This window comes from Arachis ipaensis, chromosome B9 (assembly GCF_059453495.1).
Source record: "Arachis ipaensis isolate K30076 ecotype BB chromosome B9, ASM5945349v1, whole genome shotgun sequence".
Taxonomy (NCBI): domain Eukaryota; kingdom Viridiplantae; phylum Streptophyta; class Magnoliopsida; order Fabales; family Fabaceae; genus Arachis; species Arachis ipaensis.
In genome coordinates this window covers 59,835,488-59,907,576 of record NC_142444.1, presented here as the reverse complement: position 1 = coordinate 59,907,576, position 72,089 = coordinate 59,835,488, and the positions used below count along the sequence as shown (strand labels likewise).

General features: G+C 36.8%; 3 non-coding genes across 3 annotated transcripts; 1 reads left to right on the top strand and 2 right to left on the bottom strand.

Annotated features, from left to right (window-relative positions):
- Positions 1-8,083: 8,083 nt before the first annotated feature.
- Positions 8,084-8,191, bottom strand: LOC148544812 (small nucleolar RNA R71). The gene has a single exon (XR_015900938.1). It is a non-coding gene; the product is annotated as a small nucleolar RNA R71 (small nucleolar RNA).
- Positions 8,192-18,780: 10,589 nt separating this feature from the next.
- LOC148544811 (small nucleolar RNA R71) lies at positions 18,781-18,884 on the top strand. The gene has a single exon (XR_015901541.1). It is a non-coding gene; the product is annotated as a small nucleolar RNA R71 (small nucleolar RNA).
- Positions 18,885-68,011: 49,127 nt separating this feature from the next.
- LOC148544810 (small nucleolar RNA R71) lies at positions 68,012-68,115 on the bottom strand. Its single transcript, XR_015900546.1, has one exon. It is a non-coding gene; the product is annotated as a small nucleolar RNA R71 (small nucleolar RNA).
- Between the last annotated feature and the right edge of the window lie 3,974 nt (positions 68,116-72,089).

The window sequence follows — 72,089 nt, the reverse complement described above, 5'->3', positions numbered from 1 at the left end:
TCTAGTTTAGCATTTAATCCATGTAATTCTCTACTTTTATGTTGATGCACTTTTGTTCTTCTATCTCTCTTTCAATGCAATTTATGATTCATGTTCCTTTATTGTTGATTTGATTTGTTGTTGTTTAATTCCTTGCAATTGAGTAGTGTAGATTTACTTTCTTTGCTATTTTACTATGTTTTCTTTTTATGCCTTCCAAGTGTTTGATGAAATGCTTGGTTGAATTTTAGTGTAGATTTACATTCCTTGCAATTTTACTATGCTTTCCTTTTATGCCTTCTAAGTGTTTGATAAAATGCGAGTAGATTTTAGTGCTCTTGGCTTGGGAAGGTAACTTAGGAACTCTTGAGTTACTAATGTCCAAGTGATTGACGATTGGGAGCCATTAACTCTAGATCTCACTAATTGAATTAGTAGAGAACTAGGACTTATGGACTTGGATTGACATAGCTCATTTGACTTTCCTTTATTAGTTAGAAGATGACTTAATGGGGTTGATCCTTGCCAATTCTCATGTTGTGGTTAGTGATTAGGATAGAGATCTTTGACCACCAAACCTTGCCAAGACCTTTTTAGCCATTAGTTTACTTTCTTTGCCATTTATATTTCATGTCTCTTATCAAAACCCCAAAAATCCCTCATAACCAATAACAATAACACTTTGTTGCAATTCCTAGGGAGAACGACCCGAGGTTCCAATACTTCGGTTTATAAATTTAGGGGTTTGTTTTAGTGACAAATAATCTTTTGTATGAAAGGATTATTTGTTGGTTTAGAAACTATATTGCAACGAGACTTCATTTGTGAATTCTAAACCACACAATAATCCTAATCATCAGTGATCTTCTCCTATATATACTAATTTAATAACTAAGAATTACAGAAATAAGATAGACTAGTCTTGTAGTGCGAAAATCCACTTCCTAGACCTACTTGGTGAGTGTTTGGGCTGAGCTAAGGGTGACTCCACGAGCTAGTACCCTTCTTGGGCGTTGAACGCCATCTTTGAACTCCCTTTTGGGCGTTGGACGCCACCTGCTCCCTTTTGGGCATCCAACGCTAGGAAGAGGATGAAGTGCTGGCGTTGAATGCCAGTTTTGGACCTTCATTTCTAGAGCAAAGTATGGACTATTACAGAGCTCTGGATGTTAGCTTTCTAATTCTATTGAGAGCGCGCCATTTGGACTTCTGTAGCTCGAAAAATGCTCCTTCGAGTGCACGGAGGTCAGAATTCGACAGCATCTGCAGTCCTTTCTCTGTCTCTATCTCAGACTTTTCCAAAGCTCCTCAATTTCAGCTAGAAATTACCTAAAATCATCATAAAACACAACAACTCAAAGTAGAATCCAAAAATGTGAATTTTGCACTAAAACCTATGAAAATATAATTAAACTTAAACAAAACATATTAAAAACTATATGAAAATGATGCCAAAAAGCGTATGAAATATCCGCTCATCAGAACACCAAACTTAAACGGTTGCTTGTCCCCAAGCAACCAAAAACAAAGTAGGATTAACAAAAAGAGAAGGATACAATAAATCTCAGAGTTTTCAATGAAGCTCAGTTTTAGTTAGATGAGCGGGACTAGTGGCTATTCACTTTTGAATAGTTTTGGCATCTCACTTTCCTTTGAAGCTTAAAATAATTGGCATCTTTAGGAACTTAGAATCCCAATGATGCTATTGATTCTCCTAGTTTAGTTCTTTTTTATTCTTGAACATAGCGTCTTTTGAGTCTTGGCCATGACCCTAAGCGCTTTGTTTTCCAATATTACCACTGGATATATAAACGCCACAGACACTTAACTTGGTGAACCCTTTAAGATTGTGATTCAGCTTTGCTAGAATCCCTAGCCAGTGGTGTCCAGAGTTCTTAAGCACACTCTTTTGCTTTGGATCATGACTTTAACTGCTTATTCTCAAGCTTTTCACTTGACACTTTCACACCACAAGCATATAGTTAGGGGAGCAGCTCATTTGAACTGTTTAGGCCAAGATTTTGTTTTTTTTAGGCCCTCCTAACCATTGATGCTCAAAGTCTTGGATCTTTGGTCTTGTCTTTTGGTTTAAAGAGCTATTGGCTTTTTCTTTTTTCTTTCTTTTTCTGCTGCTTTTTTTTTTCACTTCTTTCTTTCTCTTTTTTTCTTTATTTTCTTTTTGCTGCTTTTTCTTGCTTCAAGAATAAATTTTTTTGGATTTTTCAGATTACCAATAATACTTCTTCTTTTTCATCATTCTTTCAAGAACCGACATTCTTAACTCCAACATCCAATATGCATTATTCATTCATGCATTCAGAAAGTAAAAGCAATGCCACCACATCAAATAATTGAACTATTCTTATTATATAACTCAAAATTCATGTATCTCCTTATTCTTTTTCAAATAAAATTTTCTTTTAAGTATGGTGAGAGATGCATGGAAAACTTCATAGCTTTAAGACAAAACAAAGGATGATCATGCACTTAGAAACATAAAACAAACAATGAAATACAATGGAAAATAGAAAAATAACATAGACAAATGGTGTATGGAACGTGATCACCTTAGTGACGGCGGCTACTGCTTCCTCTAGAGAATCCAATGGAGCGCTTGATTTCTTCTATGTCACGCTCTTGTCTTTGTTGCTCTTTCCTCATGGCTCTTTGATCCTCTCTTATTTCATAGAGGATGGTGGAATGCTCTTGGTATCCCATCCTCAGCTGATCCAAGTTGGAGCTCAATTTTTCTAGAGAAGTATTCAGTTGATCCCAATAACCATGGGGTGGAAAATGCATCCCTTGAGGCATCTTAGGGATTTCTTATTGAGGCAGCTCCACATGCTCTTGCTGTGGTTCATGTGCCAGCTCTCTAACATGATTCATCCTTCTTTTAGTGATTGGCTTGTCCTTTTCAATGGGTATGTCTCCTTCTATGACAATTCCATCTGAATTGCATAAGTGACATATGAGGTAAGGGAAGCAGAGGCAAATGCCTTTCCCTTCCTTTTCCTTGAGGTTTCACCAGTCTTTGGTGCCATACTTAGAAGTGGTAGAAGTAAAAAAGCAAAGCTTTTGCAATACCAAACTTAAGAGTTTTGCTCGTCCTCGAGCAAATATGAACAATGGGGAAGAAGAGAGTTGAAGAAGGAAAAAGAAGTAGAGATAAAGGGAGCGAATGATAGGTAGGGTAGGTGTAGAATCTGTGGGACCCACTGATCCTGAGAGGCTAGGGAATTCGAATTTCCTGCCCCTTTGTGGGCATTGAACGCCCAGCCTCTGCTCCCTGGCTAGCATTTAACACCAGCTTCCTGCTCCATATAGGGCGTTGAACGTCCTTGAGGGTCTCCCTTCCTAGCGTTCAATGCCAGGTCTTTGCTCCCTGGCTGGCGTTGAATGCCAGCTTCTTGCCCCATTGTGGGCGTTGAACGCCCTTGAGGGTCTCCCTTCCTGGCTTTCAATGCCAGGTCTTTGCTCCCTGGTTGGCATTGAATGCCAGCTTCTTGCTCCATTGTGGGCGTTGAACGCCCTCTAGGGACTCCTCCCTTGGCATTCAACGCTAGCTTCCTCATCCCATTGTTGGTGTTGAACGCCCCCTTGCCTCCTTCTCTGGCGTTCAACGCCAGCAAGGGGTCTACTCCAGTGTGTTTTGTTTCCATCTCTGAACATCTCTGTCTCTGTTCTAACTACTGCATATGATCACAAACGTTAAAAAGCAAGGGAAAACTAAAGGAATTAAACTGAAATAAATTTAACTGAAAATAAACAAAAGAAAAACAAAAGTACTCTACTCATGGTTGGGTTACCTCCCAACAAGCGCTTCTTTACCGTCGTTAGCTTGACGGATAGCTCCTTTCAAGGAAGAAGGTAGTCATAGAGGATTAAATTCTTACTCCTTACTGGGAGCATCCTTCCTGTGTTCTCATGGATTAGCTTAATACTCTCTAATGGATTAGCTTAATACTCTCAAGAGACAGGATCTTGTTCACTGCATAAGGTAGGGTTAGGCTTGCAATAATATGTTGGTGTCCCTTTGTGCTATTTCCCTCTTCCATGGTGAATACTATGATGAGATAAGTGAATACTACCATCTTCCATGGTGAGAAGCCTTCAGTAGGGATCTTTTTGGTCCTCCATCCCCTAGGCATCTTTCTCTTAAGACCATCTTCCTTGGTTGATAGTGCACATCCGACACCAAACTTACGTTTGGTGGTAGGGGGTTAAATTAGTTCCATCCGAGGGAGGAGGCTTGAATGCTGAATCCTTTATGTAAGTGCCTCGCTTGTGAGGGGGTAATGGAGGGTTAAAATCCTCGAACACCATCCAGTCCCCATGCAACCTCAGTTCCTTCTCTCCGTGGTCAACATCTATCAGGGATCTTTTAGTGGCCAAGAGTGAGGTTCCGAGAATGATTGAGTCATTCGCATCCTCTCCTATGTCAAAGACTGCAGGGAAGAAGAGCTTTCCAACCTTTACCAGTACCTTCTCCACTGGCGCGTGTGCTTACCTCAAAGACTGGTCATTCATTTGTAGGGTAATCCTTGTTGCTTGTACCTCTTGGATTCCCAGCTTCTTCATCACAGATAAAGGTATCAGATTCAAACTTAAACCAAGATCATACTGGTCAAGAGTGATCTTTCGAGTAGTGCATAGAATCTGAAAACTCCCTGGATCTTGCATCTTCCTTAGTAGTTCATTCTGGACTAAGGCACTGCACTCTTTGGTTAGTACCACAGTATCATCTCCCTTTGGGTCCTTCTTTTCAAAAAGAATGCCTTTTAGACAGGCTGTATAGGGGGTCTTCTTTTCCAATACCTCTGCAACAGAGATATTGACTTGCAGCTTCTTGAGTGCTTCTAGGAAATGAGCCAGTTGCGGAGCTCTACTGTTCTTCATGAATTAATGCAAGTACTATTGTTTCTCTTTCAATTCACGCTTACTTCTTCTCCAAAATATACTCTTGTACTTAATTCAGTTAAGTCAGAATGAAGGGGTGACCCGTGACAATCACCCACTATCTTCGTTACTCGCTTAGCCAAGATCCGCGTGCCTGACAACCACAAGCGGTCTACATGATGTTCAACGTTGTCATTGGACGAAAGCCAGAGTATAGTCTCTTGGGTCTCTGATCCACGGATTTTACTTGCCTCTCCTGACAATAGAGCATTCGAATCTGTGAGATTAGAACCTTCGTGGTAGAGGCTAGAACCAATTGGCAGCATTCCTGAGATCCGGAAAGTCTAAACCTTGTCTGTGGTATTCCGAGTAGGATCTGGGACGGGATGACAGTGACGAGCTTCAAACTCACGAATGTTGGGCGCAGTGACAGTGTGAAAAATGATAGAGAGATTCTATTCCGACACAAGTGAGAACCGACAGATGATTAGCCGTGCGGTAGCTGTGCCTGGTATTTTTCATCCGAGACGAGAGATCCAACAGTTAATTAGCCGTACAGAAACTGTACCTGCACCATTTTCATTGAGAGGACAGATGGTAGCCATTGACAACGGTGATCCACCAACATACAGCTTGCTATGGAAGGGAGCACGAATGATTGGATGAAGACAATAGGAAAGCAGAGGTTCAAAAGCAACAAAGCATCTCCAAACGCTTATCTGAAATTTCCACCAATGAATTACATAAGTATCTTTATTTTAATTTACGTTTTATTTATCTTTCAATTATCAAAACTCATAACCAATTGAATCCGCTTGACTAAGATTTACAGGATGACCATAGCTTGCTTTAAGCCGGCAATCTCCGTGGGATCGACCCTTACTCGCGTAAGGTTTTATTACTTGGACGATCCAGTGCACTTGCTGGTTAGTTATACCGGAGTTGTGAAAAGTGTGATCACAATTCCGTGCACCAAGTTTTTGGCGCCGTTGCTGGGGATTGTTCGAGTTTGGACAACTGACGGTTCATCTTGTTGCTTAGATTAGGTAACCTTCTTTCTTGTTTCAACCTTTATTTTCTTTTCAAAAAGTTTTTAAAAAATATTTCAAAAAAAATTAATAAAATCATAAAACCAAAAAAAATTTTGTGTTTCTTGTTTGAGTCTAGTGTCAAATTTTAAGTTTGGTGTCAACTGCATGTTTTTAATTGTTCTTAGATTTTCGAAAATTCATGCATTGTGTTCTTCTTTGATCTTCAAGTTATTCTTGATGATTTTCCTTGTTTGATCTTTAATTTTTCTTGTTTTGTGTCTTTTCTTGTTTTTCTTGTACATTTTCGAATTGTTAGTGTCCCTAGTACAAAAGTTATTAAGTTTGGTGTCTTGTATGTCTTTCTTTTCTTAAAAATTTTCAAAAATATGTTCTTGATGTTCATCATGATCTTCAAAGTGTTCTTGGTATTCATCTTGATATTCAAAGTGTTCTTGCATGCATTATTTGTTTTTATCTTAAATTTTTATGTTTTGTTTTATTTTGTTGTTTTTCTCTCTCCTCATTAAAAATTCAAAAGTAAAAAAATATCTTTTCCTTATTCTTTTCATAATTTTCGAAATTTTGAGTTGACTTGGTCAAAATTTTTTAAAATTTAGTTGTTTCTTGTTAGTCAAGTCAAAATTTCAATTTAAAAACTTTATCTTTTCAAATCTTTTTCAAAATCAATTCTTTTTCAATTTTTTATGATTTTCGAATTTCATCCTTAAAATTTTTCAAAATCTTTTTCATTTTTCTTTTAATGTTTTCGAAAATTTTAAAACTAATTTTTCAAAATCTTTTTCTTAATTTTATTTCATATTTTTGAAAATCCTTGCTAACAATTAATGTTTTTTAATTCAAAAATTTTAAGTTTCTTTCTTTCTTGTTAAGAAAGGTTCAATCTTTAAATTCTAGAATCATATCTTTTAGTTTCTTGTTAGTCAAGTCATCAACTTTAATTTTAAAAATTAAATCTTTTTAATTTCTTTTCTAATTTTTTTTCAAAATAAATTTCAATCATATCTTTTTAAAATTTTAATTTCAAAATCTTTTTCTTACTTCTTATCTTTTCAAAATTTATTTTCAAATCTTTTTCAACTAACTACTTGACTTGTTTGTTTTAATTTTAAAAAGTTTACTATTTCTTATCTTTTTCAAAACCACCTAACTACTTTTCCACTTCTAATTTTCGAAAATCACTAACCACTTTTTCAAAAATCTTTTTAATTAACTAATTGTTTTAGTTTTTAATTTTCTTGTATTTCTTTTTCATATTTTCGAACACTAACTAAATAATTAAAATAAAAACAAAAATATTTTTCTTTATTTTACTTAAAAAAATTTCGAATACTTTCTCTCTCATCTCTTTCTATTTATTTTATTTATTTACTAACACTTCTCTTCTCTCTTAGTATTCGAATTTCTTCTCTCTCTCATCTCTTTCTATTTATTTTATTTAATTACTAACACTTCTCTTCTACTTATAATTTGAACCCCTCTCTTCTCTCTGTTCGAATTACTCATCTCCTCTCTCTTCTCATTCTTCTATTCTTCTATTCTTAAACTCACATAAAGGAATCTCTATACTGTGACATAGAGGATTCCCATTCTCTCTTTGTTCTCTTCTTTTTCATATGAGCAGAAACAAGGATAAGAACATTTTTGTTAAAGCTGATCCTGAACCTGAAAGGACTCTGAAGAGGAAGCTAAGAGAAGCTAAAGCACAACACTCTAGAGAGGACCTTACAGAAAATTTTGAAAAAGAAGTAGACATGGCAGCCGAACCCAACAACAATGCTAGAGATGCAAGAAAGATGCTTGGTGACTTTATTGCACCAACTTCCAACTTCTATGGAAGAAGCATCTCAATTCCTGCCATTGGAGCAAACAACTTTGAGCTTAAGCCTCAATTAGTTTCTCTAATGCAGCAGAATTGCAAGTTTTATGGATTTCCACTGGAAGATCCTCATCAGTTCTTAGCTAAATTCTTGCATATCTGTGATACTATTAAGACCAATGGGGTTGATCCCGAGGTCTACAGACTTATGCTTTTCCCCTTTTCTGTAAGAGACAGAGCTAGAATATGGTTGAACTCACAACCTAGAGAAAGCCTAAACTCTTGGAAAAAGTTGGTTAATACTTTATTGGCCAAATTCTTTCCACCTCAAAAGATGAGCAAGCTTAGAGTAGAAGTCTAAACCTTCAGACAGAAGGAAGGTGAATCCCTCTATGAAGCTTGGTAAAGATACAAGCAATTGATCAGAAGGTGCCCTTCCGACATGCTTTCAGAATGGAGCATCTTAGGTATATTCTATGATGGTCTGTCTGAATTGTCCAAGATGTCATTGGACCACTCTGCTGGTAGATCTCTTCATCTGAAGAAAACACCTGCAGAAGCCCAGGAACTCATTGAGATGGTTGCAAATAACCAGTTCATGTACACTTCTGAAAGAAATCTTGTGAATAATGGGATGACTCAAAAGAAAGGAGTTCTTGAGATTGATACTCTGAATGCCATATTAGCTCAAAACAAAATATTGACTCAACAAGTCAATATGATTTCTCAGAATCTGACTGGATTGCAAGCTGCATCTGGCAGTACTAAAGAAGCCTCCTCTAAAGGAGAAGCTTATGACCCTGAGAATCCTACAATGGAAGAGGTGAATTACATGGGAGAATCCTATGGAAACACCTATAATCCTTCATGAAGAAATCATCCAAATTTCTCATGGAAGGATCAACAGGAGCCTCAACAAGGCTTCAACAATAATAATGGTGGGAGAATTTGGTTTGGCAATAGCAAACCTTTTCTATCATCGTCTCAGTAGCAGACAGAGAATTCTAGACAGAGCCTCTCTGACTTAGCAACCATAGTCTTTGATCTAACTAAGACCACTCACAGTTTCATGACTGAAACAAGGTCCTCCATTAGAAATCTGGAGGCACAAGTGGGTTAGCTGAGTAAAAGAGTTACTGAAACTCCTCCTAGTACTCTTCCAAGCAGTACAGAAGAGAATCCCAAAAGAGAGTGCAAGTTTATAACTATATTCAAAGTGGCCGAACCTAGAGAGAGTAAAAAGGCAGTGATTTCCAGTGAGGAAGACCTTGCTGGAGGTCCACTGACCAATAAAGAGTTTTCTATTGAGGAACCAAAGGAATCTGAGGCTTATATAGAAACCATAGAGATTCCATGGAACTTAATGCAGCAGTTTATGAGATCTGATGAAAATTCTTCCTCTGATGAGGATGAAGATCTTGTTAAAGAGAAAGTTGCTCGGTATCTTAGAGCAATCATGAAACTGAATGCCAAGCTATTTGGTAATGAGACTTGGGAGGATGGACCTCCATTGCTCATTAAGGAACTGAATACCTTGGTTCAGTAGAAATTACCTCAAAAGAAACCGGATCCCGGAAGGTTCTTAATTCCTTGCACCATAGGCACCATGACCTTTGAGAAGGCTCTGTGTGACCTTGGTTCAAGTATTAACCTCATACCACTCTCTGTAATGGAGAAACTGGGGATATTTGAGGTACAAGCTGCAAGAATCTCACTAGAGATGGTAGATAAATCAATGAAACAGGCTTATGGACTTGTAGAGGATGTCTTAGTGAAGGTTGAAGACCTTTACATCCCTACTGACTTCATAATCCTAGACACTGGGAAGGATGAGGATGAATGCATCATCCTTGGAAGGCCCTTCCTAGCCACAGCAAGAGCTGTGATTGATGTGGACAGAGGAGAGTTGGTCCTGCAATTGCATGAGGACTACCTTGTGTTTAAAGCTCAAGGATCGTCCCCTGTAACCATGGAAAAGAAGCATGAAAATCTTCTCTCAATACAGAGTCAAACAGAGCCCCCACACTCAACTTCTAAGTTTGGTGTTGGGAGGCCACCATTAAGCTCTGAGTCTCTATGAAGCTCTCTAAGAGCTCACTGTCAAGCTATTAACATTAAAGAAGCACTTATTGGGAGGCAACCCAATTTTATTTAATTATATTTATTTTTTATAAACATTTGTTTTTCATTGCCATGTTATGTTTTCTTTAGGTTGATGATCATGTGGAGTCACAAAAACAGCTGCAGAATTAAACTGGAATCAAAAATAGCATAAAAAATAGCACACCCTGGAGGACAGGCTTACTGGCATTTAAACGCCAGTAAGGATAGCAGAATGGGTGTTTAACGCCCAGTCTGGCAGCATTCTAGGCGTTAAACGCCAAAATTGGCAGACAGACTGGCATTTAACGCCAGAAAAGGGTGTCTGGCTGGCGTTAAACGCCAGGAAAGGCAGCAGACTGGCGTTTAAATGCCAGAAAAGGCTGTCCAGGGGCGTTTAAACGCTAGAAAGGTGCAGAGAGCAGAATTCCTTGACATCTCAGGATCTGTGGATCCCATAGGATTTCCACCTACCCCAACTCTTTTTCTCTCATTTTCACACCTTTCTATAACACTCTTCCCCAAAATAACCTCCACCAATCACCTCTATTTCTCCTCCAAAACCATCATACAACCCACCTACCCCCACCCATTCAAATTCAAACCATCTCCCTTTCAAACCCAACCCTTATTACAATAATTTCCTCTCCACTCCACTCATATATAAGCCCCTCATCACTCCTTTATTTTCACACATCATAACCACCGAAAACCCCCCTTGGCTGAACCATTCACACACCTCCATCTCCTCAATCTCTTCTTCCTCTAATCCTTCCTTTCTTCTTTTGCTCGAGGACGAGCAAACCTTTTAAGTTTGGTGTGGAAAAAAGCTCTGCTTTTTGTTTTTTCATAACCATTAATGGCACCTAAGGCCGGAGAAACCTCTAGGAAGAGGAAAGGGAAGGTAGTTGATTCCAACTTCGAGTCATGGGAGATGGAGAGATTCATCTCAAAAGTCCATCACTAGAAAGAGGATGGAGCAAACAAGAGAGCCCACTCATGGACCTCAACAAGAGCATGAGGAAGTCCCTCATCAAGAAATCCCTGAGATGCCTCAAGGGATGCATTTCCCTCCACACAACTATTGGGAGGAACTCAATACCTCTTTAGGAGAATTAAGTTCCAACATGGAGCAACTAAGAGTGGAGCACCAAGAGCACTCCATCATCCTCCATGAAATCAGAGAGGACCAAAAGGCCATGAGAGAGGAGCAACAAAGGCAAGGAAGAGACATAGAGGAGCTCAAGAACTCCATTGGTTCTTCAAGAGGAAGAAGAAGCCACTATCACTAAGGTGGACCTGTTCTTTAATCTCCTTGTTTATTTTCTTTTCTATTTTCGGTTTTTATGCTTTATGTTTTGACTATGTTTGTGTCTTCATTACATGATCATTAGTGTTTAGTGTCTATGTATTAAAGCTATGAATTTTCCATGAATCTTTCACCTTTCTTAAATGAAAAATGTTTTCTGAAAAAGAAAAAGAAGTATATGAATTTTGAATTCTATCTTGAAAATAGTTTAATTATTTTGATGTGGTGGCAATACTTTTTGTTTTCTGAATGAATGCTTGAACATTGCATATTTTTTATAGTGAAGTTTATGAATGTTAAAATTGTTGGCTCTTGAAAGAATAATGAAAAAAGAGAAATGTTATTGATAATCTGAAAAATCATAAAATTGATTCTTGAAGCAAGAAAAAGTAGTGAGAAACACAAAGCTTGCGGGAAAAAAATGGCAAAAAATAAAGAAAAAGAAAGAAAAAGAAAAAGCAAGCAAAAAAAGCCAATAGCTCTTTAAACCAAAAGGCAAGAGTAAAAAGCCAATAACCCTTTAAACTAAAAGGCAAGGGTAAAAAGGATCCAAGGCTTTGAGCATTAATGGATAGGAGGGCCCAAAGGAATAAAAACCTGGCCTAAGCAGCTAAATCAAGCTGTCCCTAACCATGTGCTTGTGTCATGAAGGTCCAAGTGAAAAGCTTGAGATTGAGTGGTAAAAGTCGTGATCCAAAGCAAAAAGAGTGTTGGTACACGGAATCGTGATCTTCACACTTTTCTTCACAACTCCGTGTAATTGACCAGCAAGTGCACTGGATCGTCCAAGAGTAAGGGTCGATCCCACGGAGATTGTCGGCTTGAAGCAAGTTATGGTCATCCTTGTAAATCTCAGTCAGGCGGATTCAAATGGTTATGAGGTTTTAATAATTAAAAGATAAATAAAACAGAAAATAAGATAAAGTTACTTATGTAATTCACTGGTGGGAATTTCAGATAAGCGTCTGGAGATGCTTTGTTGCTTATGAATCTCTGCTTTCCTATTGCCTCCTTCCAAACATGCGTTACTTCCTTCCATGGCAAGCTGTAGGATCCTCTCAGTGAAAATGGTCCTCTACGGTTTCTGCACGGCTAATCAACTGTCGGATTTCTCATCTCGGATAAAAAATAGCAGGTACAGCTACCGCATGGCTAATCATCTGTCAGTTCCCGCTAGCGTCGGAATAAGATCCATTGATCCTTTTGCACACTGTCACTTGCGCCCAACATTCGCAGGTTTGAAGCTCTTTACAGTCATCCCCTCCCGGATCATACTCGGAATACCACAGACAAGGTTTAGACTTTCCAGATCCCAGGAATGCTACCAATAATTCTAGCCTATACCACGAAGATACTAATCTCACAGACTCGGTCCGTGTATTAGATATCCAAGAGAATATACTCCACCTGTCGTCCAATGACTACGTTGAACATCATGTAGATCGCTTTGTGGTTGTCAGGCATGCGATCTTGGCTAAGCGAGTAACAAAGATTGGGTAATTGTCACGGGTCACCTCTTCATTCTAACTTAACTGAATTAAGTACGAGAGTATATCTTGGAGAAGAAGTAGGCGTGAATTGAATAGAAAACAGTAGTAATTGCATTAATTCATGAAGAACAGCAGAGCTCCACACCTTAATCTATGGGATGTAGAAACTCCACCGTAGAAAATATATAAGTGAAAAAAGTCTAGGCATGGCCGAATGGCCAGCCCCCAAACGTGAACAATGATCAATACAGGAACATATGATTCCAAAAGATGATATAAAATAAATCTCTAAAAGTAGTTTTTATACTAAACTAGTAACCTAGGGTTTACAGAAAATGAGTAACTAAGTGCAGATAGTGCAGAAATCCACTTCCGGGGCCCACTTGGTGTGTGCTTGGGCTGAGCATTGAAGCTTTTTCGTGCTTAGGCTGTTCCTGGAGTTAAACGCCAGCTTTGGTGCCACTTTGGGCATTTAGCTCCAATTCTGGTGCCAGTTTCGGCGTTTTACGCCAAGATGTTTTAGGATGTCTTTGAACGCCAGTTTGGGCCATCAAATATTGAGCAAAGTATGGACTATTATATATTGATGGAAAGCCCAGGATGTATACTTTCCAACGCAATTGAGAGCGCGCCAATTGGGCTTCTGTAACTCCAGAAAATCCACTTCGAGTGCAGTAGTGTCAGAATCCAACAGCATCTGTAGTCCTTTTTTAGCCTCTGAATCAGATTTTTGCTCAGGTCCCTCAATTTCAGCCAGAAAATACCTGAAATCACAGAAAAACACACAAACTCATAGTAAAGTCTAGAAATGTGATTTTTGCATAAAAACTAATAAAAATATAATAAAAAGTAACTAAAACATACTAAAAACTATATAAAAACAATGCCAAAAAGGGTATAAATTATCCGCTCATCACAACACCAAACTTAAATTGTTGCTTGTCCCCAAGCAACTAAAAACAAAATAGGATAAAAAGAAGAGAATATACAATGAATTTCAAACTTATCAATGAACTTAGTTCCAATTAGATGAGCAGAACTTATAGCCTGTTTGCTTCTGAACAGATTTGGCATCTCACTTTATCCTTTGAAGTTCAGAATGATTGGCATCCATAGGAACTTAGAATTTAGATAGTGTTATTGATTCTTAGTTTAGTATGTTGATTCTTGAACACATCTACTTTATGAGTCTTGTCCGTGACCCTAAGCATTTTGTTTTCCAGTATTACCACCGGATATATAAATGCCACAGACACATAACTGGGTGAACCTTTTCAGATTGTGACTCAGCTTTGCTAAAGTCCCCAGTTAGAGGTGCCCAGAGCTCTTAAGCACACTCTTTTTGCTTTGGACTACGACTTTAACCGCTCAGTTTCAAGCTTTTCACTTGACACCTTCACGTCACAAGCACATGGTTAGGGACAGCTTGATTTAGCCGCTTAGGCCAGGATTTTATTCCTGTGGGCCCTCCTATCCATTAATGCTCAAAGCCTTAGATCCTTTTTACCCTTGCCTTTTGGTTTAAAGAGTTATTGGCTTTTTCTACTTGCTTTTTCTTTTTCTTTTTTTTTTTTGCCACTTTTTTTCATATTTTTTTCGCAAGCTTTGTCTATTCACTGCTTTTTCTTGCTTCAAGAATCAATTTTATGATTTTTCAGATTATCAATAATATTTTTCCTTTTCCATTATTCTTTCAAGAGCCAACAATTTTAACATTCATGAACAACAATATAAAAAATATGCACTGTTCAAGCATTCATTCAGAAAACAAAAGGTATTGCCACCACATCAAAATAATTAAGTTACTAGTTTAGTATAAATAGCACTTTTTACTATTGTATTCACATCTCTGGACGTTAAGTCCTTAGACCTTTGGCATAGAGGCCTTGGATCCTTTTTACCCTTGCCTTTTGGTTTAAAGGGCTATTGGCTTTTTCTGCTTGCTTTTTCTTTTTCTTTCTTTTTTTTTTCTTTATTTTTTTTGCCATTTTTTTCTCTTTTTTTTTCGCAAGCTTTGTATTCACTGCTTTCTCTTGCTTTAAGAATCAATTTTATGATTTTTCATATTATCAATAACATTTCTCCTTTTTTTTTATTATTTTTTCAAGAGCCAACAATTTTAACATTCATGAACAATAATATCAAAAATATGCACTGTTCAAGCATTCATTCAGAAAACAAAAGGTATTGCCACCACATCAAAATAATTAAACTAATTTCAAGATAGAATTCGAAATCATGCATTTCTAGTTCTTTTGCAAATAAAAACATTTTTCATTTAAGAGAGGTGATGGATTCATATGACATTCATAGCTTTAAGACATAGACACTAGACACTAGACACTAATGATCATGTAATAAAGACACAAACATAGACAAAACATAAAGCATAATTTTCAAAAAATAGAAAAAATAAGAACAAAGAAATTAAAGAATGGGTCCATCTTAGTGATGGTACCTAGTTCTTCCTCTTGAAGATCTTTTGGAGTGCTTGAGCTCCTCTATGTCTCTTCCTTGCCTTTGTTGCTCCTCCCTCATGGCTCTTTGGTCCTCTCTGATTTCATGGAGGAGGATGGAATGCTCTTAGTGCTCCATCCTTAGTTGTCCCATGTTGGAACTCAATTCTCCTAAGGAGGTGTTGATTTGCTCCCAATAGTTTTGTGGAGGAAAGTGCATCCCTTGAGGCATCTCAGGGATTTCATGATGAGGAACTTCCTCATGCTCTTGTTGAGGTCCATGAGTGGGCTCTCTTGTTTGCTCCATCATTTTCTTAGTGATGGGCTTGTCTCCTTCAATGAGGATGTCTTCCTCTATGACAATTCCAGCTGAATTGCATAGGGTACAAATGAGATGAGGGAAGGCTAACCTTGCCAAAATAGAGGGCTTGTCCGCCACCTTGTAGAGTTCTAGGGATATGATCTCATGAACTTCTACTTCCTCTTCAATCATGATACTATGGATCATGATAGCCCGGTCTATTGTAACTTCAGACCGGTTGCTAGTAGGAATGATAGAACGTTGGATGAACTCCAACCATCCCCTAGCCACGGGTTTGAGGTCAAGCCTTCTTAGTTGAACCGGCTTGCCTCTTGAGTCTCTCTTCCATTAAGCTCCTTCCATACAAATGTCCATGAGGACTTGGTCCAACCTTTGATCAAAGTTGACCCTTCTAGTGAAAGGGTGAGGATCTCCTTGTATCATTGGCAAGTTGAATGCCAACCTCACATTTTCCGGACTGAAATCCAAGTAATTCCCCAGAACCATTGTGAGCCAATTCTTTGGGTTCGGGTTCATACTTTGATCATCGTTCCTAGTGATCCATGCATTAGCATAGAACTTTTGAACCATTAAGATTCCGACTTGTTGAATGGGGTTGGTGAGAGTTTTCTAACCTCTTCTTTGAATCTCATGTCGGATCTCCGGATATTCACTCTTTTTGAGCTTTGAAGGGGACCTTGGGAATCACTTTTTTCTTGGCCACAACTTCATAGAAGTGGTCTTGATGCACTTTTGAGATGAATCTCTCCATCTCCCATGACTTGGCGGTGGAAGCAATTGTCTTCCCTTTCCTCTTTCTAGAGGTTTCTCCGGCCTTAGGTGCCATTAATGGTTATAGAAAAACAAAAAGCTTTAGCTTTTTTCATACCAAACTTAGAATGGTTGCTCGTCCTCGAGCAAAAGAAGAAAGAAATGAGTATAAGAAGAAGAAATGGAGGGGATGGAGGGAGGTGAGTGGTTCGGCCAAGGGAGAACGAAGTGTTTGTGATGTGTGAAAATGAAGGTAGTGAGAAGGGGTATTTATAGGGTAGGAAGGAGAGGGGATCCGTGTGAGAATGGGTGGGTTTAGGAGGGAAATGGTTTGAATTTGAATGGTGAGGTAAGTGGGGTTTTATGATGGATGGATGTGAGTGGTGAAGGGTATTTGGGGAAGAGTTATTGATGGGATTAGTCAAGGGTATTTGGGGAAGACTGTTATGGAAAGGTGTGAAGAGGAGAGAAGAAGAGGTGGGGTAGGTGGGGATCCTGTGGGTCCACAGATCCTGAGGTGTCAAGGAATTCTGCTCCTTGCACCATTCTGGCATTCAAACGCCCATTATGTGCCAATTCTGGAATTTAACGCCAGCTTTGCTACCTTTCCTGGCGTTAAACGCCACTCTGCTACCCAATTATGGCGTTAAACACCAACCAGATGCCCATTTCTAGCGTTTAACGCCAGCCAGATGCCAGACAGCCCTTTCTGGCGTTAAACGCCCATTCTGCTATCCTTACTGGCGTTTAAACGCTAGTAAGCCTGTCCTCCAGGGTGTTTTATTTTTTATGCTATTTTTTATTCTATTTTTGATTTTTCATTTATTTTTATGACTTCACATGATCATCATCCTAAAGAAAACATAAAATAACAATAGAAAATAAATAAATATAATTAAATAACATTGGGTTGCCTCCCAACAAGAGCTTCTTTAATGTCAATAGCTTGACAGTGAAGCTCTTAGAGAGCTTCACAGAGACTCAGAGCTTGATGTTGGCCTCCCAACACCAAACTTAGAAGTTGAGTGTGGGGGCTTTGTTTGACTCTGTATTGAGAGAAGCTTTTCATGCTTCCTCTCCATGGTTACAGAAGAAGATCCTTGAGCCTTAAACACAAGGTACTCCTCATTCAATTGAAGGACTAACTCTCCTCTGTCCACATCAATCATAGCTCTTGCTGTGGCTAGGAAGGGTCTTCCAAGGATGATGGAATCATCTTCATCCTTCCCAATGTCTAGGATTATGAAGTCAGCAGGGATGTAATAGCCTTCAACCTTCACTAAGACATCCTCTACAAGTCCATAAGCCTGTTTCCTTGAATTGTCTGCCATCTCTAGTGAGATTCTTGCAGCTTGTACCTCAAAGATCCCTAGCTTCTCCATTACAGAGAGTCGCATGAGGTTTATACTTGAACGAAGGTCACACAGAGCCTTCTTAAAGGTCATGATGCCTATGATGCAAGGTATTAAGAATTTTCCGGGATCTGGTTTCTTCTGAGGTAATTTCTGTTGAGCTAGGGTATTTAGTTCATTAATGAGCAATGGAGGTTCATCCTCCCAAGTCTCATTACCAAACAACTTGGTATTCAGCTTCATGATTGCTCCTAGATACTGAGCAACTTGTTCTTCAGTAAAATCTTCATCCTTTTCAGAGGAAGAATACTCATCAGAGCTCATGAATGACAACAGTAAGTTCAGTGGAATCTCTATGGTCTCTATATGAGCCTCAGATTCCTTTGGTTCCTCAATAGGGAACTCCTGAGTGACCAGCGAACATCCATTGAGGTCTTCCTCATTGGAAATCACTGCCTTTTCTTCCTCTCCAGGTTCGGCCATGTTGGTTAAAGTTATGGCCTTGCACTCTCTTTTTGGATTCTCTTCTGTATTGCTTGGGAGAGTACTAGGAGGGATTTCAGTGACTCTTTTACTCAGTTGACCCACTTGTGCCTCCAAATTTCTTATGGAGGACCTAATTTCAGTCATGAAACTGAGAGTGGTCTTAGATAGATCAGAGACTATGGTTGCAAAGTCAGAGTGGCTCTGCTTAGAATTCTCTGTCTGTTGCTCAGAAGATGATGGAAAAGGCTTGCTATTGCCAAACCTATTTCTCCCACCATTATTATTATTATTGAAACCTTGATTAGGCTTCTACTGATCCTTCCATGAGAAATTAGGATGATTCCTCCATGAAGGATTATAGGTGTTTCTATAGGATTCTCTCATGTAATTCACCTCTTCCATTGCAGGATTCTCAAGGTCATAAGCTTCTCCTTCAGAAGAGGCTTCTTTAGTACTGCTGGATGCAGCTTGCATTCCAGTCAGACTCTGAGAAATCATATTAACTTGCTGAGTCAATATTTTATTCTGAGCCAATATGGTATTTAGAGTATCAATCTCAAGAACTCCTTTCTTCTGAGTTGTCCCATTATTCACAGGATTTCTTTCAGAAGTGTACATGAACTAGTTATTTGCAACCATTTCAATGAGTTCCTGGGCTTCTGCAGGCGTCTTCTTCAGATGAAGAGATCCTCCAGCAGAGTGATCCAATGACATCTTGGACAATTCAGACAGACCATCATAGAATATACATATGATGCTCCATTCTGAAAACATGTCAGAAAGACATCTTCTGATCAATCGCTTGTATCTTTCCCAAGCTTCATAGAGGGATTCACCTTCCTTCTGTCTGAAGGTTTGGACTTCCACTCTAAGCTTGCTCAACTTTTGAGGTGGAAAGAATTTGGCCAAGAAAGCATTGACTAACTTTTTCCAAGAGTTTAGGCTATCTTTAGGTTGTGAGTCCAACCATGTCCTAGCTCTGTCTCTTACAGCAAAGGGGAAAAGTATAAGTCTGTAGACCTCAGGATTGACCCCATTGGTCTTAACAGTGTCACAGATTTGCAAGAACTCAGCTAAGAACTGATGAGGATCTTCCAATGGAAGTCCATGAAACTTTAAATTCTGTTGTATTAGAGAAACTAATTGAGGCTTAAACTCAAAGTTGTTTGCTCCAATTGCAGGAATTGTGATGCTTCTTCCACAGAAGTCAGAAGAGGGTGCAATAAAGTTACCAAGCATCTTCCTTGCATCTCCACCATTGTTATTGGGTTCGGCCATCTCTTCTTCTTTTTTGAAAAATTCTGTCAGGTCCTCTCCAGAGTGTTGTGCTTTAGCTTCTTTTAGCTTTCTCTTTAGAGTCCTTTCAGGTTCCGGATTAGCTTCGACAAGAATATTCTTATCCTTGTTCCTTCTCATATGAAAAAGAAGAGAACAGAAAAGAATAGGAATCCTCTATGTCGCAGTATAGAGATTCCTTTATGTGAGTAGAAGAATAGAAGAAATAGAATGAAGAAGGGAGAAGAAGAATTCAAACACAGAGAGAGGAGGAGAGGGTTTGAATTTTTAAGAAGAAGAGAGGTATTAGTAGATATATAAATAAATAGAAAGAGATGAGAGAGAGAAGAAATTTGAATTTAAAAAGAGGGGAAAAGAAAAATATTTTTATTTTTATTTAATTAATTAATTAGAATTCAAAAATTAAGAAATAAAAGTAAATTGAAAGCTAAATAAATTAATTAATTAAAAAGATTTTAGAAAAAGTGGTTAGTGATTTCGAAAATTGGAGGGAGAAAAGTGGTTAATTGAAAAAGATTTGAAAATCAATTTTGAAAAGATAAGAAGTTAGAAAAAGATTTTGAAATTAAGTTTTGAAAAAGATATGATTATAATTCATTTTGAAAAAGATTTGAAAAGGAAATTAAAAAGATTTGATTTTTGAAATTAAAGTTGATTACTTGACTTACAAGAAACTAAAAGATATGATAATAGAATTTAAAGAATGATCCTTTCTTAATAGACAAGTAACAACTTAAAATTTTTGAATCAAAACATTAATTATTAGTAATAAATTCGAAAATATGAAATAGAAATTAAGAAAAAGATTTTGAAAATTAAATTTAAAATTTTTGAAAAACAGGAAAGGAAAATGAAAAAGATTTTATTTCTGAAAAAGATTTGAAAAGATATAATTTTTAATTTGAAATTTTGACTTGACTAACAAGAAACAACTAAAATTTAAAATTTTTTGACCGAATCAATTCAAAATTTCGAAAATTATGAGCAATTAAAGGAAAAGATATTTTTTTTTTGAATTTTAATGAGGAAAGAGAAAAACAACAAAATGACTCAAGACATAAAAATTTAAGATAAAAAAAGAAAACACGCAAGAACACTTTGAATGTCAAGATGAACACCAAGAACACTTTGAAGATCATGATGAACACCAAGAACATAGTTTTGAAAATTTTTAAGAAAAGAAAAACATGCAAGACACCAAACTTACAAATTTTTATTCTATAGACACTAATAATTCAAGAATGCATATGAAAAATAAGAAAAGACACAAAACAAGAAAATTTAAAGATCAAATAAGAAAAATCATCAAGAACAACTTGAAGATTAATGAAGAACACAATGCATGAATTTTCGAAAAATTAAGAAAAATTAAAAACATGCAATTGACACCAAACTTAAAATTTGACACAAGACTCAAACAAGAAACACAAAATTTTGGTTTTTATGATTTTATTAAATTTTTTGTATTTTTTCAAAAATTATTTTGGAAAAGAAATAAAGGGATACAAAATTTTCAATAAGAATTTCAGGAATCATGCAATGTTAGTCTAAAGCTTCGGTCTAAAAGAATTAGACATGGCCAATGGCCAGCCAAGCTTTAAGTGAAAGCTTCGGTCCAAAAGATTTAGACATGGCCAAACAGCCAGCCAAGCTTTAGCATAAAACATACAAGCATGTCAATGAGAAGTGGAAGCCTCAGTCCAAAAGATTAGACATGGCTAAACAGCCAGCCAGGCTTCACATATCATCTGAAACTCTAGAATTCATTCTTAAAAATTCTGAAGAACAAATATTTTTTTTCGAAAATTAAGATAAAAAGTTTAAACATAAAATAAAATTACCTAATCTGAGCAACAAGATGAATCGTCAGTTGTTCAAACTCGAACAATCCCCGGCAATGGCGCCAAAAACTTGGTACGCGAAATCGTGATCTTCACACTTTTCTTCACAACTCCGTGTAACTGATCAGCAAGTGCACTGGGTCGTCCAAGTAATAAACCTTACGTGAGTAAGGATCGATCCCACGGAGATTGTCGACTTAAAGCAAGCTATGGTCATCCTTGTAAATCTAGTCAGGCAGATTCAAATGGTTATGAGGTTTTAATAATTAAAAGATAAATAAAACAGAAAATAAGATAAAGTTACTTATGTAATTCACTGGTAGGAATTGCAGATAAGCATCTGGAGATGCTTTGTTGCTTCTGAATCTCTGCTTTCCTATTGCCTCCTTCCAACCATGCGTTACTTCCTTCCATGGCAAGCTGTAGGATCCTCTCAGTAAAAATGGTCCTCTACGGTTTCTGCACGGCTAATCAACTGTTGGATTTCTCATCTCGGATGAAAAATACCAGGTGCAGCTACCGCATGGCTAATCATCTGTCGGTTCCTGCTAGCGTCGGAATAAGATCCACTGATCCTTTTGCATACTGTCACTTGCACCCAACATTCGCAGGTTTGAAGCTCTTTACAGTCATCCCTTCCCGGATCCTACTCGGAATACCACAGACAAGGTTTAGACTTTTCGGATCCCAGGAATGCTGCCAATAATTCTAGCCTATACCACGAAGATACTAATCTCACGGACTCGGTCCATGTATTAGATATCCAAGAGAATATACTCCAGCTGTCCTCCAATGACTACGTTGAACATCATGTAGACCTGAAAGAGCGAAACTCTCGCGCAATCTAGAATTTTCACAAATAAATTCGCGTTGTAAGTATAGCTTCTAGACCGACAAGAATTCATTTCTTACAAAAGTTTTGTTTGTCACTTAAGCAAACCCAATAAAATTGATAATAGAGTATTTAAACCTCGGGTCATCTTCTCAAGGAATTGCAGGGAGGTATGACTTATTATTAGCTATGAAAAAGGTAAAATTTTGGGTTTTTAATGTATAAGATAAAAAGCAAGAATAGTAAATGGCAAGAAAGTAAATTGTAAGGAATTAATTTAAATAAATAATAAAACTCTTGGCAAGGTATAAGAACTGGAAGTCCTATCCTAGTTATCCTTATCAACGGTGATGAGAATTGGGTTTTAATCCTACTTAGTTAAGTCAAGTGGACTAATTAGCTAGATCCTCAAGTCCTAGTCAATCCCTATGGGAAGACTAGCTTTAGAGCGATCTAGATCAATTAGTAATCTGCCAGTTTCAACCACTGCTTTATTTGATAACTCAAACGTCACCAATTACTTAACCAGAGCCAAAAGGGAAGAGAATCTACTCGAATGAAAATAATTTGGACAAATCGAAAGCATTCATAGCATAAATAAAACAATCTTATAACTGAAATACCGCAAATTATATTAAATAGAATATTCAAATCTAACATGGAAAAGTTCATAAATTAAATTGGAAAAATAAACAAAAAGAACATTGAACCTGTGACTGAAGATGAATTGAACTAAACTAATAGAAATCCTAAAATCCTAAATCCTAAGAGAGAGGAGAGAATCTCTCTCTCTAAAAACTACATCTAAAACTAAAAATTGTGTGTTATGAGCTGATTATTATGAATGAATGGATTCCTCACTTTATAGCCTCTAATATGTATTTTCTGGGCCGAAAACTGGGTCGAAAACAGCCCAGAAATCGCTGGAGAAGAAATCTGCCACACTGATTTTTGTCACTGCGACGCATCCGCATGGAGCACGTGTTCGCATCATCTAGCATCAGAGAAACTATAGCATATTATAAATCAAATCGAAGCTCCGGACGTTAGCTTTCCAATGCAACCGGAACCACGTTATTTGGACCTCTGTAGCTAAAGTTATAGCCGTTTGAGTGCGAAGAGGTCAGGTTGGACAGCTTAGCAATTTCTCCAACTTCTTGTATTCCTTCCACTTTTGCATGCTTCCTTTCCATCCTCTGAGCCATTCCTGCCCTGTAATCTCTGAAATCACTTAACACACATATCAAGGCATCTAATGGTAATAAGAGAGGATTAAACATAGGGAACTTAAGGCCAAAAAAGCATGGTTTCAATCAAAGCACATAATTAGGAAGGCAAATGTAAAATCATGCAAATAGTATGAATAAGTGGGTAAAGAGTTGAAAAAAACCACTCAATTGAGCACAAGGTAAACCATGAAATAGTGGTATATCAAGACCGCTTTCTGGTTGTCAGGCACGCGATCTTGGCTAAGCGAGTAACGAAGATTGGGTGATTATCACGGGTCACCCCTTCATTCTGACTTAACTGAATTAAGTACGAGAGTATATCTTGGAGAAGAAGTAGGTGTGAATTAAATAGAAAACAGTAGTAATTGCATTAATTCATGAAGAACAGCAGAGCTCCACACCTTAATCTATGGGGTGTAGAAACTCCACCGTAGAAAATACATAAGTGAAAAAGGTCTAGGCATGGCCGAATGGCCAGCCCCCAAATGTGAACAATGATCAAAATAGGAACATATGATTCCAAAAGATGATATAAAATAAATCTCTAAAAGTAGTTTTTATACTAAACTAGTAACCTAGGGTTTACAGAAAATGAGTAACTAAGCGCAGATAGTGCAGAAATCCACTTCTGGGGCCCACTTGCTGTGTGCTTGGGCTGAGTATTGAAGCTCTTTCGTGCTTAGGCTGTTCCTGGAGTTAAACGCCAGCTTTGGTGCCAGTTTGGGCGTTTAACTCCAATTCTGGTGCCAGTTTGGGCGTTTTACGCCAAGATGTTTTAGGCTGTCTTTGGATGCCAGTTTGGGCCATCAAATCTCGAGAAAAGTATAGACTATTATATATTTCAGGAAAGCCCAGGATGTTTAATTTCCAACGCAATTGAGAGCGCGCCAATTGGGCTTCTGTAACTCCAGAAATTCCACTTCGAGTGCAGCAGGGTCAGAATCCAACAGCATCTGCAGTCCTTTTTCAGCCTCTGAATAAGATTTTTGCTCAGGTCCCTCAATTTCAGCCAGAAAATACCTGAAATCACAGAAAAACACACAAACTCATAGTAAAGTCCAGAAATGTGATTTTTGCATAAAAACTAATAAAAATATAATAAAAAGTAACTAAAACATACTAAAAACTATATAAAAATAATGCCAAAAAGGTATAAATTATCCGCTCATCATGCTTAAGAACTCTGGGCACCTCTAACTGGGGACTCTAGCAAAGCTGAGTCACAATCTGAAAAGGTTCACCCAGTTATGTGTCCGTGGCATTTATGTATTCGGTGGTAATACTGGAAAACAAAATGCTAAGGGTCACGACCAAGACTCATAAAGTAGCTGTGTTCAAGAATCAACATACTAAACTAGGAGAATCAATAGCACTATGTGAATTCTGAGTTCCTATGGATGCCAATCATTCTGAACTTCAAGGGATAAAGTGAGATGCCAAAACTGTTCAGAAGCAGAAAGCTACTAGTCCCGCTCATCTATTTAGAACTAAGCTTCATTGATTTTTTGAAATTTATTATTTTTCTCTTATTTTTATCTTATTTTATTTTTGGTTGCTTGGGGACAAGCAACAATTTAAGTTTGGTGTTGTGATGAGCGGATAATTTATACGCTTTTTGGCATTGTTTTTAGGTAGTTTTTAGTATGTTTTGGTTACTTTTTATTATATTTTATTAGTTTTTATGAAAAAATCACATTTCTGGACTTTACTATGAGCTTGTGTGTTTTTCTGTAATTTTAGGTATTTTTTGGCTGAAATTGAGGGACCTGAGCAAAAATCTGATTCAGAGGCTGAGAAAGGACTGCAGATGCTGTTGGATTCAAACCTCCCTGCACTCAAACGCGTTTTTTTGGAGCTACAGAAGTCCAATTGGCACGTTCTCAATTGGGCTGGAAAGCTAACATCTTGGGCTTTCCAACAATGTATAATAGTTTATATTTTGCTCGAGATTTGATGGTTCAAAATGGCGTTCAACGCCAGCCAGAGACCCTTTTCTGGCGTAAAACGCCAGAATTGGCACCCGAACCGGAGTTAAACGCCCAAACTGGCATCCAAGCTGGTGTTTAACTCTAGAAAAGGCCTATGCACGTGTAAAGCTCAATTCTCAGCCTAAGCACACACCAAGTGGGCTCCGGAAGTGGATTTCTGCACTATCTGCACTTAGTTACTCAATTTTTGTAATCCTTAGTAACTAGTTTAGTATAAATACTAGTCTTTCCTATTGTATTCGGACCTTTATCATCTTATGACATTATTCACATTTGGGAGGCTGGCCATTTGGCCATTCCTAGACCTTTTTCTCTTATGTATTTTCCAACGGTGGAGTTTCTACACCTCATAGATTAAAGTGCGGAGCTCTACTGTTCTTCATGAATTAATGCAAGTACTATTGTTTCTCTTTCAATTCACGCTTACTTCTTCTCCAAGATATACTCTCGTACTTAATTCAGTTAAGTCAGAATGAAGGGGTGACCCGTGACAATCACCCATTATCTTCGTTACTCGCTTAGCCAAGATCCGCGTGCCTGACAACCACAAGCAGTCTACATGATGTTCAATGTTGTCATTAGACGATAGCCGGAGTATAGTATCTTGGGTCTCTGATCCACGGATTTGACTTGCCACTCCTGACAACAGAGCATTCAAATTTGTGAGATTAGAACCTTCGTGGTAGAGGCTAGAACCAATTGGCAGCATTCCTGAGATCCGGAAAGTCTAAACCTTGTCTGTGGTATTCCGAGTAGGATCTAGGACGGGATGGCTGTGACGAGCTTCAAACTCATGAATGTTGGGCGCAGTGACAGTGTGCAAAAGGATAGAGAGATCCTTTTCCGACACAAGTGAGAACCGATAGATGATTAGCCGTGCGGTAGCTGTGCCTGGTATTTTTCATCCAAGACGAGAGATCTGACAGTTGATTAGCCGTATAGAAACCTACCTAGACCATTTTCACTGAGAGGACGGATGGTAGCCATTGACAACGGTGATCCACCAACATACAGCTTGCCATGAAAGGGAGCATGCATGATTGGATGAAGACAATAGGAAAGCAGAGGTTCAGAAGCAACAAAGCATCTCCAAACGCTTATCTAAAATTCCCACCAATGAATTACATAAGTATCTTTATTTTAATTTACATTTTATTTATCTTTCAATTATCAAAACTCATAACCAATTGAATCCGCCTGACTAAGATTTACAGGGTGACCATAGGTTGCTTCAAGCCGACAATCTCTGTGGGATCGACCCTTACTCGCGTAAGGTTTTATTACTTGGACGACCCAGTGCACTTGCTGGTTAGTTGTACCGGAGTTGTGAAAAGTGTGATCACAATTCCGTGCACCATTGCCCCATCTTGAGAACATACGGGGAGGGCAATTTCTAAACATCAGCTTGTACCTTTTCCAAGCATCATGGAGGGACTCGCTCTCCTTCTGCCTGAAAGTCTGAACATCTGTCACTAGCTTAGTTAATCTCTGTGAAGGAGAGAACCTGTTCAGGAATTCGTTAACAATCTTATCCCAGGTGTTCACACTTCCTCTAAGTTCCATATGCCACCATTCATTTACTTGATCACTCAGAGCAAATGGGAAGAGTTTTAGTCTGGGGACTTCAGGGTCTACTCCATTGGGTCTTCATGTGGGTTGATGCGTGAGCATCTTTCCTATTTTTTCCTAGTAAATTTGCATGTAATTTGTTGAGTTTAATTAAGAATTTATTATATTTTAGCCACTATGGATGCTATTTTGAGTTTTGTGCAATACTTTTTATTTTAGGTAGCATTCGGCTGGATTTGATGGAGTTTCTGCAGCACAAGAATCAAAGGAGATGGCAGCGAGGAGCGACGCGTACGCGTGACCGATGCGTACGCGTGACATGCGCAACGTGCAAAAAATACAGAAAGACGCTGTGGGTGATTTCTGGGCTGTTTTGACCCAGTTTCCAGCCCAGAAAACATAGATTAGAAGCTGCAGAATGGACAAATCAAGTGGTCCCCACCCATCAGCTGAAGACTTGTTAATTAATTCGAATTTAAATTCAAATTTGATTTTTAAAAAGGAAAAGATATTATTTTAATTTTAATTTTAGAAATTTGATTTTTAAATTATTAGAATTAGTTATGAAAGGGGATTCAGATCCATCAGATTGGAACGGAGTACATTTTACCTGAATCCTTATTTTCTCTTTTCCATGAGCAACTAAACCTCCATTGTTAAGGTTAGGAGCTCTGTCTATTTGTATGGATTAATTTTATTATTTTTTCTATTTTAATTTATGTATGGATTTATATTTAAGAATTGTTTTCGTTCTTTATTTTATGAATTTGGGTGGAACGGAAGTATGACCCTCTTTCTAAATGCGTTCTTGTATAACTTGGAAAAGCTCTTTACTTGAACAACAGCTTGAAAATATATTCTCCTAAATTTCTAATTTATCTGGATTTAATAGGATACGTGACATATAATCCTTTTATCTTTGGGTAATTAGGATTTCTGTGGCATATAACTAGAATTGAACTTCACCCCCTAATTGGAATTAATTGACCAAGAAATTGGCTGTTGATGAATTTTAGAGGAGACTAGAAAGGTCTAAGGAATTAGGGTCTAGTCACATATAGTTGCCATAAATTAGATCTTACATGATTAAAATAAAATAATAAGAAAAGTCAATCCAGAAAATAGATAACTCTGAAACCTTAACTGTTTCTTCATATTTTATTCCTCACCTATTCACCTGTCTGTCTTCAACTTTAAATTTATTTTTTAATGCTTTTGAACTTCCGAACGCTATTTTCTTTTTGTCTAACTAATCCTATCAAATACTATTGTTGCTTAATCCATCAATTCTCGTGGGATCGACCCTTACTCACGTAAGGTATTACTTGGTACGACTCGGTGCACTTGCCGGTTAGTTTGTGGGTTATAAATTTCGCACCAAGTTTTTGGCGTCGTTGCTGGGGATTGACTGTGATTAACAACTATTAGTTGTTTGATTGTTTAGATTAGGCGTTTTAATTTTAATTTTATTTAAATATTATTTTATTATTTTTTGAAAAAAAAATAAAAATAAAAATAAAAAAATAAAATTTCCTTGTTTTTTTCGTTAGCGCCCCCTTCCCCATTTTCTTTATTATCTTTTTTTACTTCCGTTTAAAATTTAAACAAAAAAAAAAACCTCGTCGATTTTTTTATTTTATTTCTCTTTTTATTTTCATTTTTTTCTTCGTCTTACCTTGTTTCTTTTTTTTATTTTTAATTTTTATATTCTATTAGAAAAAAATAATATAATAAATAACACTAATATTTCTCTTAATTTCTGAAATTTTATTTGGTGTTACCCAATTAATTTTATTTTAATTTTTCTGTTTATTTTTTCTTTTAAATTTTTGAATTTTTTTTATTTATTTATTTAGTATTTTTTTTTATTATTTTACACAGGTTACCTCACAGGATCTTCTCTGCACTCTGACGTAGAGAGTCCCATTTTTTCTTGTTTTCTGCTTGTGTATGCGCAGGAATAGAGACAAAGAACTTCTCTTAGACTTTGATCCTGAACCTGAAAGAACTTTCAGGCGACGTTTACAACAAGCAAGACTTTACAAGGCTGCAGAGTCCACTATGGCAAATAGTAACGCTGTTAATGCCAATGTGGCAAATCCGAATGGGGATGAGCAACAAAGGTGAGTACTTGGGTCTTACTCTGCCCCTACTACGGATCTTTATGGAAAAAGCATTGTGGTGCCTCCTATAACTGCAAACAACTTTGAGTTGAAGCCACAATTGGTCACCCTAGTGCAATAAAATTGCCAGTATCATGGTCTTCCTCACGAAGACCCAAATCAATTTATCTCTGATTTTCTGCAGATATGTGATACTGTGAAGAAAAATGGAGTGAACTCAGAGGTGTACAGACTCATGCTTTTCCCGTTTGCTCTGAGGGATAAAGCAAAGCTATGGCTAGATTCACAATCAAAGGAGAGTCTGAATACTTGGGAAATGGTTGTTACAGAGTTTCTCACTAAATTTTTCCCACCAAAGAAGCTGACTAAGCTTAGGTTGGAGGTTCAGACCTTCAGGCAGAAGGAGGGTGAAACTCTTTATGAAGCTTGGGAGAGATACAAGCTGCTGACTAGGCAATGCCCTCCGAACATGTTCTCCAAGTGGACCCAACTAGATATTTTTTATGAAGGCTTGGGTGAGATGTCCAAGATGAGCCTAGACACTTCTGCAGGCGGTTCACTACACAAGAAGAAGACACCAGAAGAGACTATTGAGCTGATTGAATTGGTTGCAAGCAACCAATATTTATACTCATATAACAGGAATCCTGTGAACTCTGAGACCCCTCAGAAGAGAGGAGTGTTGAAGGTGGAAGCTGTGAATGCTCTTCTTGCTCAAAACAAGCTTATGTCTCAGCAAATAAATCTACTTACTCAACAGATGGGTGGCATACAAGTCTCAGCTATCAACACCCAAAAGCCACCACAGGAAGTCTCTTATGACATGGCAGGTAACTTTATGCAAAATGATAATTATGATTATGCTCAACCTTCTGCTGAACAGGTGAATTACATGGGGAGTGGTCCTAGAAATCCCAACAATGATCCATATTCTAAGACATATAACCAGAGATGGAGAAATCACCCAAATTTTGGATGGAGGGACCAACCTCAGAGACCTCAGAACTTCAACAATAGTTCTCAGGGCGGTTTCCAGCAGAGCAATGATTTGGAAGCAATATTGACAGGTTTTAGACAGGAAACTAGAGCATCCATCAAGAACCTGGAGATTCAAATGGGTCAATTAGCCACAAAAGTTAATGAAATTGATCAGAGGACCACTAATAGCCTTCCTGGTAACACAATTCCAAATACAAGAGAGGAATGCAAGGCTATCACTGTAATAAGTGAACAAGTGACAAGTACAGAAGCACAAGTTATGCAGGAAACCAGAGCCTCCATTAGAAACTTAGAGGTGCTAGTGGGCCAACTGAGCAAGCAAATACTTGAGAGGTCTGCAAGTACATTTCAAGGTGACACAGTGGTGAATCCAGGAGAAGATTGCAAGGTTATTCAATTGAGAAGTGGTAAAGTAGCTGGCTCTGAGACCAAGGCTAATGAAGAGTTAGTAGAAAAAGAAGCTCCAGAGGAGAAGAAGGAAGAAGTAGAACACGCCCCTCCAAAGCGTGCGGACAACCCATTTCCAGACTCTCTTGACACTTATCCTACATTGCCAAAGGCTCCTAAGTACAAACCAAAAATGCCATATCCTCAGAGACTTTAAAAGGAGACCAAGGACAAGCAGTTTTCAAAGTTCTTGGAAGTCTTCAGAAAGTTGCAAATCAATATTCCTTTTGCTGAGGTTTTGGAACAAATGCCTCTCTATGCCAGGTTCATGAAGGAGCTGTTGTCAAAGAAGAATCCTTTAAAGGAAAATGAGACAGTGGTCCTGACTAAAGAATGCAGTGCCATTATTCAGAATAACTTACCAAAGAAGATGCCAGATCCAGGGAGCTTTCAAATTTCATGCACCTTAGGGAGCACAACCTTTGAGAAAGCGTTATGTGATCTGGGAGTAGGCATCAATTTAATGCCCTTGTCTGTGATGAAGAAGCTACATATCCAAGAGGCACAACCCACAAAGATAGCATTACAGATGGCAGACAAATCTATGAAGCCTGCATACGGATTAGTGGAGAATATCTTGGTCAAAGTGGGTAAGTTCTTCCTCCCAGCAGATTTTGTAATTCTTGATACAAGAGAGGATGAGAATGCCTCTATAATTCTAGGAAGACCATTCCTAGCCACTGGAAGAGCTCTGATTGATGTAGAAGTGGGTGAATTAGTGCTTAGAGTGCATAACGAGCAACTGGTCTTCTATGTCTTCAAAGATATACATTCAACAGGTGAAGAAGAGAGGTGCATACAGACTGAGCTTATTAATCCAAACCTTCAAGAACCCCCTGATGATGCACAGCAGAGTCTGTAACTCAAACCTCCTTTGGTGACAATCAGTAAAATTCCTCCTAACATCAAACCTAAGTTTGGTGTTGGAAATGCATCATCCACCAAGGATGAGGTTCCCAAAAAGAAGAAAATACCCAGGGGTTGGAGAAACAAAAAGATCCCCACTGAAGGTTTCTCCCCAGGAATGAAGGTGGTGTTGACTAAGAATCCAGCATCGGTTTATACAATGAACAGAATCCTCTCTCTGGAGCATATTGAGCTAATCTATGGAGACACAGGAAAGAAGTTCAAAGTAAGGGGTGAAGAGCTGAGCCCCTATGATCCTCCTCCTTAGAGGAGCTGACCGTCAAGCTAGTGACGTTAAAGAAGCGCTTGTCGGGAGGCAACCTGATAATTTTGTATCCTTAGTTATTTTTCGTAGTAGTAGTTTTCTTACTTATTTGATTTTTATTAAGTTCTTACTAATTTTCTGATCATGCAGCTATCTTAGAACAGGAACCGGATATAAAAAAAAAGAGGCACCCGACGCGCAAGCGTCGTTGATGCGTACGCGTCATCTAGGGGTGCGAGAAAAATAAAAAGTTACAGAGAGTTGCGCGTGCGCGCGGCTGGCTTCATGCGAATCGCACAAAACCCAGGGGACGCGGACGCATGCCTAACGCTTCCGCGTCATTAAAAATATCTCGCGACCCACGCGTACGCGTCGCCTGCACCGCACACCACCAGTTCGCCGCCAGTTTTTTTTTAATTTTTTTATTCTCTCTCCCAAATCTTAATTCTCTCTTGTTCTTTTATCCTTTTATTCTTATTTCAGTATAATATTTTTTTCTTTTTATTTTCAGTTCTTCTTTGCTTGAGGACAAGCAAACCTTTAAGTTTGGTGTTGACGCTTCGCTTATAGGGTTTTCTGTCTATTCTTATGGCACCAAAGGGAGGCGAATCATCTTCACAAAGGCACACAACCTAAAGAATAAAACGACCGCTCGGATAACTAAGGTGGTTGAGTTCCTTTCATTTTTTTTCCTTCCCGCTTTTATTATGTTATGTTCTGGTTTCCTGCTACTTTCTTTTGTTTATTGCATGATCCTTTATTAGTAGATTCATAGGTTCTAGTTTAATTTTCTGTTAAGTGCTTTATTTCTGAAAGATATCTCATGTATTGCCCATTGAGCTTGAAATAAAAAAAAAGAAGTGTAGATGTAGTGCATGAGAATTTGAGTTTAATTTTTAGAGTAGTCTCATTTACTTAGATATGGTGGTACTTTCTGTTTTTTGAATGAATGCTTGAACAGTGCATAATTTTGATAGTGAAGTTTATGAATGTTAAAATTGTTGGCTCTTGAAAGAATGATGAAAAAAGAGAAATATTATTGATAATTTGAAAAATCATAAAATTGATTCTTGGAACAAGAAAAAGCAGTGAAAAACACGAAGCTTGCGAAAAAAAATTTATAAAAAAAAGAAAGAAAAAAAAGAAAAAAAAAGCAAGCAGAAAAAGCCAATAACCCCTTTAAATTAAAAAGCAAAGGGTAAAAAGGATCCAACGCTTTGAGCATTAATGGAGAGGAGGGCCCAAAGGAATAAAATCCTGGCCTAAGCGGCTAAATCAAGTTGTCCCTAACCATGTGCTTGTGGCGTGAAGGTGTCAAGTGAAAAGCTTGGGATTGAGCGGTTAAATTCGTGGTCCAAAGCAAAACGAGTGTGCTTAAGAACTCTGGGCACCTCTAACTGGGAACTCTAGCAAAGCTGAGTCACAATCTAAAAAGGTTCACCCAGTTATGTGTCTGTGGCATTTATGTATTCGGTGGTAATACTGAAAAACAAAATGCTCAGGGTCACGGCCAAGACTCATAAAGTAGCTGTGTTCAAGAATCAATATACTGAACTAGGAGAATCAATAACACTATCTGAATTCTGAGTTCCTATGGATGCCAATCATTCAAAACTTCAAAGGATAAAGTAAGATGCCAAAACTATTCAGGATTGCAGTTGTAAACCCCACTATAAGAAGAGACATGAGCTTAATCGAAATCTCATTCTCATGCAAATTCACATCCTAAGCTTATATTAGTTTTGGTTGCTTGAGGACAAGCAACAATTCAAGTTTGGTGTTGTGATGCGTGAGCATCTTTCCTATTTTTTCCTAGTAAATTTGCATGTAATTTGTTAAGTTTAATTAAGAATTTATTATATTTTAGCCACTATGGATGCTATTTTGAGTTTTGTGCAATACTGTTTATTTTAGGTAGCATTCGGCTGGATTTGATGGAGTTTCTGCAGCACAAGAATCAAAGGAGATGGCAGCGAGGAGCGACGCGTACGCATGACTGACGCGTACACGTGATTTGAAGATTTGCAAAGCGACGCGTCCGCGTGACCGACGCGTCTGCGTGACTCGCGAAAAAGACCATTGACGCGTGTGCGTGACCGATGCGTACGCGTGACATGCGCAACGTGCAAAAAATACAGAAAGACGCTGTGGGTGATTTCTGGGCTGTTTTGACCCAGTTTCCAGCCCAGAAAACATAGATTAGAAGCTGCAGAATGGACAAATCAAGTGGTCCCCACCCATCAGCTGAAGACTTGTTAATTAATTCGAATTTAAATTCAAATTTGATTTTTAAAAAGGAAAAAATATTATTTTAATTTTAATTTTAGAAATTTGATTTTTAAATTATTAGAATTAGTTATGAAAGGGGATTCAGATCCATCAGATTGGAACGGAGTACATTTTACCTGAATCCTTATTTTCTCTTTTCCATGAGCAACTAAACCTCCATTGTTAAGGTTAGGAGCTCTGTCTATTTGTATGGATTAATTTTATTATTTTTTCTATTTTAATTTATGTATGGATTTATATTTAAGAATTGTTTTCGTTCTTTATTTTATGAATTTGGGTGGAACGGAAGTATGACCCTCTTTCTAAATGCGTTCTTGTATAACTTGGAAAAGCTCTTTACTTGAACAACAGCTTGAAAATATATTCTCCTAAATTTCTAATTTATCTGGATTTAATAGGATACGTGACATATAATCCTTTTATGTTTGGGTAATTAGGATTTCTGTGGCATATAACTAGAATTGAACTTCACCCCCTAATTGGAATTAATTGACCAAGAAATTGGCTGTTGATGAATTTTAGAGGAGACTAGAAAGGTCTAAGGAATTAGGGTCTAGTCACATATAGTTGCCATAAATTAGATCTTACATGTTTAAAACAAAATAATAAGAAAAGTCAATCCAGAAAATAGATAACTCTAAAACCTTAACTGTTTCTTCATATTTTATTCCTCACCTATTCACCTGTTTGTCTTCAACTTTAAATTTATTTGTTAATGCTTTTGAACTTCCGAACGCTATTTTCTTTTTGTCTAACTAATCCTATCAAATACTATTGTTGCTTAATCCATCAATTCTCGTGGGATCGACCCTTATTCACGTAAGGTATTACTTGGTACGACTCGGTGCACTTGCCGGTTAGTTTGTGGGTTATAAATTTCGCACCAAGTTTTTGGCGTCGTTACTGGGGATTGACTGTGATTAACAACTATTAGTTGTTTGATTGTTTAGATTAGGCGTTTTAATTTTAATTTTATTTAAATATTATTTTATTATTTTTCGAAAAAAAAAATAAAAATAAAAATAAAAAAAATAAAATTTCTTGTTTTTTTCGTTAGCGCCCCCCCTTCCCCGTTTTCTTTATTATCTTTTTTTACTTCCGTTTAAAATTTAAAAAAAAAAAAACCTCGTCGATTTTTTTATTTTATTTCTCTTTTTATTTTCATTTTTTTCTTCGTTTTACCTTGTTTCATTTTTTTTTTAATTTTTATATTCTATTAGAAAAAAATAATATAATAAATAACACTAATATTTCTCTTAATTTATGAAATTTTATTTGGTGTTACCCAATTAATTTTATTTTAATTTTTCTGTTTATTTTTTCTTTTAAATTTTTGAATTTTTTTATTTATTTATTTAGTATTTTTATTTTATTATTTTACACAGGTTACCTCACAGGGACTTCTCTGCACTCTGACGTAGAGAGTCCCATTTTTTCTTGTTTTCTGCTTGTGTATGCGCAGGAATAGAGACAAAGAACATCTCTTAGACTTTGATCCTGAACCTGAAAGAACTTTCAGGCGACGTTTACAACAAGCAAGACTTTACAAGGCTGCAGAGTCCACTATGGCAAATAATAACGCTGTTAATGCCAATGTGGCAAATCCGAATGGGGATGAGCAACAAAGGTGAGTGCTTGGATCTTACTCTGCCCCTACTACGGATCTTTATGGAAAAAGCATGGTGGTGCCTCCTATAACTGCAAACAACTTTGAGTTGAAGCCACAATTGGTCACCCTAGTGCAATAAAATTGCCAGTATCATGGTCTTCCTCACGAAGACCCAAATCAATTTATCTCTGATTTTCTGCAGATATGTGATACTGTGAAGACAAATGGAGTGAACTCAGAGGTGTACAGACTCATGCTTTTTCCGTTTGCTCTGAGGGATAAAGCAAAGCTATGGCTAGATTCACAATCAAAGGAGAGTCTGAATACTTGGGAAATGGTTGTTACAGAGTTTCTCACTAAATTTTTCCCACCAAAGAAGCTGACTAAGCTTAGGTTGGAGGTTCAGACCTTCAGGCAGAAGGAAGGTGAAACTCTTTATGAAGCTTGGGAGAGATACAAGCTGCTGACTAGGCAATGCCCTCCGGACATGTTCTCCAAGTGGACCCAACTAGATATTTTTTATGAAGGCTTGGGTGAGATGTCCAAGATGAGCCTAGACACTTCTGCAGGCGGTTCACTACACAAGAAGAAGACACCAGAGGAGACTATTGAGCTGATTGAATTGGTTGCAAGCAACCAATATTTATACTCATCTAACAGGAATCCTGTGAACTCTGAGACCCCTCAGAAGAGAGGCGTGTTGGAGGTAGAAGCTGTGAATGCTCTTCTTGCTCAGAACAAGCTTATGTCTCAGCAAATAAATCTACTTACTCAACAGATGGGTGGCATACAAGTCTCAGCTATCAACACCCAAAAGCCACCACAGGAAGTCTCTTATGACATGGCAGGTAACTTTATGCAAAATGATAATTATGATTATGCTCAACCTTCTGCTGAACAGGTGAATTACATGGGGAGTGGTCCTAGAAATTCCAACAATGATCCATATTCTAAGACATATAACCAGAGATGGAGAAATCACCCAAATTTTGGATGGAGGGACCAACCTCAGAGACCTCAGAACTTCAACAATAGTTCTCAGGGCGGTTTCCAGCAGAGCAATGATTTGGAAGCAATATTGACAGGTTTTAGATAGGAAACTAGAGCATCCATCAAGAACCTGGAGATTCAAATGGGTCAATTAGCCACAAAAGTTAATGAAATTGATCAGAGGACCACTAATAGCCTTCCTGGTAACACAATTCCAAATACAAGAGAGGAATGCAAGGCTATCACTATAATAAGTGAACAAGTGACAAGTACAGAAGCACAATTTATGCAGGAAACCAGAGCCTCCATTAGAAACTTAGAGGTGCTAGTGGGCCAACTGAGCAAGCAAATACTTGAGAGGTCTGCAAGTACATTTCAAGGTGACACAGTGGTGAATCCAGGAGAAGATTGCAAGGTTATTCAATTGAGAAGTGGTAAAGTAGCTGGCTCTGAGACCAAGGCCAATGAAGAGTTAGTAGAAAAAGAAGCTCCAGAGGAGAAGAAGGAAGAAGTAGAACACGCCCCTCCAAAGCGTGCGGACAACCCATTCCCAGACTCTCTTGACACTTATCCTACATTGCCAAAGGCTCCTAAGTACAAACCAAAAATGCCATATCCTCAGAGACTTTAAAAGGAGACCAAGGACAAGCAGTTTTCAAAGTTCTTGGAAGTCTTCAGAAAGTTGCAAATCAATATTCCTTTTGCTGAGGTTTTGGAACAAATGCCTCTCTATGCCAGGTTCATGAAGGAGCTGTTGTCAAAGAAGAATCCTTTAAAGGAAAATGAGACAGTGGTCCTGACTAAAGAATGCAGTGCCATTATTCAGAATAACTTACTAAAGAAGATGCCAGATCCAGGGAGCTTTCAAATTTCATGCACCTTTGGGAGCACAGCCTTTGAGAAAGCGTTATGTGATCTGGGAGCAGGCATCAATTTAATGCCCTTGTCTGTGATGAAGAAGCTACATATCCAAGAGGCACAACCCACAAAGATAGCATTACAGATGGCAGACAAATCTATGAAGCCTGCATACGGATTAGTGGAGAATATCTTGGTCAAAGTGGGTAAGTTCTTCCTCCCAGCAGATTTTGTAATTCTTGATACAAGAGAGGATGAGAATGCCTCTATAATTCTAGGAAGACCATTCCTAGCCACTGGAAGAGCTCTGATTGATGTAGAAGTGGGTGAATTAGTGCTTAGAGTGCATAATGAGCAACTGGTCTTCTATGTCTTCAAAGATATACATTCAACAGGTGAAGAAGAGAGGTGCATACAGACTGAGCTTATTAATCCAAACCTTCAAGAACCCCCTGATGATGCACAGCATAGTCTGTAACTCAAACCTCCTTTGGTGACAATCAGTAAAATTCCTCCTAACACAAACCTAAGTTTGGTGTTGGAAATGCATCATCCACCAAGGATGAGGTTCCCAAAAAGAAGAAAATACCCAGGGGATGGAGAAACAAAAAGATCCCCACTGAAGGTTTCTCCCCAGGAATGAAGGTGGTGTTGACTAAGAATCCAGCATGGGTTTATACAATGAACAGAATCCTCTCTCTGGAGCATATTGAGCTAATCTATGGAGACACAGGAAAGAAGTTCAAAGTAAGGGGTGAAGAGCTGAGCCCCTATGATCCTCCTCCTTAGAGGAGCTGACCGTCAAGCTAGTGACGTTAAAGAAGCGCTTGTCGGGAGGCAACCTGATAATTTCGTATCCTTAGTTATTTTTCGTAGTAGTAGTTTTCTTACTTATTTGATTTTTATTAAGTTCTTACTAATTTTCTGATCATGCAGCTATCTTAGAACAGGAACCGGATATAAAAAAAAAAAAGAAGCACCCGACGCGCAAGCGTCGTTGATGCGTACGCGTCATCTAGGGGTGCGAGAAAAATAAAAATTTACAGAGAGTTGCGCGTGCGCGCGGCTGGCTTCGTGCGAATCGCACAAAACCCAGGGGACGCGGACGCATGCCTAACGCTTCCGCGTCATTAAAAATATCTCGCGACCCACGCGTACGCGTCGCCTGCGCCGCACACCACCAGTTCGCCGCCATTTTTTTTTAATTTTTTTTATTCTCTCTCCCAAATCCTAATTCTCTCTTGCTCTTTTATCCTTTTATTCTTATTTCAGTATAATATTTGTTTCTTTTTATTTTCAGTTCTTCTTTGCTTGAGGACAAGCAAACCTTTAAGTTTGGTGTTGACGCTTCGCTTATGGAGTTTTCTGTCTATTCTTATGGCACCAAAGGGAGGCGAATCATCTTCACAAAGGCACAAAACCTAAAGAATAAAACGACCGCTCGGATAACTAAGGTGGTTGAGTTCCTTTCATTTTTTTTCCTTCCCGCTTTTATTATGTTATGTTCTGGTTTCCTGCTACTTTCTTTTGTTTATTGCATGATCCTTTATTAGTAGATTCATAGGTTCTAGTTTAATTTTCTGTTAAGTGCTTTATTTCTGAAAGATGTCTCATGTATTGCCCATTGAGCTTGAAATAAAAAAAAAAGAAGAGCAGATGTAGTGCATGAGAATTTGAGTTTAATTTTTAGAGTAGTCTCATTTACTTAGATGTGGTGGTACTTTCTATTTTTTGAATGAATGCTTGAACAGTGCATAATTTTGATAGTGAAGTTTATGAATGTTAAAATTGTTGGCTCTTGAAAGAATGATGAAAAAAGAGAAATATTATTGATAATTTGAAAAATCATAAAATTGATTCTTGAAGCAAGAAAAAGCAGTGAAAAACACGAAGCTTGCGAAAAAAATTTATAAAAAAAAAAGAAAGAAAAAAAAGCAAGCAGAAAAAGCCAATAACCCCTTTAAATTAAAAGGCAAAGGGTAAAAAGGATCCAAGGCTTTGAGCATTAATGGAGAGGAGGGCCCAAAGGAATAAAATCCTGGCCTAAGCGGCTAAATCAAGTTGTCCCTAACCATGTGCTTGTAGCGTGAAGGTGTCAAGTGAAAAGCTTGGGACTGAGCGGTTAAATTCGTGGTCCAAAGCAAAACGAGTGTGCTTAAGAACTCTGGGCACCTCTAACTGGGAACTCTAGCAAAGCTGAGTCACAATCTGAAAAGGTTCACCCAGTTATGTGTCTGTGGCATTTATGTATTCGGTGGTAATACTGGAAAACAAAATGCTCAGGGTCACGGCCAAGACTCATAAAGTAGCTGTGTTCAAGAATCAATATACTGAACTAGGAGAATCAATAACACTATTTGAATTCTGAGTTCCTATGGATGCCAATCATTCTAAACTTCAAAGGATAAAGTAAGATGCCAAAACTATTTAGGATTGCAGTTGTAAACCCCACTATAAGAAGAGACATGAGCTTAATCGAAATCTCATTCTCATGCAAATTCACATCCTAAGCTTATATTAGTTTTGGTTGCTTGAGGACAAGCAACAATTCAAGTTTGGTGTTGTGATGCGTGAGCATCTTTCCTATTTTTTCCTAGTAAATTTGCATGTAATTTGTTGAGTTTAATTAAGAATTTATTATATTTTAGCCACTATGGATGCTATTTTGAGTTTTGTGCAATACTGTTTATTTTAGGTAGCATTCGGCTGGATTTGATGGAGTTTCTGCAGCACAATAATCAAAGGAGATGGCAGCGAGGAGCGACGCGTACGCGTGACTGACGCGTACACGTGATTTGAAGATTTGCAAAGCGACGCGTCCGCGTGACCGACGCGTCCGCGTGACTCGCGAAAAAGACCATTGACGCGTGCGTGTGACCAATGCGTACGCGTGACATGCGCAACGTGCAAAAAACGCAGAAAGACGCTGTGGGCGATTTCTGGGCTGTTTTAACCCAGTTTCCAGCCCAGAAAACATAGATTAGAAGCTGCAGAATGGATAAATCAAGTGGTCCCCACCCATCAGCTGAAGACTTGTTAATTAATTCAAATTTAAATTCAAATTTGATTTTTAAATAGGAAAAGATATTATTTTAATTTTAATTTTAGAAATTTGATTTTTAAATTATTAGGATTAGTTATAAAAGGTGATTCAGATCCATCAGATTGGAACGGAGTACATTTTACCTGAATCCTTATTTTCTCTTTTCCATGAGCAACTAAACCTCCTTTGTTAAGGTTAGGAGCTCTGTCTATTTGTATGGATTGATTTTATTATTTTTTCTATTTTAATTTATGTATAGATTTATATTTAAGAATTGTTTTCATTCTTTATTTTATGAATTTGGGTGGAACGGAAGTATGACCCTTTTTTAAATGTGTTCTTGTATTACTTGGAAAAGCTCTTTACTTGAACAACAGCTTGAAAACATATTCTCCTAAATTTCTAATTTATCTGGATTTAATAGGATACATGACATATAATCCTTTTATGTTTGGGTAATTAGGATTTCTGTGGCATATAACTAGAATTGAACTTCACCCCCTAATTGGAATTAATTGACCAAGGAATTGGCTATTGATGAATTTTAGAGGAGGCTAGAAAGGTCTAAGGAATTAGGGTCTAGTCACATATAGTTGCCATAAATTAGATCTTACATGATTAAAATAAAATAATAAGAAAAGTCAATCCGGAAAATAGATAACTATGAAACCTTAACTGTTTCTTCATATTTTATTCCTCACCTATTCACCTGTCTGTCTTCAACTTTAAATTTACTTTTTAATGCTTTTGAACTTCCGAACGCTATTTTCTGTTTGTCTAACTAATCCTATCAAATACTATTTTTGCTTAATCCATCAATTCTCGTGGGATCGACCCTTACTCACGTAAGGTATTACTTGGTACGACCCGGTGCACTTGCTAGTTAGTTTGTGGATTATAAATTTCGCACCATGGGTGTCCATGAAACTAGCACTTTGGCCGTAATAGCAGGACCTGGTTTATGTTGACCTTAAAGTTAATAGGAGTGTCAAATGTATAGGAGCCCAGAGGTCTCCCGGTTTGTGTATTCCCCCTTGGATCCATAGTAACTTCGGTGTTCCTGCATACATAAACAAGAGACAAAGAAAAATGAGAGTCTCTATGTCACAGTATAGGGAGCTCCCAGTGAGATATCCAAAAAAATAGAAGAGAATAAAGAGGGAGAATTTGAAAATTAAAGAGGGAAAAGGAATAAAAAAAATTTAAAATGTTTTTTTAAATTCAAAAATAATAAATAAAAATTGAAAAATTAATTAGAGAATTCGAAAATAAAATAAAAAATAGAAAGAAAGGGATTTAAAAATTTTTGAAATTCAAAAAGAAAGACAAACAATTAACGAACTAGATTTGAAAAAAAAGATAACAGATTTGATTTTGAAAATTTTAAAATTCAAAAAGAGAAGGTCAAAAAAAAAGATTTGAAATTTGAATTTGAAAAGAAAGAAAATATTTGAAATTTAAAATTTAAAAGAAAGAGTCAAACTAGATAAGATAAGATTTAAAAATTTAAAATTTAAAAGATTTGAAATTTTGAAATTTAAGATTTAAAGATTTGAAATTTAAAATTTAAAAAATTTGAAATTTAAATTTGAGATTTTGAAAATTAAAATTTAAAGATTTAAAATTTAAATTTGAAATTTTAAAGATCAAGAATCTAGAAAGATAAGATTTGAAAAGATTTTGAAAAGACTTGATTTTGAAAATTTTTTAATTCGAATTTTGGAAAAAAAATTTGATTTTGAAATTTGAAATTGATTTAAGATAAGATAAAGATTTTGAAATTTGAATTTTAAAATTTGAATTTAAAATAAGATAAGATAGGATCTTTTTAAAATTCAAAGAAAAATAAAAAAGATAAGATAAAGATTTGAAAAGATTTTGAAAAAGATAAGATATGATAAGGATTTGAAAAAGATTTGAAAAGATAGGATTTAAAATTTAAAAATTAAACTTTACTTAACAAAGAAACACCAAACTTAAAAATTTTTGAAATCAAAAATTATGATTTTCGAAATTTTTGAAGGAAAAACACAAAACGGACACCAAACTAAAAAATTTTAAGATCAAACAAAGAAAAACACCAAGAACAATTTGAACACAATGAAGAACACTCAAGAACACTTTTTTGAAAATTTAAGAAAAGAAAAACACAAAAAGACAACAAACTTAAAATTTCAAAAGCCAAGACACTAATATTTCGAAATTTGCAAGAAAAACACCAAAAGACATCAAACTGAAAGAATTTGAAATCAAATAAAAGAAAGTAACAAGAACAGTTGGAATACCAAAAAGATAAACAAGAACAATTTTCTAAAAACTCAAGAAAAGACAGACCAATAGTACCAAAGGGACCAAAGATAAAAAGAGACACCAAACTTAAGGACTGACACAAGATTCAAACAAAAAAAAAAGATTACCAAAGAAAAGAAAAGATTTTGAAAAATTTTTGAAAAAGGAGATAAGAAACAGGTAAGGCTCAAAACAGAAAACTCAAAAGGAAATAGATGGTCAAAAACAGATAACGGTTTTGAAAAATTTTTGGAAAAGAAAGCAAGAAACACAATTAAAAGAGCAATTAAACCATAAAAGTACCTAATCCAAGAAACAAGATAGTCCAGTAGTTTGTCAAATTCGATCAATCCCCGGCAACGGCACCAAAAACTTGGTGCACAAAATTGACTCCGCAATATTCACACAGATAGACCGGCAAGTGCACCGGGTCGTCCAAGTAATACCTCAGGTGAGTAAGGGTTGATCCCACGGAGATTGTTGGTTTGAACAAGCAATGGCTATCTTGTAGATCTTAGTCAGGCAGATAGAAAATATGATAGTTGTTGTGAAAAACGCATAAAATAGATAAATAAATAAAATGTTACTAGATAGGTGTGAAATCAGTTATGAGAGAACAGTTGAGGCTTCAGAGATGCTTCTTCCTTTTGGATTAACTTTTCTCACCATCTACTCCAACTTCTGGTTGATTCATTCCATGGCAGGCTGTAATTGATTAACGCCGGGTCAACGGTCATTAATCTCCTCTGCTTCAGATCAAACGTCGTGTCAATGGTCATCCAATCTGAACGGGAGTGAAGCTCTACCAGTCCATTCCCTTTGTGATCCTACTCAAAATGCCACAGACAAGGTTAGATCTTCCGGATTAGAGAACGCTGCTCCTTTGATTCTAGCCTATACCACAAAGGCCCTAATCGCCCCGTACCTCGACTGCACTGATGTCTCCAAGTACCCAACGAAGTCGTGGATTAGCCGTCTAAGAGATGTATAATCAAGCTTATGGTTCAGTACTATCCCGTCAAGGACTCGCAGGACCCATGTGAAATAGGGATGACGGTCAAGTTACACTCCCAATTCATTAGGATGAAGAACAAAGATACATCTTAGAATGGAATCAAGCATAGATTGAAATAGAATAGTGATATTATTAATCCATAAGAATCAGCAGAGCTCCTAACCTTAACCTAGGAGGTTAGTGACTCATAGCTTACAGAAAAGTAATGAAAAGTTTGAACGGGCAAAGATGAGGTAGAAGATCCTAAACATGGGTGATCTTCTCCTATATATACTAATCTAATAACTAAGGATTACAGAAATAAGATAGACTAGTCTTGTAATGCGAAAATCCACTTCTTGGGGCCCATTTAGTGAGTGTTTGGGCTGAGTTAAGGGTGACTCCACGAGCTAGTACCCTTCTTGGGCGTTGAACGCCAGCTTTGGACTCCTTTTTGGGCGTTGGACACCAGCTGCTCTAGATTCTATTTTCTTTCACCTTTGTATCATTTTCTCAAGGGATTGGATTTGATCTTTTTTTGTTAGCTCGGGTACCAGTTCAGGGGTTTGCTGCATGGAACAGGTATCTAGGGAGTTGCTAGTCTATATACATATATCGGGATTGTACAATCTAACTTTGGATGTATATATATGTGAAAGCCATTTTATTTTTACTCCATGAATTCTAAGCAACTTGAATTCATTTTATTTTATTAATTATTTTAGAATATATTTTATATTGTACATAATGTTGACGTCTGAGACTGATTCTAACTTAAGTAAAATAAAATGTATAAACCTGCCTAACATATATATATGATTTCGCTAGTGTAACAAACTCATATTTAATAAATATTAAAAAGTCTAGAGTTTTATAGGGTTACTAAGAAGTAGCATCTGATGACTGGCAGTAATCCACACTTGTCAAAAATTAGATTGTTACTGGTTAAACAAGAGAAAATGTGACACAGAAGTGGGGTGAGCCAACCCACAGGTCCCTTGATTAAAACCAGGCTCTGATATTATAACAAATATAAGGCAAGGATTCAATAGTGAAAAAATGTATTTTTATTTTCTTATCTAAAAATAGTAATGGTGAGTACAATATATACACAATTGTATGAAATTTATAGCTCATCAAATCTTCTAAAAAGTCTATAACATTCTTAATGATTAACAGAATTGTAATGACTCACTATGTCTAATAGAATTGTGGTGACTCACTATTCTAAAATGATGTATGAAAAATGCAAGTAGAAAAAAAAGAGAGAAAAAAACATATTATATTTTTAGGGCTTGATTTTGGGCCTATGAAATTGGTTGATTCAAAATTTCTTTTGTTATTATATTAATTATTCATCTTTTCAATTTGTTAGTTAAGCATTTTTTTTATCATTTCAATGTTGCTGTAATCTTATTTATATCAATTTTTTTTAAAAATAAAATCACTAAAAAATCTTTAAAATACTCAATTATAAAAGCACACAATAAACATGTATCTATCTAATAAAAAAAATATAGTTAAAAAAATTAATAATTATAATATTATTTTAATTAAAAAAGTAAATATAAATAAAATATATGTTAATATTTTACAAAAGATAAATTATGCTTAAATGTCATAGATATTCATTTTTGTTTTTATCTTTTCTAAATGGTAGGCCAAAATATGAATCTGAATTTAAAAAGGCCTTCATTTTTTTAAATATTAAACTATAAGAATAATTAATAAAAAATAAGAGATTATAAAAATGTTGTAGCAAAAAAAAATTCTTCTTAATTCGTCACATATCTTCTTATCAATAACTTTTTGAGCCTTAAAAAACGGTCAAATTTATTGACCATAAAAATAACTATATAAACGCTTCAAGCTAATTAAATTAGAATGATTCTTTATTAGAGAAGAATTTTAAAATCTGTAAAATTGAGATATCTTGTATTGTCCTAAATTTTTTGAAAAGTCAAGAAAATAACATTAAACAATTATAACCATGAGGCCAGAAAGCAATAATTAATTTGTTGCAATTAATTTTATAAATACATAGGCAAAATAAAAAATTAAAGATTTTTTAACTTTATAATATTGAAAAATGAGTGTATACGTACAACTTTAATATATCTAATTTAAAGTTAGAATTCTTGATTTGATCATTATTGTTCTATAAGCAAAATATCATATTTTTCAAAACAAAAAATATGATACAAAGTTGATATAAATAAATTTTATCATATCTCCACTTTAACTACTCATACATATATAAGTAATGACATCATAATATATAAAGCATGATAAAAATTTTTAATCAATCATTTTTCTATTAATTATCTCATTCTTTTATCTTTCTTTATTTGCCATCAATAAAATAGTATAGGGTTAAGTATATTTTTTGTCTTTAAAATTTGACAAAAGTTTTAAAAATACTCTTGAGTTTTATTTTGTTTCAATTTTGTCTCAAAAGTTTTCAATTTGCATCAAATATACCCCTAACAGTTAATTTTTCAAAAAATTTAAGACTGATTCAACAATAATTTCATAAGAACAACCTCTCAACACAAGCAAATCAAGCATAATTTTCATGCATTATTGTTAGATTGGTGTTAAATTTTTTGAAAATTTAGCCGTCAAGGGTATATTTGATGCAAATAAAAAACTTTTGGGACAAAATTAAAACAAAATAAAACTTAAGAATTTTTTTTAAAATTTTTGCCAAACTTCGAAGATAAAAAGTATATTTTATTCAATAATATAAAATAAATTGTAAGAAATTTTTTTTAGTAACTCTTAATTTTTAAAATATTTATTGATTTAAAAAAAATTTTAAAAAAGCACTGAATTTTTTGAAGTAATCCTTAAGTCCTAATTCTTATTATTTGTATTTATTTTTGAAAGTTCATTGATAAATTCTTTTCTTATGAAAGAAAAAGTTTACTTCTCTCTTTGATTTTGTGTCAATATATATACATTTTGTAACACGATCCAATGTATGTGTAAATTATTAAATATGTCAAACTTATACATATGTTTTTATCAGTTAACTTTCTTGACTTGAAGAAGTTTACAAATATACATACTCAACAAGAGTAATCTTAAAAACATTAATGCTAAATTTCAATCTTTATTTTTTAATATATTTACAGGATTATCCTATTTTTTTCTTGTAAGTCATAGGATAGACGAACTCATTATTTATACATATGCTAAATTTATGAGATGATAAATAAAAAACTATCAACATTACTTAATGAGGATGAAACTTGACGAGAAGTACTTACGATTATGTTGTGAGCATGTGAAAATAGTATTAAAGAAGGAGTATTAGTTATTATGACAAAAATTAAAGTTGTCAACTATATATTGAGACTATTTTAATTCAATTATGTTAAAAATAATTTAAAAAATTAAAGTCTAAATTTATTAGGTATTAAATGAAATAAGATATTATTATTTGCAACATAAATTAAATAAAAATATCCAACACTTAGTATTATTATAAGAAAAAATAGTTATAATGATAGAAATTAAATTGTTTAATTATACAATAAAATTATTTCAATTCAACCGTGTACGAAAGAAAATAAAAAAAATCAGAATTTGAATTTATTAAATATTAAATAAAATATAATATTACTATTTACAGCATAAATTAAATAAAAAATGTGCAACACTTTTCGAATAAAAAAATTGGAGTCATAAAATGAATAAATAAATAATTATCTATTTAATATATTCACAACATTATTCGATTTTTTTTTTTATAAGTCACATGTTACACAAACTTATTATTTGTAGCTAAATTTATGGGTAATAAATTAAAGACTATAAATATTACTTGATAAATAAATAAATATTTGTATACAAATTTCAGTAATTATAATAAGAATTTAAAATTAGTTACTTTATTCTCACGCACATTTATTTACAATAAAGGAGAGACGAAGATGAAGTTTGGCAAGATTATGTTGTGCAAGCTACGATTATAATAGGGTAAAAAACCCTAATAAGCCAAGTCAAGAATCCTGTAACGTAAATACGCCAAAACGAAAATCGTTTCAGCAATAAGTCAGACCATATTTTTATATAATTCGAACCAAGGTGGTTCGAACTCCATTCGTTAATAATTCGAACCAATCCAGTTCGAATTACAGAGAGAGAAGAAGGTTGAAGTAAATCGAACCAAGCTGGTTCGAATTACAGAGAGAGAAGCTGCTTCATATAATTCGAACCAAGCTGGTTCGAATTATAGGGAAAGATGATGCATCAAGTAATTCGAACCATGCTGGTTCGAATTACATAACTCCTAATTCGAACCACCTTGGTTCGATTTAGTGGTATACAGAGCAGTATATATAGGGTTGTAAACGTGAGTTGCTCTCATTAGAGGGTGTAAGATGGCTAGTGAGGAGAGTTTTGTTGTTTTGGTTCACCACAGAGGATCCATTAAGAGGAAAACTCGTTCCGGTTTGAAGTTCACAGATAAGGATCCTCTCTGTATTGTCGTGAATCCAACGACAAGCTATGATGACCTTGTTAGATCTGTGCTGATGAAACTTGGTCTGGAAGGTGCGAAGCGGGTTAAGAAGTTTTTCTATCGCATTCCAGTCACGGTCCTGCAGGATACCGTGAAGTATGATTGTTTCACGATTAGTAGTGATGAGGACCTGCAAGTTATGTTTCTTTGTCGGAGGCAGTTTTCAGAGGTGAGGACACCAGAATTGTTGGCAAAGCTGGTTGATGTGGTATCCAGCTCAGGGGGTTCGAACCGGAATACCACCATTGTAGCCACGGCAGCCGGTTCCAGTTCCAGGCCTGCCGTTGCTTCTTCGTCCGTCCCTGTGTACGAGCCAGCGGTCCAACCGGTCGCCTCCCCGTCTTTTGCTGTTGATCTCAATGACGGAGTAGGCGACGTGGTAGGATCATTTGATATTCTGCCGAACGGTTTACAGGGCGTTCCACCGGTTGGCGTCGGAGACGGATTGTTGGATGATGCAGAGGCGGACGACGTCGAGCCGGATATGATTGAGGATGACAGCGGCGACAAGGTCGGAGCGAGTGAGCCTGCATTGGCGGTCGGTGGTTCTAGTTCTGGCACACAGTAGTATCCACCACATTTTTCCTCTTTGGACCTGGACGCCATGAGGCAGGAGGGTGTTTCAGGGCACTCCGTTGGATACGGAGCTAGAGATGCGGAAGGGACTGCTGGTCTGACAGAGTTCCAGGTTGGTCAGCAATTTCAGGATAAAGATGAGGCCCTGTTAAGTGTGAAGACCTACAGCATCCAGCGGGACCCGCATCGTGATGATCGTCCATAGCATGCTCAAGCCAGTTCCAATCACGCTGGCTCCGTCGTGTCCCGACACGAGATCTCCTCTCAACTCGCCGTCTGTCTGGCACGTCCTCAGGACGATCCATGTCAGGAACTCGCCCAGGACCCCGCTGTGAGGCCTCAACTGGAATAGGCACGGCTCTCGGATCCCCCAACTGCATATCTGGAGACAAGAACCTCTTTCCATACTGACTCCACCACTCGAGGAACTCATGCGACGGTCCAGGGTCGGCAACAACATCGAACCTCAGCACGGTCTCGGCACGGTCGTCCCAATATAGATGCCACTTCTGCAAATGGTACGGGAACCATCGATCCCCGCCTCTGCCGTCCTTCGATATCAGAAAGTCGATGTTCAGGGCGGGATTCAGACAGGGCTGCACCCCTCCGAACTGCGGAAGAACCCTATCTATCTGATGCCACTCTATGACGGCAAAGTAGATCAACGACGTCACAGACCGCCACAACGCCATATGCCGAGGCTCCAAAACCTCTGGATGCACAACCTGAAGTACGTCGGGGCTGCTGTACGGCATCCAGATAAACTGCACGAAGAACTCTCCATTGTCAGGGCAAGTCATGGACCCAACTCGTATAGTGTTGTTAAAAAATGAAAGTTATTAGGTAGCGTACTAACCTCCCTGTCCTGTAACCGGTCTATCCTGAGCCTCCACATCTGCACTCTAGGACCCTTCTCGCTCCCGGAAGGGTTGTAACCTGCCCACCTGCATCATACACATGTGTTACGGCTACTTAAATGTGTGTTTAAGGTATGTAATACATTATTAGTAAACACGGAATTATGTATATTAAATTGAAATAGAGATGACTTAGTGGAGTACCTCGAGGCCAATGGCCAACCGAACGTCTCATACCTCTCAGGCCTGAACCGAGGAAATCGCCAGAAGATCCATGACTGAAGTAGCTGAAGTGGGCCCGCTAGCTTGACAACATGTCTGTTCGCCACTCGGCACATGCAACGGTACAACCATGCCAGTGCTGCAGAACCCCAGCTGTAGGTACCCATCTCCTCCAGCCTAGCTACGTACGGAAGCCATCTGATGTGAATGCAGTTGCCGGACTTGTCCGCAAACCGCTGCGTGCCCAACAATATCATGATGTACGCACGGGCATATCGGCGCACAGTCTCGTCATCGGCTCCCTCGGGGCACTCACCAAAAGTCTCCTGAAACCAGCTGCAGTTCACTGCGTACTTCTGAACCTGACTAGGAGGAGGTATCACTCCAAGCAACTCTTGGAACCACTCCCAGGCTGGACGCCCACCCTGGATGTATATATGGAACTCTGATAGGCAGCCGCTAACGTAACGCCCGTCCACTGGCAAACCCAACTGGTATGCCATGTCCTGGAGTGTGATCGTGCACTCTCCGAACGGCATATGAAACGTGTGCGTTTCCGGACGCCATCGCTCGATGAATGCACTGACCAGGGCCTCGTCTAACCGGAACCATCTATCATTCAGCCTTGCAAGATGGTATAGACCGGCCATCTGCAAGTACGGAACGTATCTGTCATCCAGTCGCATGCCCTGCTGCCGCCGCATGCTCCTGATGCATCGCTGAGACTGCGCTTGAAATGCACCGCAATGTTAGAACCAGCTTAATAAACAACGACAAACACCACCAACACGATAAATCATCAACAAAACATTATACTAAGTAAAACCGCATAAAAATACATCAACAAGAACCACATGCAAAACAAACCAATAGACCGCACAACTAAACCGCTAACATAGAACAGCTTAAGTAGAACCACTAACATAAAACCACTAACATAAACCACTAACATAAACCACTAACATAAACCACTAACTTAAACCACTAACATAAACCACTAACATAAACCACTAACATAAACCACTAACTTAAACCACTAACTTAAACCACTAACATAAACCACTAACTTAAACTACTAACATAAACCACTAACATAAATCTCCTACATAAACCACCATCTAACCCGCATGCAAAACCACTATGTCACATATACCGCTAGCACGAAGTTATTTCTGTACTAACCTCGTCGTTGATGACCCCGGCTATATGAGCAACTCCGTCCAAGCGATATAACCGTGCCGGATCGTCCCCCATCAGCAGAGTATTCCGTTCAGGTCTTCGTCGGAGAGAATCTGGGTCGTTTTCTCTGGGATTTGGTGGGGTAGGGCAAAGGAAGAATGGTTCGAATAAGGCTGATTCGAACTCCTTATATAGCCAAATCACGAGTAATTCGAACCAGGTAGGTTCGAATTACTTAGGAGCCACTTCAAGGGTAATTCGAACCAGGTTGGTTCGAATTACATGGGTTGATTTCGTATGCATAATTCGAACTACCCCAGTTCGAATTACGTTGATTTTGAGTTCGAACCACCTTGGTTCGAATTACATTCAACGTTTTTCTCACCCTAATTCGAACCATCCTGGTTCGATTTATTAAGAATTGTAGTTCGAACCACCCTGGTTCGAATTATATTAATATAGTGTTTGGCTTATCGCTGAAATGATTTTCGTTTTGGCGTATTTACGTTACAGGATTCTTGACTTGGCTTATTAGGGTTTTTTACCCATTATAATAAGAGCAAATAGTTATTATGACAGAAATTAAAGTTGTTAATCATGCAATGGAATTACTTCACTTCAACCATATCAAAAGAAATAAAAAAAATAGTCTAAATTTATTCAGGTATTATTTATAATAAAATGTTATTGTTTAAAGTATAAATTAAATAAAAAATATTTAATACTTTTTAAGGAGAATCTTTACACATTGTATTTCACCGTGTAAGACACACAGCGCAAAAATACAGACAAATCCTAGTGAGGCAGTAGCACAAGGAAAGAGGAGAAGGGCGACGGCTAGAAGAGCATAGAAAGGCACTGCCAAAAATAACCAATGTAACTCAATAGATAAAAGTTCGAATGTATCAAAAAATTGAAGAGAAGAGAATAACTTTGATGGAGGTTATGGGAATAATATTATTTAACTGATAGTAAGGTAGGATTATTAACAGGTTAGATTTTCATTTATAAAGGTAAAGTATAAAGGGGTTCAATAACTGTTACAGAACGTGACTTTTGTATAATTTCAGAGAGTAACTGTACAGATTGTTTTGAATTATAGTGGTAGGAATAAAATAAAATAAAAAAATTAGACACTAAACTCCTAATTTTTTTAATTTATTAGGTATTAAATGAAATGAAATGGTACTATTTGAAGCACAAATTAAATAAAAAAAATTCAACACTCAATATTATAGTAAAAGAAAATAGTTATTATGACAAAAATTAAAATAATCAATCATATAATAAGATTATATATGTCAATTCAGCCATATAAAAAAATAAAAAAATACAGTCTAAATTTATTAGATATTAAATAACATAGATTAAATAAAAAAGTCTAACACTTTTAGAATAAAAGAAATTAGAGTCTTAAAAATAAATAAATAAATATTTATATACAAAATTCAGTAATTATAATAACTGCTAAAGAATGTGATTTTTGTATAATTTCAGGAGTTTTATATTATAATAGTAGGAATAAAATAGAAAGAAAGAATTGGACACCAAATTCTCATATTCACTTTATATATTGTTGTAGATTATGTTACATTACTAATATCATGTTAGCTCTATATATAACAACTTCACTATCAAAATGACTTTATATATTGTTGTAGATTATGTTACATTACTAATATCATGTTAGCTCTATATGTAACAATTCCACTATCAAAATGTCATGCTTCTGGCTGCGTCACTCTAATAGTGAGAATATTACGACGACTTCCATATATTTAATAATAAGATATGAGCCTTTAACTCAAAATCGTATCACTGTTTTTGTTGAAAGACCAAAAATACTTTTTATTTCAATCAAACATGCATATATAATCCAATTCAAATCACAATCCTCATATATATACAAAACTTCTTATACAAGTAACTTACAAATATACATACATACAGATCATTATAACCCATATCCATCTTACAAATATAATAATAAAGACGAGGAAAAACTATAACGGTATATACAACAATATAAAATACAATCAAATGCTCGAAAGAAACTCCTTAAACTCTTCGTCCGTTCTGAAAAGAAAAATCCGTAGGGGTGAGAACATTGTCCTCGCTGGTTCTTAGTAAGAGGTTTTTAAGAATTGTCATAAGAGAATGTTTAAAAGAAAACTGTTTTTTGATTTTAGTGATCATCGCTCGTCTTAAGAATCTTTTTGAAAACCAACTATTAATCATCCAAAAACTCAAACTTTTTCGAAAACCGTTAGTTAATTACCCAAAATCCAAATTCATATTTTAAATTTATAAAAATTCTAATTAAATATAATATCTCGTAACCTTTCACTACATTACCAAAAGGTATAATTTCATCAAACATACCACTAATTCATCTAATCATGGCCTCCGACTCACCACGAAATCAAATCACACTTCAACCACCATAATCCAAACCAAGAGTCACAATCACAAGTAATGCAGTTCAAACACAATCAAGAGCATTTACATCAAGTATAGCAATTAGCAGTTAAATAAAATTATTCACATAGTACCAAGTACAATATACACACTCAAACAATGTAACACAGATGCATTTGATGTATGCCTGTCCTACTGGCCATGAGCTTACGTGTCAGTTAAATTGCCAGAACCCGACATATCCAATATCTAAACTGGACATGATCTCTCAACACAAAGGTAATCCTCAACCTTCCAGGAGGGAAACCTCAACCTCCTTTTCAGAGAGAGACTATGATGTAACGATGGGGAATCCTCAACCTAACTCGTTCATACCACAGCCAAAAATTGAATCGAAGGGAATCCTCAACCTTTTCCATTCAATTCCCGATACAATAAGAGAGAGAATCCTCAACTCCGCTTGTCCACCACAACAAGAGAGGGAATCCTCAACCTCAGCTTGTCTATCATAGCAAGAGAGAGAATCTTCAATCTCAACTTGCCTATATGTGAGCAGGACAAAACCACCATTCTCTCCATATCATTTCAAAACTCATTTCAATCAAACATAGTCAAACATAACCAAAATTAGAATTAACAATACAGAATTGAACCGAAGAAAATCCTCGACCTTCTATCCAACTTTTCGGTGCGACAAGCGAGGGAATCCTCAACCTCAAACTTATCCACCACAACAAGAGAGAGAATACTCAACCTTAACTTGTCTATCGTAGCAAGAGAGAGAATCTTCAATCTCAACTTGCCCAGTTACTTCAATAGAAATATATATTCAGTTCACCGTATGCCAAGAATCACTTTTCCTCAAATCATTCTCCTTTAAAACCAAAATCACTTTTTATAACATTTTCCAAAACCTTCAAAACGACGTCACTCTAAACCTGTTCTCTTTCATAAAACTCATATTTACTCGATTAAAATCCCTGAAACCAACGTGAAAACCATTTTCAGTTTAAATCTCTTTCGAAAGACTAAAAATCATCTCTCTTTACCAATCAAACTCAAATACTGTAAATTTGCTAAAACTCCTCAAAATGTGATTCTTTAATCAAATTCAAAGCGTAATCCTTTTCATATTAGATCAAACTCAAATGTAATTCCTTTCTTAATAAATCAAACTCAAAACATAATACTTTCCTTAATAAATAAAGCTCAAAACATAAGCCTTTCCTTACTAAATCAAACTCAAAACATAATACTTTTCTTAATAAATAAAGCTCAAAACATAATACTTTTCTTAATGAATAAAACTCTAAAACATAATTCATTTCTTTTCTTAATAAATCAAAATCGAATAATATAATCCTTGAATCCAAACTTTTCTAAATAACTCTTCAAAGCAAATATTCAATTTTTATGAAAATTTTGGCAGCATTTCCTTTAAAATTTGGACTTTTTTACCCTTTAAGGGTCCCAACCAAACCAAATCAAACATATCTCAATCGTTCAAACCACTTCCAATAAACCATTATCACAACAACCGCACTCAACTCAAGAAAATCAACAAAGTCTAGAATTCAATTAATCAATCTCATTAATCCCAATTTAAACCAAATTCAACAAAATCAATTCATAATTTAGAATTCTCAACCTACTCAAAGAGTTTCAAAATCAAACCATTCCTTAATATAAACGTATATAAATAATATTTTCAACGTAACTCATTTCTCAATATAAATCAAGGTTGCGAGAACCGGACCGGTTAAAAAACCGGTGGAATAACTGGTTCAATGGTTTAGAGGTTCAACTGGTTTAACTAAATATAAAATAAAATTATTAAAAATTTAATATATACTTTTAAATATTTAAATTTAATACTTTTTAATTTGATAAAATTCAAAATTTTATAATTTTATAAAATAAATAATCCATTAAAAATTCAAAAACAATTTTAAAAATCAACATTTATAACTAACAAAAATCAAAATGCATATAATACCACACCAGTTATTCCAATTTCATAAAAATAATAATAAAACTATAACAACAACATAAACAATTATTGAAACATTGTACCACAACCCAGAATCAACAACTTCGAAAAAAAATCAATCTTACAATTTCAAGAAATCACTAAAAAAGATTAAATAAACAAAGGCCAAATTGCTAAGTAGTCAAAAGATTCAAAACTCAAAAGGGGCTAAGAAATCTAATTAACCAACTTGAAACAATAAAGACCTGAGAAGAGAATCTAAAATTCCAATATCCATAAAATTGATTCAGAATCCAATGTCCATACAATTAACTCAATCCATGTAATTAACTTAGAAATAAGAATATATACAACAACAATCTAAAAATTAACAAGAAAAAAAAACACAACTCAAGGAGCAGTAAATGAGTGCTTACCGGAGATGATGACCAAGCAGTGAAACGGAGGTGACTTGCGAAGAGAAGACAACCAAGTTGACACGCTCGTGACGGCGAAGAGAACAGGGCTGCTAGCAGAGACAGGACGAGGAGAACAGGGCGACGCGAGGAGAAGAATAGACCTTTGAGTGGAGAAGACGAGGATGGCAACAACCGCGCTGACGCTGGGGGCTGATGGTGGGGGCGTGGCTGGGTGCTCCTCTGAATCTCTAATAGGGTTAGGTTACTCAAATAAGGGATTAAGGATTTTGCATGAAGAGGGAAGGGGAGCTCTGTCTCTCCCGTTTTCCTTTCTTATATATAGAAGGGACCAGAACGATGCCACATTTGTGCTTGAGGAGTACAACACTCATTAAGGCTATCTTTCAGATTTTTATTAATAGCTATGAAAATGGGATCAGTAATGAGAAACTCATAGTAACAGTATATCACCTTCTAATCAGAATTTCATGTTGAGATTCAAATTATTTTCTTACAAATAAATTGTAAGCATAAATACGCAAAAGACACTTACATAAGGACCTTAAAATTCCTACCACCACTTACCCAGGGACCAACTCACGGCGAAGGAAGCGTTGATGGCCGAAGCAGAGCTTGTGACAGAGCACGACAGAGCAGCAACGGTAATAGAGTGCAACGACCTTAAGTCTGAAACACCCGCGAGAGAAGCGATATACCAGAGAGATAGAGAGAGGTCGACGGCGAGACTAGCCGTGAGAGAGGTGAGACTCAATGATCTTGAGGGTGAGAGTGGCGAGAGAAGAAAGAAGAAACTCAAAGGAGGGTTAGGGGTTCTTCGTCGCGGTTAGGGGTTCTTCGACGGAGGCATTGCGAGCGCCGCGCGACCGGCGACGTTCTTCGCAGAGTGCTGTTAGGAGTTCTTCATCGCGGTTAGGGGTTCTTCGATATGGGGTTCTTCGTCGCGGTTAGGGGTTCTTCGTGAGGCACAATGAAGAGAGGGTTATGGTACGGTGAGGCACAATGAAGACATAGTTAGGGTACGGTGAGGCACAATAATTTTTGTTAATCGTCCGGGTGTTCATCTTCATGGAGGGCTTTCTGAACTGAGCTAGGGAAATTGTAAGGAGAAAGACTAAGTGTGGAAGAGTAATGTGCAAATTGTAACTTAGAATTTCGAAGCAAGGGACGAGTTTGTAATTTTCTTTTTCTGGAACTTTTTTGCCATGCTTTTGAAGCGTGCCAAAATAGTAATAAGAAACGGCCACGCTTTTAAAATGCCCCAATAACAAAACCCTGTCGCTATGCTTTTAAAGCGTGCCTGCTTCTCTCTTTGGCTACACTTTTTAAGTGTGGCAAAAAAAAGCGTAGCCAAATCTCAAATCAGTTGCCACCCTCATAAAAGCGTGACCGTTGATCCCTTTCGCCACGCTTTTAAAGCATAGCAAGAAAGAACGTAGCCAAATCTCTATTTAATTGCCACCCTCGAAAAAGAGTGACCATTGACCACTTTTGGCGATGCTTTTAAAGCGTAGCAAGAAAAAAGCGTGGCCATAGGCCTTTTTTCTTGTAGTGGTTGTTGTCTGACGTGTCATGCCACAGTACCAGGTGATAGAACAAAGTTGTGAATGGGACTAAAAGGCCCCTATCTGGATCCCAAACATCGTTGCTCAGATTTCTAATGTGTTCCTCTCTAGATTAAAAGGCTAAAGTTTAGTTGCAGTCATGGGCGCTCTAAAAGCAGGTATCGACACTGCAAATAGTGGTTCTTCATGTAGTCGTGAGAAAGAAATGATGGGTGCAAGGAGAGTTGGAGTGCAAGGATGAGTTCTAGTGGAAGTAGCCTAGAAGGAGTGGCGAAAAAGAAGAAGAAGAAATTCGTTTCACCTATGTGCAACTGTAGCGATTTGATAAACCCCAATTTTAGGGTTTATCTTGTGTAGAATTTAGGGGGTTTTATCAACATTCTATTACACTTTTCCATATAAAATGCATAGTTTTGTGTTTCCTTCCCAAATTCACTTAATGGTTGAAAACATGCTTTTTAGGCCCTAAATAGGTTATATTTTAATCTCTCTCTATTACCATTCGATACCGTGATCTGTTTGTTAAGTGATTTCAGAGTTTATAGGGGCAAGAATGGTATAGAAGAGGGAAAGGAAGCATGCATAAGTGGAAGGAGCATGAAAAATGGAGCTTTGGAGCATTGGCATCGACGCGTACGCGTGGCCGATGCGCATGCGTGGGAGCTTGGATCTGGGATAGGCACACAAAAGTGGACGCATACGTGTGGCTAGGCAGAATTCTCATCGACGCGTACGCGTGCTTGACGCGTATGCGTGGATCGCAAAAACCCAAACGACGCGTACGCGTGACCCACGCGTACGCATGACGCTCGGCACGTAACTTCTTTAGTGAAATCGTGACTGGCAATTTTTGAGGAGCTCCAGGCCCAGTTTGAGCTGAATTCTGGAGGGAAAAGACCCAAGGGACCAAGGATTGAAGAGGATTCACACATTACACACTTTTCTTAGCTAGTTTTTGAGTTGATGTTTCTAGAGAGAGAAACTCTCACTTCTCTCTAGGTTTTGGCTTGTTCAATTTCAATTTCACTTGGATCCTTTGGTTAGATATGAATTTGATTCAATTTTACATTGTTCTAATTTGTAGATCGCATTCTTCTACTCCCAATTTAGTGGTCTTGTTACTCTAGTATTGTAGATCTTGAATTTGGATCTTGTTACTTTGATTTCTATTAATGCATTGAGGAATTCCATGTTCATTGTTGTTAATTGCTTGATTGTTGTTAATTGTTTGTAATAGATAGCTTTAATTCAAATTCTTTTCTCAATTTCATGATGTCTTTCATTATTGCTCACCAAGTGCTTGAGAAAATGACAACTATAGCTATGGAGTAGATCTTCACTCTTGGCTCGGGGTTTGGATAATTGGAGACACTTGAATTGTCAATACCTTTTATTGATTAATAATTGGAAATTGCTAATTGATTTGAATGACACTAACTCTAGTATTTCCTTGGGATTTGACTAGGAGTTGTGGACTCAAATTGATTATCTCCACTTGACTTTCCTTCATAGTTAGAGGTTAACTAAGTGGAGCAATAACCAACTCTTATCACAATTGTTGGAGGCAATGAGGATAGAAATTCCAATTCTCACCCCTAGCCAAGGATTTTATATTGATTGATTGTCATTCACCCTTGCTTGATTTGAATTATTGTGTCCCTTAGTCTAATTGTTAGTTGTTCATTGTTTTAATTCAAGTTCATTTACTTTTCTTGTATTCAATCCCAACACCAAGACAACTCCTAACCAATGATATGCATCTTAGGGCAACTCCTAGGGAGAACGACTCGGGACTAATACTCTCGGTTATTGATTTGGAATTGTGGACACATATTTTCTATGTTTGATGCGTTATAGCTTGTTGGTTTAGACTATACTCATGACGGAATTCATTGGTAAAATTCGATACTGACAAAACATCGCGCATCACATTTACGCCATCTTATTTTAAGGTAAATTCTGTATTTTGGTTGATGTTTTCTGAAAGATTTGGTGTTATATGGAGTTTAACAGCAAGTATCTTAGTTGTAGACTGAAACACCACATTGTAAATACTTTACTTGGCTAGATGAGTATGTTACATTCTTCGATGTTGATGAATTATCCACAAAACATGAAGTTGTAGACCTAATAAAAAAGATGGAAAAAAGGATTGCAAAGCTGGAGATGAAGATTATTGAATACAAGAATGTTAAACATTTTAGTGGTGGTGTTAACATGTGCAAAGTGGTTGGAGTTAGTTTCATATGCATTGTATTAGCAATGGGGTTTAGTTTAGTTGCTAGTTGATGATGTTAGGGAGATTTCTCAGTGCTTTGTTAGTGCTGTTTTGTTAGTACTGTTTTGTTAGTACTATTTTGTTAGTGTTGTTTTGTTAATAGTTTGTAATTAGTGCTATTTGAGTATACAAATGTAGCTTTCACTATGTCATTGTGATCAACTATGTTCCTAGATTAATTGACAATTTCCTATTATATAGTCATCCTGTCACATTTCAGGAAGTATGTATCAATTTCGAAGGTTTCAATTATTAACAGTAAGGTTTCAACAAAGTGACACAATTATGCTATATGATCATTTTAAAATAACATAAAAGTTTCCATGTGTTACTCACAAACCATGTGAGGCACTAACCATATGACTTCACAGGCTGTCACAAATTTTAAAAGTTTAATAGTAGTAAAAGAAAAATACAAACACAGCACAGACATAAAGTAACTAAATCCATGTCTTAAAAGATAATCACCTTAAAAAACTACTTCTGTCTAGATGGCCTAAAATTTAGTATTAGAATAAACTTGAATAGTCTTGAGAAAGTCCCTCCACTTGCTGCAGCCATTGTTTCCTAGGATATTGCTTTAGGTTTGTTTGGTGCAGGTTGGCTTGTGATGAGTTGGGATGTAGGACCTTCAGTTGATGTAGGCTGAACCACAATAGGTCTATGAGTTAGTACAGGCTCAGTAGGTCCATGAGTTAGAGTCTGATTTAATGCAGGCTCAATAGGTCCATGAGTTGTTCATGGTTTAGGATTCAGAGAAGTTGCTGGCCTAAATATCCTTTTGCTTGAGCCTGAACTTATGAGTTGGTTAGGGTGGTGATGCATATTCATGTTGAGGTTCCTATACATTAACAAAAACAGTTATTGATGAGTTTGTATCTGAATTACCTACAAAACAATGTATCAGTTTCAGTTGACAAAATAATAGGAACTTACCACTATGGGAGTAGACTCGGTGACTGAGATTTTTTCTTGTACATTTTGTGGGGCATTGGGCCTCTTTGACATCTTTTTCTTATTCTTCCAAGCCTTAGCCTATGTTAGCCCAAAAAAAGATAGTTCAAAGTATGGAAATACTCAGATACCTATACCCTAATTTGCTTGTGAAGGTCAAAGTCATTTTGGTTAAGCACTTGTGCTCCTCCCTGAAACAGCATCCACATAGTGTCACACTGCTACCTTGAGAAATAGATTTGTATATTAAGAGTAAGGTGTAGACTTTTTTACCTAAGATGGAGGAGCATCAATTTCTATGGGAATGTCAGCATTAGGTAGGTCTGGGTTAACAACTACAAGTGCTAAATTGTTTCTCTTCTGCTTTTTTTTTTCTGCCAATTAGGATTTTAAGGAGTTCCCTTGCAGGTTTTATTGTAATGACCCTTCTCTTTATACTTGCTGCAGGTAACTTAGAAGGTTCTCCTCACTTTGTCTCCATTAATTGGTGGAGAAGGTTGAGCAGCTTCTCTTCGCTTCATCCTTGGTCTACCTGCATGCCTTATAATTCTAGGAGTATCAGACTTCAACAAATTAGTTGACTTCCAGAATTTTTCACTATTCACAGGATTGATGGAGATGTCATAAGTCTTCCTTATAGCTTCTATAGTGAGGAATGGAGACACAAACTCCTCTGCTGTTGTAACCCTCACCCTTGATATGGTTGCAATGACATGAACACAAGGTAAACCTTGACAACATATTGAGAATTGAGTTATATTAGAATACATTAGGTGGCATAAACTGTAACATAGATCTAATACATGAATACTGTAACATTGACCTGTAAGCTATCACAAATTACACGTGCATATGTAATGTTTCAAGTTTACTCCAAGTTTGTGTGAATTTTTTGTGACTTCGAACACAACTTTGTCCTTATCATCACACCACTGAAGATTTCACTTGTGACTTCTTGGCTTGATCAATTTGTCCAATTTCATCTGTTGTACTGGTGTCAGCCGTCCCTTGTAAGTCCCTAAAAGCCTCTTATGAGTAGTCATCTTCTTTGAACCTCAACTCACAATTTTTTCACATATGCAAAACACAATTCCTATGAAATGCATTTGGCATGACTTTCTTGACTGCTTTAAAAAGACCCTACATTAACAACAATGTTTGATGAGCTATAACCATTATCAGTACATAATATCAATAATATGAAATGACAGGTTGAAAGTAAAGGTGCATACCTTTTGCTTATTAGACATCAAATTCCATTCAAATAGCATATTCCCCCTAAAGTCATCTTGCAGAAAATTCAAAAACCACTTTTAGTTATCAGTGTTTTTAGCCTTTACCATAGCAAATGCTATGACAAATACATGGTTATTTGCATCTTGTATAATTGCTGATAGAAGCTAGCCTCCATAGTAGCCTTTTAAAAAATATTTATCAAGTCCTATAAGTGACCTACACCCATTCTTAAACCCTATTTTTCAAGCATTAACACTTATGTAAACCTTCTCAAATAGATTTGGATCTTGAGGCTGAGGTAGAGTATCCATATGAGTACTACTCCTAGGGTTACTTTTGTGTAACTCATGCAGATAATCCCTCATCTTTTCAAATTGTGTCTTTTCTCCTCCAAAAGCAGTCTTTCTTGCCTATTTTAATGCCTGTGTAATCATCTTTTCATTTAGCGGCATATTGTAATCCTGCTTCATGTGTTCCATGGCCTCCCTTGGTATCAATTTTGGTTGAGTCTTCAATTGCTTTTCCAGTTTCTCGGCCACCCATTTTCTGTCAGTCAGGTTGCTTCCATAATTCCTTATACATGCCTGCTCATTGTAGAAAGCTTTTAACCTCAAAAGCCTTAATAACTGAATTCATTGACACATAGATCAGCCATGGGCTATCTTCTTCTGTACACTTTGCTCTAACCCTACCAGGCTCATTCTTTACATACATGTAATCCCTACCATCATTAGCAAACACATCCTTAAGTTCCCTTTTGAATTGCTCCATTGTTGCAAATTACATTCCTAAGTCAAACTGTACATGTCCATAAGCATTGTCCTCATTAAAGTCTGGACCAACAGGACCTCTCTCATCCTCAGAATAAACAGCAGTGACAAAACCCTCAAACACATATTCATATAGTATATCACTATCCTGGTTAGCTTTATCATCACGTGAACTTCCCTTTGGTCCCATATCAGTAGCTTTCCTTGGGCCTCTCACATTATCCCTATCTAGCCCATTAATTCATCCACTTCCTTGTTCTAGGCCCAACCCTACCTTTCTAGTTTCATTATCAGCTCAAGTCCTATCAGCAAGTGCACTGTGTCATACCAAGTAATACCTCAGGTGAGTGAGGATCGATCCCACGAGGATTGATGGATCAAATAACAATAATTGAGTGATTTACTTAGTTAGAAAAGCAAAAAGGAGTGTTTTGAGTTCAAAGTGCATTGAATAGTAATTCAAAAGAGTGAAGAGAGCAAGCAATAAATTGGTTGTGAGAAATAATGTGAGAAAACAGTTAAAATTTTGGAGATGTTCAAATTTCAGGATTAACAATTCTCATTATACTTTGATTATGCAAAGATTCAATTCATAGCAAACTTTAAGTGATTAGACTCCAATTCCTTGGTAATTTAATCCTCTTCTAACTCAATTAACTGCCAATTCCTTGGTCACTTAATCTAATTAGAGGGTTTAAGTTCAAACTCTAGTTTATAAGCCACACTAAACCCTAAAGATCCAATGATATGATTATATGTCACGTGTCACATTAAATTCAGATAATTAGAGAGTTATGAGAATTCAGTTTCAAGCTGTTATTCAGGTGATGTAACTTTTCCAAGATTCAACAAGAATTCAACTTAGAAAAGAGTTATTTTTCAATATACTTTAATCCATAGGACAAAGAACAAAACTGATTCTTGAATATAAATCAATGCATAAATCAAAAGTAGAAAATAATAGTTATTAATCCATCTAAATAAACAGAGCACCTAACCTTAACAATGGAGGTTTTGTTGCTCATGGTGCGAAAAACCCTAGCAAAGAAAAGTGTAAAGTGTGGAAGGAGAGAAGAAGAGGCCCTAAGTCCGAAAATATTCTCCTTTTATATCTAATCCTAATAATTGTAAACTATTATTTCTAAAACCTAAAAATATCTTTTCTTAATACAAAACTAATTTTAAAAACTAAATTAAATCAAAAGATTTGGTGAAGATCACACAGGAGCCATTCGAAATCAGAGTCTGGTGCCAAACTTGAGCTATGTGAAGTTAGGCACCATGTTCACGTAACTTAGCACTCATTCCAACGTTCACGGTGCCAAACGCCAGTGATGCGCCATTTGGCATCATGATGAGCGGATAATTTATACCCTTTTTGGCATTGATTTTACATACTTTTTAGCATGTTTTAGTTAATTTTTATTATATTTTTATTAGTTTTTATTTAAAAATCACATTTCTGGACTTTACTATGAGTTTGTATATTTTTCAGTGATTTCAGGTATTTTCTTACTGAAATTGAGGGACCTGAGCAAAAATCTGATTCAGAGGCTGAAAAAGGACTGCAGATGCTGTTGGATTCTGACCCTCCTGCACTCGAAATGGATTTTCTGGGGCTACAAAAGCCCAATTAGTGTGCTCTCAATTGCGTTGGAACATAGACATCCTGGGCTTTCCAGCAATATATAATAGTTTATACTTTGCTCAAGATTTGATGGCTCAAACTGGCGTTCAAAGTCAGCCTAAAACATCTTCGCGTAAAATGCCCAAACTGGCACCAGAATTGGAGATAAACGCCCAAACTGGCACCAAAGATGGTGTTTAACTCCAGGAACAGCCTAAGCATGAAAAAGCTTCAATGCTCAGCCCAAGCACACACCAAGTGAGCCCTGGAAGTGGATTTTTGCACTATATGCACTTAGTTACTCATTTTCTGTAAACCCTAGTTATTAGTTTAGTATAAAAACTACTTTTAGAGATTTATTTTAGAAGTTTTTAATCTCTGAATGTTTAGTCCTTAGACTATGGGGGCTGGCCTCACGGCCATGCCTAGACCTTTCACTTATGTATTTTCTACGGTGGAGTTTCTACACCCCATAGATTAAGGTGTTGAGCTCTGCTGTTCTTCATGAATTAATGCAATTACTACTGTTTTCTATTCAATTCACGCCTACTTTTTCTCCAATATATACTCTCGTACTTAATTCAGTTAAGTTAGAATGAAGGGGTGACCCGTGACAATCACCCAATTTTCGTTACTCGCTTAGCCAAGGTCGCGTGCCTGACAACCACAAAGCGATCTACATGATGTTCAACGTAGTCATTGGACGACAGCTGGAGTATACTCTCTTGGGTTTCTAATCTAAGATTAAAACCTTCGTGGTATAGGCTAGAATTATTGGCAGCCATTCTTGGGATCCGAAAAGTCTAAACCTTGTCTGTGGTATTTCGAGTAGGATCCAGGATCTGGAAAGTCTAAACCTTGTCTGTGGTATTCCGAGTAAAATCTGGGAAGGAATGACTGTGACGAGCTTCAAACCTACGAATGTGGGGCACAAGTGACAGTGTGCAAAAGGACAATGGTCCTATTCCGACGCTAGCGGGAACCGACAGATGATTAGCCCTCCGGTGACAACGCAGATGGATTTGTTTTCATCCGAGAGGATCATACAACTTGCCATGGAAGGAGGTAACGCATGGTTAGAAGAAGGCAATAGGAAAGCAGAGGTTCTGAAGCAACAAAGCATCTCCATACGCTTATCTGAAATTCCTACCTATGAATTACATAAGTATTTCTATCCTATTTTATATTTTATTTATCTTTTAATTATCAAAACCTTATAACCATTTGAATCCACCTGACTGAGATTTACAAGGATGACCATAGCTTGCTACAAGCCGACAATCTCCGTGGGATCGACCCTTACTCACGTAAGGTTTATTACTTGGACAATCCAGTGCACTTACTGGTTAGTTGTGCGGAGTTGTGAAAAAGAGTTGAGATTACGATCGTGCATGCCAAGTTGTTGGCGCAGTTGAGATCACAATTTCGTGCACCTGGTTTTTGGCACCGTTGCCGGGGATTGTCGAGTTTGGACAACTGACGGTTCATCTTGTTGTTCAGATTAGGTACTTTTATTTTATGTTTAAGCTTTTTTTTTATTTTTATTTATTTTAGAAAAAAATTTCAAAAAAAATTTAATAATAATAAAAATATATGTTCTTCAAAATTTTTAAGAATGAATTCTAGAGTTTCATGAGATATGTTGAATCCTGGCTGGCTGTTAAGCCATGTCTAATCTTTTGGACCGAGGTTTCACTTATCCTTAGAAGAGCTTCTTTATCTTTCTCCTCAATTTAGCTGTTGTATGTAATGTCCTGCTGAAGCTTGGCTAGCCATGTCTAATCTTTTTAGACTGAAGCTTTAGACTAACATTGCATGATTCCTAGAATTCCTATTAAAAATTTTGAATTTATTTATTTTTCTTTTTTCCAATTAATTTTCGAAAAATTACAAAAAAAATAAAATCATAAAATCAAAAATATTTTGTGTTTCTTGTTTGAGTCTAGTATCAAATTTTAAGTTTGGTGTCAATTGCATGTTTTAAATTTTCAAAAAATTTTCGAAAACTCATGCATGTGTCTTTCATGATTTTCAAGTTGTTCTTGATGATTTTCTTTGTTTGATCTTTAAATTTCTCTTGTTGGTGTCTTTTCTTGTTTTTCATATGCATTTTTTGAATTATTGGTGTCTATAGAATAAAAATTTTTAAGTTTGGTGTCTTGCATATCTTTCTTTTCTTAAAAATTTTCAAAAATATGTTCTTGATGTTCATCTTGATCTTCAAAGTGTTCTTGATGTTCATCTTGACATTCAAAGTGTTCTTGCATGCATTATTAGTTTTGATATTAATTTCTTGTGTTTTGCATCATTTTTATGTTTGTCTCTTTCCTCATTAAAAATAAAAAAATATCTTTCCCTTATTTTACTCATAAATTTCGAAATTTGAATTGATTTAATCATAAAGTTTTAAAATTTAGTTGTTTCTTGTTAATCAAGTCAAATTTAAATTTAAAAATTTGATATTTTTCAAAATCAAATCTTTTTCAATTTCCTTTCATGTTTTTTGAAAATTTTAAAATTGATTTTCAAAATCTTTTTCTTATTTTTATTTCATATTTTCGAAATTAATACTAGCAATTAATATTTTGATTCAAAAATTTTAAGTTGTTACTTGCCTATTAAGAAAGGATCAATCTTTAAATTCTAGAATCATATCTTTTAGTTTCTTGTTAGTCAAGTAATCAACTTTAATTTTCAAAATCAAATCTTTTTAATTTCCTTTTCAAATCTTTTTCAAAATAACTTTCAGATCATATCCTTTCAAAATCAATTTCAAAATCTTTTCTAACTTCTTATCTTTTCAAAATTGATTTTCAAATCTTTTTCAATTAGCCACTTAACTTTTTGTTTTATTTTAAAAGTTTACTATTTCAATCATATCTTTTTCAAAACTACCTAACTACTTTTCTCTCTCCAATTTTCGAAAATCACTAACCACTTTTTCAAAAATCTTTTTAATTAAGTAATTTATTTAGCTTTCAATTTACTTTTATTTCTTCCCTTAATTTTCGAATACTAACCAATAATTAAAATAAAAACAAAAAAATAATTTTCTTTTATTTTAATTTAAAATTTGAATTCTCTCTCTCTCATCTCTTTCTATTTATTTATTTATTTATTAACACTTCTCTTCTTTTTAAAATTCGAACCCTCTCTCCCCCTCTGTGTTCGAATTTCTCTCTTCTCATTCTTCTATTCTTCTCTTCTTCTACTCACATAAGGAATCTCTATACTGTGACATAGAGAATTCCTCTTCTTTTTCTGTTCTCTTCTTTTTCATATGAGCAGGAACAAGGATAAGAACATTCTTATTGAAGCTGATCTGGAACCTGAAAGGACTCTAAAGAGGAAGCTAAGAGAAGCTAAAGCACAACACTATGGAGAGGACCTGACAGAATTTTTTGAAAAAGAAGAAGAGATGGCCGAACCCAATAACAATGGTGGAGATGCAAGGAAGATGCTTGGTGACTTTATTGCACCCTCTTCTGACTTCTGTGGAAGGAGCATCTCAATTCCTGCAATTGGAGCAAACAATTTTGAGCTTAAGCCTCAATTAGTTTCTCTGATGCAGCAGAATTGCAAGTTTCATGGACTTCCATTGGAAGATCCTCATCAGTTTTTAGCTGAATTCTTGCAAATCTGTGACACTGTTAAGATCAATGGGGTTAATCCTGAGGTCTACAGACTTATGCTTTTTCCCTTTGCTGTAAGAGACAGAGCTAGGACATGGTTGGACTCACAACCTAAAGATAGCCTGAACTCTTGGAAAAAGTTGGTCAATGCTTTCTTGGCTAAATTCTTTCCACCTCAAAAGTTGAGCAAGCTTAGAGTGGAAGTCCAAACCTTCAGACAGAAGGAAGGTGAATCCCTCTATGAAGCTTGGGAAAGATACAAGCAATTGATCAGAAGGTGTCCTTCTGGCATGCTTTCAGAATGGAGCATCATATGCATATTCTATGATGGTCTGTCTGAATTATCCAAGATGTCATTGGACAACTCTGCTGGTGAATCTCTTCATCTGAAGAAGACACCTGAAGAAGCCCAAGAACTCATTGAAATGGTTGTAAATAACCAATTCATGTATACTTCTGAAAGAAATCCTGTGAATAATGGGACAACCCAGAAGAAAGGAGTTCTGGAGATTGATACTCTGAATGCCATATTGGCTCAGAATAAAATATTGACTCAGCAAATCAATATGATTTCTCAGAGTCTGTCTGGAATGCAATCAACAACAGGCAGTACTAAGGAAGCTTCCTCTGAAGAAGAAGCTTATGATCTTGAGAATCCTTCAATGGAAGAGGTGAATTACATGGGAGAATCCTATGGAAACACCTATAATCCTTCATGGAGGAATCATCCTAATCTCTCATGGAAAGATCAACAAAAGCCTAATCAAGGCTTCTATAATAATAATGGTGGGAGAGCACGGTTTGGCAATAGCAAACCTTTTCCATCATCTTCTCAGCAACAGACAGAGAATTCTAAGCAGAGCCACTCTGACTTAGCAACTGTAGTCTCTGATCTATCTAAGACCACTCTCAGTTTCATGACTGAAGCAAGGTCCTCCATTAGAAATTTGGAGGCACAAGTGGGTCAGCTGAGTAAAAGAGTTACTGAACTCCCTCCTAGTACTCTCCCAAGCAATACATAAGAGAATCCAAAAAGAGAGTGCAAGGCCATCAACATACCCCACACGGCCGAACCTATAGAGGAGGGAGAGGCAGTGAATTCCATTGAGGAAAACCTCAATAGACGTCCACTGGCCACTCAGGAGTTCCTTAATGAGGAACCAAAGGAATCTGAGGCACATATAGAGACCATAGAGATTCTATTGAACTTACTGTTGCCATTCATGAGCTCTGATGAGTATTCTTCCTCTGAAGAAGATGAAGATATTATTGAAGAGCAAGTTGCTCAATATCTAGGAGCAATCATAAAGCTGAATGCCAAGTTATTTGGTAATGAGACTTGGGAGGATGAACTTCCATTACTCATCAATAAACTAAATGATCTGGTTCAACTAAAATTACCTCAGAAGAAACAGGATCCTGGAAAGTTCTTAATACCTTGTACCATAGGCACCATGACCTTTGAGAAGGCTCTGTGTGACCTGGGATCAAGTATAAACCTCATGCCCCTCTCTGTAATGGAGAAACTAGGGATCTTTGAGGTGCAAGCTGCAAGAATCTTACTAGAGATGGCAGACAATTCAAGGAAACAGGCTTATGAACTTGTAGAGGATGTCTTAGTGAAGGTTGAAGGCCTATACATCCCTGTTGAATTCATAATCCTAGACACTAGGAAGGAAGAGGATGAACCCATCATCCTTGGAAGACCCTTCCTAACCACAGCAAGAGCTGTGATTGATGTGGACAGAGGAGAGTTAGTCCTTCAATTGAATGAGGACTACCTTGTGTTTAAGGCTCAAGGATCTTCTTCTGTAACCATGGAGAGGAAGCATGAAAAGCTTCTCTCAATACAGAGTCAAACAGAGCCCCTACACTCAACTTCTAAGTTTGGTGTTGGGAGGCCATCATTAAGCTCTGAGTCTCTGTGAAGCTCTCTAGGAGCTTCACTGTCAAGCTATTAACATTAAAGAAGCACTTGTTGGGAGGCAACCCAATGTTATTTAATTATATTTATTTATTTTTCATTATTATTTTATGTTTTCTTTAGGTTGATGATCATGTGAAGTCATAAAAACAACAAAAAAATAAAAAATAGAATGAAAAACAGCATTAAAAATAGCACACCATGGAGGACAGGCTTACTACGCCAGTAAGGATAGCAGAATGGGCGTTTAACGCCCAGCCTGGCAGCATTCTAGGCGTTAAACGCCAGAATGGGTAGCACTCTGGGCGTTTAACGCCAGAAAGGGCTGTCTGGCGTCTGGCTGGCGTTAAACGCCAGAAATGGGCAGCAGAGTGGTGTTTAACGCCAGGAAAGGTAGCAGAGCTGGAATTAAATGCCAGATTTGGCACAGAATGGGCGTTTGAACGCTAGATTGGTGCAGGGACTCAAATTCTTTGACACCTCAGGATCTGTGGGCCCCACAGAATCCCCACCTACCCCACTTCTTCTTCTCTCCTCTTCACACCTTTTCATAACACTCTTCCCCAAACACCATTAACCAATTACCTCAATACCTCTTCCCCAAATACCCTTCACCTATCAAATCCTACCCTCTTCCCCACAACCTCTTCACCACTCACATCCATCCATCATTAAATCCCCCTACCTCACCATTCAAATTCAAACCATTTCCCTCCCAAACCCTCCCCTTCATAACCGAACCCCCCTCTCTTACCCTATAAATACCCCTCCTCACTACCTTCATTTTCACACAATATACACACTTCTCTCCCTCTTGGCCGAAACACATACCCCCTCCATCTCCTCTATTTCTTCTTCTTCTACTCCTTTCTTTCTCCTTTTGCTTGAGGACGAGCAAATCTTCTAAGTTTGGTGTGGAAAAGCTTAAGTTTTTTATTTTTTTATAACCACTAATGGCACCTAAGGCCGAAGAAACCTCTAGAAAGAGGAAAGGGAAGGCAATTTCTTCCACCTCCGAGTCATGGGAGATGGAGAGATTCATCTCAAAAGTGCATCAAGACCACTTCTATGAATTTGTGGCCAAGAAAAAGGTGACCTCTGAGGTCCCCTTTAAGCTCAAAAAGAGTGAATATCCGGAGATCCGACAGGAAGTCCGAAGAAGAGGTTGGGAAATTCTCACCAACCCCATTCAACAAGTCGGGATCTTAATGGTTCAAGAGTTCTATGCCAATGCATGGATCACTAAGAACTATGACCAAAGTGTGAACCCAAACCCAAAGAATTGGCTCACAATGGTTCGGGGGAATTACTTGGATTTTAGTCCAGAAAATGTGAGGTTGGCATTTAACTTGCCAATGATGCAAGGAGATCCTCACCCTTTCACTAGAAGGGTCAACTTTGATCAAATGTTGGACCAAGTCCTTAGAGACATTTGTGTGGAAGGCGCTCAATGGAAGAGAGACACAAGAGGCAAGCCGGTTCAACTAAGAAGGCTTGACCTCAAACCCGTGGCTAGGGGATGGTTGGAGTTCATCCAACGCTCAATCATTCCTACTAGCAACCAGTCTGAAGTTACTATAGACCGGACTATCATGATCTATAATATCATGAGTGGAGAGGAAGTAGAAGTTCATGAGATCATATCTTTAGAACTCTACAAGGTGGCAGATAAGCCCTCTACTTTGGCAAGGTTAGCCTTCTCTCATCTCATTTGTCACCTATACAATTCAGCTGGAGTTGTTATAGAGGAAGACACCCTTATTGAAGAGGACAAGTCCATCACTAAGAAAAGGATGAAGCAAACAAGAGAGCCCACTCATGGACCTCAACAAGAGCATGAGGAAGTTCCTCATCTAGAAATCCCTGAGATACCTCAAGGGATGCACTTTCCTCCACAAAACTATTGGGAGCAAGTCAACACCTCCCTAGGAGAATTGAGTTCCAACATGGGACAACTAAGGGTGGAGCACCAAGAGCATTCCATCCTCCTCCATGAAATTAGAGAAGACCAAAGAGCCATGAGGGAGGAGCAATAAAGGCAAGGAAGAGACATAGAGGAGCTAAAGCACTCCATAAGATCTTCAAGAGGAAGAACTAGCCGCTATCACTAAGGTGGACCCGTTCTTTAATTTTCTTGTTCCTTATTTTTCTATTTTTCATTTCCTATGCCTTATGTTTTATTTATGTTTGTGTCTTTATTACATGATCATTAGTGTTTAAGTGTCTATGCCTTAAAGCTATGAATGTCCTATGAATCCTTCACCTTTCTTAAATGAAAAATATTTTTAATTGCAAAAGAACAAGAAGTACATGATTTCGAATTCTATCTTGAAATTAGTTTA